Consider the following 72,089-nt stretch of genomic DNA (forward strand, 5'->3'; position numbering starts at 1 on the left):
CAGGCGCGGATAGTTTTACCAGCAGCCACTGTAGGTAACGGAAAATCGTGGCATAATTCTAATTTTGGAAATGGTCGCGCAGCCTGTACATGACGTTCGTTCACGCGACGGCTAGTGCATATTTTGTATGTCGACAACCACGGGAACGCATTCAAACGTACCACGGGTGATCGTTCAATTTGTATCAAAGTGTTCCGTAGGGTTTCGGACTCTCATGCAATCAAGGTGTCAATCTTCAAAACCATGCATACACCGGTGCGTGTTCCCCACAGTACTAAAATTTTCTTAACACTGTTTGTAGTAAAGGCCTAAATTGTATATTAAGGTGCCAACCGAAGTAGTGCTAAGAATTTGGACGCTATTTCCAGTTTGCAAAGGGAGTAAATGAAGCGTTGCAGGAAAGCCTTGGTAGCTCATTCAGCAGTTTTGCTTTGTCAAGCTAAAGTCCAGCTACACTGATAACTTGCACCTGACTATGGGATTTTGGCTACTACGTAAAATGTATCAAAAATTATACAAGGTTATGGAAAGTTAGGAAACTCTCAAACCCGAATTCACGGGTTTTGTCCAGCTTTTACTTCATAAAAGCGCGGAAGTGCCCTCTGTAAGAGCGCGATTGCGGATAAACTACCGCGATAGGTTCAAGCTTTTGTTGTGCCATGCTTCCAACTGCTCCGACGGTCACGACAGAACCTACACGTGTTCAGCAGCTCTCGTTAGTGCTTCGATGGTGCGCACTTGAATGATCTCATTCTTCAGAGAATGTTCTGCACTCCTGTGTCTAGCAGCTGCCTATTTCTCCTGATACTCAATTGTACGTATCTTGAGCCAGCACAGTAGCAAAAGCGGCAGCCCGTTAGACAGCGTTAGGGCACACATCATCATTTATTTCAATAGCGTATGCAGTGAATCTCGCCACACCTCATACCTAACAGCGAAATTTCTAAGAGACGGAAAACGTTGATCTCTCACCCATGACTTTGTTGAGAAAAGATTAAGGGCGGCGAAGAGCTAGAGATCCGTTTATACTCTTCCTCTTCTCCGTCTACCAACTGCCATAGGTAAAGAATACGAAGCGTAGTTTAGCGGTTCTAGCGAAGGAACCTTAAAAGTAAGGTGTAAGATTTATTGTCTCCCATATGGAATCACATTGGCTGAAAATATTTCAGTCATATAACATTTTAATGGAGCAATGCACAGCCTGAATAAATTATATTTACCCAAAGTATGGCATGAACAAAAAATGAATAAATTTTTTAGCAGCCTTATTATCTCACACAACGAACTACATTTACGGAAATAACTGGAGCAATAATAAATTATTCTAGTCAGGCGGTACTCGTTAATGACAGGCCCCGGAATTACTGCGCGAATAGAAAATGTATCGGGTACGCGCATAACGAGTAGCCTCGCGCAATAAAATTTTTGTTGCGGCACGCTAATCACCAACTGCTAAGATGTTAATTTCTCTGCAGGAGAGGATACTAAATTAAACATTAACAAAATAGAGATTTTTGCCAGAAGTGCAGCAACATCGGGCATTTCGTGATTCTGTTTTATTGCTGAAGCATAAAAGAAGAGGAGTCCATTCAATCTTATTTTCGATATGAGGCCACATATTCACTTGAAAAATAGGAAAGTGAAACCAAGGAACACGCAGACAGCTGTCACCGGAATGGGCAGAGCGCCTGCCTTCTCTTCGAGATGTAGGGGAATGAAACTTATAAATTGAAGATAGGAAGATGGGAAGGATAGAAGTAGGAATGAAGAAGATGGCTTATCTCAAAGACCAAGGTAAAACATTGAGAAAGAATAGAGTGAGGCAGTATTGTACTTCACAATTTATTGAACACGAAGCTCAGAAATAAGCAAATAAAGTTATATTTGAATTATGTTCGTGCAGAGCATACTTTCAGTGAGGAACTCGGATATTTACTCGTTCGCGCAGCCCTCAGAAAATCTATTGATTGTTATATGTGTGCCATTATTTGGGGCGCATTTTACGATGGCATTAGCTTTGAGTGCACGGAAACATAGGCGGGCTTTGCATCAACCCACTTCTTCACTGGCGTCTTCAAACGACCAGCCGGTACGATGCCGGACACTCACCTTCTCCATTTAGGCGTCCTAAACATTCGCTTACGAGCAAATTTTACCTGGAGCACTCCTATCTAAAGACATGGCAACAAATAAATCACGTAGCTCGACCTGCCTTCCCCAAATTTGACTACGTTTGTGGAATTCAAGAGACGAAGCAAAATATAGTGACTCTAGGAAGCCTGCATTTTATTTAAGTCATTTTTAACGAAAATTCTTTGATATAGCGAAATCAAAAAGGAAAGTTTAAGTACAAACTTTTCAACTCTGTAACTCAGTACTAAATATAAATATCAAGATGGTGCGAAATTTTGAAGTGTTCACTCGCAGAAGAATAGAATAGCCACGCGTCCGAGGACGAAGAACCCTACTGGGGAAAAGAAGAGAAGGGAAAAGAGGTTTGCACACAGGCATGACATTAAGCGAAATTAGGCCAGATCGTCTTGTCCGCAAATTCGTTGTCGAATTGGGAAGCTTGCGCAAATTGTTAGCAAATGTACGATGCTAAAGCACTATTGAAGTATTCATGTTCCTTTTTCGTCGACCATATCACCGTTTTCTCTTTGAAAACTCTCCTTGTAATACTTTGTATAGATATGACATAAAGATGACCACATGCAGTTGACTTTATGGGCATACCGATGGAGGTTTTCGAACATCTTGTTGAACTTTTATCTATTTATTATATCTACGGTGCAATCAAAGGATTGTTGAATAAATTTGCAAAATTTTTGAATCTATCCTAAGTAGCAGAGCGCGGCTGAAAGAATGTCCTGCATTTGTCTTGACGGGTGCTAAACGCGCTGTTAATCTTCTTCATGAATAAAGTAGTAGTGCTCGATCCGAGCTGGATTTACTTAGTCGGCATAACAATGTATGCAGTCATTGTGAAGCGAGAAGACGAAGTGTTGAAAGCCGTGACTTGTTCGGCACCTTGACTTCGCCGCTGCTTGTGGAATTTCCAGTACGACTGTGAGGCCTGGACGATGAAGTTCTTCCAGCCGTTCGTGCTTAGACTTACTGACATGGCCTTAGGCGAACTACTGATAGCATCTTTCTATAGCACTCGATACTTATTCATCTTCATGGCCTGGAATTTCCCAAACGAAGGCAGTGACCTGAACCATCATGGTCATTAGAAAACCTGGAGCCCTGTAACGTAAAGCTATTGCTATCTGTTTTTATTCCAAACTCCTGATGTGAAATTTACGTAACCTCCGACGCAAGCATCGCGCCTAACCCGCAGCGTTGCCTGAAAAGCCCAATCATACGCGCTTCTGATTTATAGGATGTCACTTTATTTTGCCTTCAAAACGAATATCATTGTCTACATTGAGCATATTTTCTTATCTTATTGGCTGAGAAGATGCGAGGAGCACGCTCAAGTGGAGACATTCTTGATGGGGCCGCGCCAGAACAGTAAAAGTAGATAACCGGATGAGGAGGGTTGCTGGCTTCTGTGATTGGTCCGCTTCCCCTTACTTAGCTTGTGGTGAATGGTCGAAAATCGTGGCGGCGTGAAACAGAAGGTTAAGAACGGCGATAAAACGGATCTTCGACAAAGTAGGATTGACAGAGCGATGTCGTATACGAGCCGAAAGGTCTCGGTAACGTTATAATGCAATGCAAAATGTTTTATTTTACGCAAATAAATCCATGCTACCCGGCAGCTGCGAGCAGCCAGCGTCCAGAGTTATCGGCGGGCCGCCATCTTCTATTCCTGTCCGAACCAGGCAGCCTCCGGCTATTCAGAAAAAAAAATTCAGTTTTGTTTGGCACATTAATGCACCCTTAAAGCGTACACGCCACTTTGACGCCATGAGTATTTGCGCTTTTGTGATATCGTGTGACAGACAGGCGAAGTGGGAAAAGATCGAAACCGTTTGCCCAATAGTAAGTGATGAGATGACGCCTTTATTTCCTAAAGGCCAAAAAGGCACCGAATAAGAAATTATTAGTTTTCTTTACTTCGGTCTAATCATGCGTAATGAGTGTGCAAATATATCAGATGGACAGTTTTCGCAATTTTCGTGAGGTCGCGTGATAGAAGCCACAGCGGGGTTGGCCTAAAATTTTTTGACCAGTCGTTGAGAGCTGATAGCCGAATTAGAATAGAAAAGTTTCGAATACCTTTATGCTATAGCGCCCCTGGGCTGCCAATCGCCAATTACCCGGTCACACAACAAGCTCTTTGCATCTGCAGCGAAAGCACATTCGTTTCCACTTGATCATCTGGAACAAACGTATGACCAACTCCCGAAAATTTTCACCGATGATTCATCGAATATGAAACGCGGAGCAACGTGCAGCGGCGTCTTTTATTCCCTCCATGCCGGTGTGCTCCCCTTCCTGACTTGACTCCGTCATCTCGTCAACAGTATGCTAGAGAGCGTGGCCAATGAATGAAGAAGCCTTAAGTAAACTAAAGCATTGTCGAGCTCAGCAAGTCGTAATGCTGTCGGACAGCATGCGCGCTCGGCAGCTGTTGTAGCAAGGCTTTGTGTTCTTGAAGCACACACAAAGTTATTTGCTCTGTTTTAAAGAACTACGCCGACTCGGATTTACCATAAAGTTTTAATGACTTAATTTCGTGGCATGCAGCAGCATTGGGAAATGAAGCGGCTGATAAACTTGCTCATTCCGCCTTGGAACTTTGGCCAACAAAAAACGTTGCAGTTTCGCCCGACTTCCCGGCGGTCGATTAGCAGACAGCCATACGAAATAAAGAGAGCACTTTTATCGGCCGTATGAAATTGTAAACATTCGATTCTTAACTAAGTTAATAAGCACTTCGTCAGCGCGCACAGCAAACATGACCACATGGTACTCGATGACCGCGGACTTGCAGTGTCAAAACGCTGACCTGAGGAAGCGCGACATGATCAGTGAGTGAGGTGACCTACGTGTCGTGTACATATCTATGTGGTCCATCGCTTTAACGCAGAGTTAGTGCCGGGAACATATAGCACGTACAAAACTGCGAGCCACCGACGCACCTAGACTCCGTCCCCGTCCCCCTCCGGAGAGCACCCTGAACATAAGGTCATATGAAATGAAATATGAAATGAAGAAACGATAAATTAATGGAAATGAAAGTGGATGAAAAAATAACTTGCCGCAGGTGGGGAACGATCCCACAACCTTCGCATTTCCCCCACCTGCGGCAAGTTCCTTATCATCCACTTTCATTTCCATTAATTTCATATATTAAGCACAAGTAATTTCCCCTATGTTGTCCTTGGTGTAAGTGTTTGTTGGCTTCTTATGATAAGACTAATAAAAATCGGGCCCCTCGTATAACCCCCTTTCTTATCGTTGATTACATAACGAGGGTCTCGAATCCGGCAATATTAATGCCTTTTGGGTATCACTTGTGCGTTTATTGACCGGTTGCCTTCACCCAAAAATATCACGTTCTCGTGAAGCCTGCAGCAGAAAGGATGTTCCACGTCCGCCGTCTAGGTCTGTGAGTGGTAGCGCTGACTAACACTCCCAGGTTTCTACAAGGAAATATAAAAACCCAAGAAAGCGGACGGGGAAACGGCGCCACGGTAGCTCAATTAATAGAGAATCGCACGTGAAATGCGAATGTCGCGGGATCGTTCCCCCACCCTACGGCAAGTTGTTTCTGCATCCACTTTCATTTCCATTAATTTATCATTTCCTTATTTCATATATTAAGCACAAGTAATTTCCAATATGTTGTCGTTGGTGTCAGTGTTTGTTGGCTTCTTAAAATATGACTAATGAAAATCGGGCCCCTTGTTTAACCCCCTTTTTTCTCGTTTATTTTATAAACGTTCTGTCACTCTGTTTGCTCGTGCACCCCTACAATTTATGGCTTATAGCATCGGTGGGCCTTCGCACATCGCAAGCGAATTCTCTTAACTGACTGGAATTACATGACTGGAACAAGTGCTGGCATTTGCACTGAGATATTTCAATGCCTCGCTATACACACTCTATATAACAAATAATCGCCACCAAGCCAGAAATACTTCCGGAATCTTCCTTCATTGCCCGACAGACTTTTCAGTGAACTGCAGTTATGAACATATTCGCTCGAAGGTGTTTTGTGAATGATTCAGGAATTCGCTCTAGCAGAGAAAGGTAAATGGCGTAAGGGATAATTCAACCATGCGCAAAGGACCACGCTTCGACAAGGTGTACCAGCTAACATTGCTAAAGCTTTCAGAAACCTTGATCGTTTTGTACAAATGAAACTAAGTACACATTGTTCACAGTGATGTTCGGAATCCACTCGTAAATAATTTGTTGCTGACACTCAAATAAGTCATCACCATCATCATCAGCCTGGTTACGCCCACTGTAGGGCACAGGCCTCTCCCATACTTCTCCAACTACCTCGGTCATGTACTAATTGTGACCATATTGTCCCTGCGAACTTCTTAATCTCATCCGCCTACGTAACTTACTGCTGGCCCCTGCTACGCTTCCCTTTCCTTGGAATCCAGTCCGTAACCCTTAATGACTATCGGTTATCTTCCCTCCTCATTACATGTCCTGCCCATGTTCATTTCTTTTTCTTGATTTCAACTGTCACTCAAAGAAGTAATTGCCTATAATTATCTAACTTACTAAATTATTCCCTTATAAACAAAACAGCAGTTAAGAAGTCGTAGACAGCTACGCGAAACATCGAGCAGGGATGATTTCAACAAGATGCAATTAACGTGCTTAATTTTTCAAGCAAAGAAAGATTATAAAAAAACATACCACGTTATAACGCCACCCACCCGTGCCACAAAGCAGCGCCCCTTAAGCAGGACGACTCGGTACGAAACGTATTGTGAAAGGCATTCTGGCACAAATAAACTGTTTCCAAGGCAAGCCAAGAGTTATAGGCATCCGTTGCGTGGACACACGCGAAGAGGACGTGTAGTCTCGTAATTAAAAGTTTTCTCATTTATTTCAATAACTAATTGAACGTCACCGGCAGAAGACTACTGATAGCTTCGCGACGGAATTGTGGATAATATGTACTTTGCTTTCAAGTAAAATGGTCCATGTTTTCTAATGCTCAGTCCATGTTAACGGGGACACCCCGTGTAACCGGCGCATGTATTGCGAGTTCCAGAGTGCAGTGTGCATTAAATCGAATGAGATCATTCGGACTTGAATATTCGTGCTTGCTTTAAGTGCGCGTGAAACATTCTTAGTGTGAAGTCCTTGCATCACACCTCCAGTGAAGAAGTGAGTGGCATCTTCTGGTCTCAGAAAAAGTCCCTAAGCAGAGAAAGGGCACAAAAAAAGCAATATGAAGATTATTAGCCGCAACCCAGCTATCCAGCACGAAGAGGAAAAGTGTTAAATATAAGGAAAATAAAGCAGATTTAGTTAACTCAAGCAAGCGCTCGGGGGTTTGTTTGGGGCGTCGTGTCTAAGTCCCGCTATTCAATCGCGCTTCGCTAACACATCGACACGAGCTGGCAGGATTTCCCACTTTACCACACTTGAAGGGTCCACAACTCAGTCACAAGTCACAGACACCTTCTGGACGAAGACATTCCATTTCCTCACAATGTTATCCCGCGCTGGGAAGTATGATTGGGTTCAGCATATACAGCAGTGGCGCTATAACGTAAAGCTATTCCGAACTTTACTATTCCAGTTCTTCAATAAGCACTCCGCGATCGGTCAAACACTTTTCTGGACCATCTTCAATTCGCCTGTCTGTCACGCAATGCAACAAAAACCGCGCTACGACCTCTGTACACATTCATTATGCATGATTGAAAAGAACAAAAGAAAAAAATATTGTTTCTGCGTGATGCTTGTTGGATTAACAAACTACTGATTTAAGCACCCATGTTTACTTTGTACGCTATTGTTTAAGCTGCTCAGTACGTTGCCGGTGCTGGGAAAGCCTGTGTGCTGTGACAAATGCTGAGAATTCAGAAGTATGGTTGTTTGAGCTAGTTGGTTAGATACAGCAATGGCGGTCATAGCGCTCGAAAACACTGACAAGCGGTCATTCTTGTTGTATCACTCTCGTCCGTGTCTTCCAGCGCTATGACCCTCATGGCAGTTCAGTTAGCTGTTTTGTTTTTTAGAAATGATTGCGCATGTGGTCATGATGCTAAATAAATTTACCAGATTATTCAATACGGTCTCAGCTGCGTCATGTTTGAACACAATTGGTGTATGTGGCTCCCACGCAGTGCCCGCACCGCAACTGCCAAGTTAAAGAGGTAGTTTTAAAACTGGTTCAAATATTGTTTCTATGGTGTAAGCCCTGCAGATCTCTACGTCATCGTTGACGCTGGCGTAGTCCTTTATATCCGCAGAAATACCATTTGTATCTCGTGGAGCAATCGCCTCTTCCTATTCGGCCAGTACGCGCCTCTCAATGATCCGAGTCAATAGCCAGCGGCAGCTTCGGCTTAACGAAATTTTGTGGTTTCTGTTGAGCGGATTTCTCCCATTGGGTTTCTGGGAAATTGGTCAAACATACACACAGAGTTCTTCACGTTCAAAAATTCGGCTTAGACGGGTTTGTCATAACATGAGTCTACTTTATAAAACATCGAAAATTCCGACTAGCTCACCTCGGTCTCGTCCACCATACATATCCAGAGCGCAACTCTCAATGAGTCATAAGACTCTTGCAATGTGTAGAATATTTCGCACTTTTATTGCTATGCATTTCACACGTATAAAATTGGAGAACCCTCGGCGCGAGTCCGGATAGGCTTGAATGCGGCTAGGCTCATCACTCGGTTTACATTATGAAATATCCATTAAAATAATAATACCTTTATTGCCAATAATCGAATCCGTACACTCATACAGGCCTGCCAAAGCCTTTGAAGGCTTCAACGGCAGAGCCTGACATTGCTCACCGAATTCAGAATCTCGTGACATTTTTGTTCCTCATTGACCGGCAAGTACGGTTTCTGTCGCTTTGTTAGGTGATGAGTAGCCACACCTATATTGAAAATATGCTCAATAGAACGAAAATGCATTTACCGTGTTGATGATGAACGCGCCAAAGAGCTTGACACTTGTTGCACGTTATGGGGCATGTGTTGCAGAAATTCACTCTTCAAGACAATATCTGAATATGATATATACCCACAAAAACATTTCTTCAGTGCCACTGACAATAACACTATCCGGACAAAAGGTGTGGCTCATTCACGTTGCCCTTAATTTTTTCTTCATTTGAAACTTGTTTACGTTTCAATGAATTGCCTGCATTGTGCGGAGAGGTAATTTATTCGGACTTCTACGAAACAAATTACGTGCAAATGATTACTTGTAATCTATTACATTTTGGGGGTACTCTTTTAATTTATAAATTACATTCCTTACTCGGTAACGCTCACTGTAATTCAATTACATGTAATTATTTATTGATCAGACGAGCTGTAATAGGGATGCAATTCTAGGAACCCGAATTTAACGGGAACTACTGTGGAACGCCGGAGATCGTGCCACGCACCAGTCTCGCGCATGCGCATGTTCGGACGGGCAAACACGAGACATTAATATCTGCAAAAATAACCTGGTTTGAGCCAGTTGGTTCACCTTGACAGTTTACATAAAAACGCGCTGAAGCCGAAAGGAGGACATACCACAGGACATGTCTTCGTCTTTAGCGCGTTTTTATGAAAACAGTTACTATATGTTTTCTCATTTTAGTACTCCACCAGATGTTGACCGACGAATGAAATCGGTGCTTGTATGTCTCGATAGCGAAGGTCACTTGGGAGCTTAAGGCCAGGATGACGTTAAGGCCAGGCCAGGCTACGGCCGACTTTTACGGCTTTTCATTGGCCCAACCGAGACAGTATTCGAGTTTCGACACTTACAAAGCTCGGCGCTGCACAGAAGAACCAGATGCTGAGTAACGACAATCTTGTGCGCAAGACGTCCGTACATTACAGAACTGCCCTGCTTGCCAGCCCGCACATGGAGCAAGCTTTCAGTGCCACTGCTGATGACTTCACTACAAAAAAAAAAAAAAACGAGAGAACATGACCCACGAATATGTTTCAAAACAATTGTTTTCAAAGATAAGCAATGTATGAAGCGCTGCAGAGGACTCACTGAATGTCCGAGACGAACCTGCCCTGTACGGTATCTGCGCAATGTTATTAAAATTTCGGAAGTAACGCAAATCTAATGACTCATCATCATCAGCCTATTTTATGTCCACGGCAGGACAAAGGAATTGAAGAAACTATTAGTAATGTTTCCTTACACATTTAATATTTATCTTTATTATCTTGGAAGAGCAACCTTGGAAGAATAACCTACAACAGTGCTTCTACCTTCTCTTTCACTGTCTGCCCATTTCTTTTCTACACTTCAACATTCTTCACTCTACGCACTATCTTATTCTCCACTTCATTCTACATTGAGGGTGTGGGAGAGTGAGCTAAGCGTGCATAAAATTTGCTGTGGAGAACTTAATTGCGACACTGACGAAGGCAAATCTTTGTCGAAAGGTTCACTCCAGCTACATTACTCCTCCAAAAACTGTTTATCACTTCAAGCCTTCATATTCTTGTGATCTTCTGTCTTGTTAAACCGTTGTAACAGTCATATTTACTATTTATTACTATCAACAGCCAACATACATTTAGCACTGCAAAGCGCTGTTTAGAATCTTTGCGAGTTTCTGCGTCCTTTATAATAAATACTCCAGACATTCAGTTTCTATTTTACAAAATATCTTCCAAACATTGCCAGTGATAACCACGGCCTTGACGACCCCCATATGGGTTAATTTCGGCATGGGACTGAGGCTTTTCCACGAAAAGAACAGCTATGTTTTGCTCATATCATGTGACTGACAGTTTCTGCTGTAATTGTTGCAATTGTCGACTGCAGTGTGAAGAGTTCGTTTCTGTGAATATGTGCCGGTCTGATTCCTCTTGTTCATGCGTTTCAGATCTTGTGCTATGAGATGAAGAGGTCTAAAATAAAAACACAGTGTAGATTTCATGGTGCTTTTAAGAAACCACTCAAAGCTTGGAGAGGAAGCATTACATGCAACTTGAACCAAGCGTTTGGACACAGTGAGTGAAAGTTGTTTTGTCGTGAGCGAGGGTGTCGGTGTTACTATGTAACCACCTTTAAATAAAAGTTTGTTTCAAAACGGTGGCTCGAGTATGTGTTCCCCCGGTAAAAAAAAACCATTGGGATATCCAATTCGTTTTTTAAACATATTTGACCAACACGAACAAACAAAAAAACTTGATCAATCAAGATATAACCTTGCCGTACCAAGGAAACACCTGAAACTCCTTTCGAGAAGCTTACTGATGCACGAACACACTATAGCATTTATTTTCAATCATATACTCACAATTTGCCGCGTCACCAAGTGAAGTTTCAAGACAGATTTTTTTAGTCTCCAAGAAGCGATATGCTTAATTCTATCCATTGCTTACTGCACCGCATTTGATTTTCTATAACAAATAAAAGCGAATTTTCCATTGGTTGCGCCGACGCTCACATTAAAATTAGATGCTATTACTATTGACTAGTCTTTTTTTCGGGGGGGGGGGCTGCATTGGTAGCATTCTACGAATTTGCACCGCGTGTTTGTGTGGGTAAGCTTTAGCGCAGAATATTTTTGTGCGTTATGAAAACAATGCACTACAGATATTTTAATTAATGCAACGAGTTGCATGAAACATCGGTCAAGGCGTTGGAAACATCGCTATAGAGAATCCCAACAATTTTCCTATGCGTGTGTGTATTTGTAGTTGATGCACAGTTTTCTTCATTTATTTATTTATTTATTTATTTTGGCTACATTGCCCCCCAATTGCGCTTCCACGCGCTTGCCGGCGCGATCGCAAGGGGACAGCCTAACATCAATATCAGCAGCAATGGCGGATTTGCGCTTGCAATGTTTTCAATAGTTTTCGCCTTTTCTTTGATTATCTTGCTATTTTAACGTGTGGAGGTTCATTGTACGTCTGTTCTTTTTTAAGCTTGCCATGGTGTTCTAATAAATGTGAAGGTGTAGTCTTTTCTTCTTCAGCGGATATTTGTACAAGACCCCGTTCACCGACTATCAGGTAAGATGTCCACGTACGCTACACGCAAGCGTAGTGCTTCACTAAGCCGAAGTGCAATACAAAGTTAGGCATGAACAGTACACGCAATCCACAAGTTCCAAGTATTGCCAAGAACAAACATTGATTGGCGAAGTTCTCACAGGCGTGATAGAAGTCATGTGGCGCGCAGGCGCTGAACGTAGCGTCACAAATTAGCGGCTGGGCGTAATTAGATTTCTTAAATCGTCTTTGTACTATTAACAACGTGTCGGTATTTCATATTTTTGGCGGCATCTCCAGGACATCAAATCGGTAACGCAGACACCAGAGCCAGAACCCAGACTGGTCCATGGCTTGGGGCTCGCCGAGGCCTGCGCGTGCTAGTAGTATATCTATGATGTCTGTAGGCTGTGTCTAAGTCGTACTTTACGAATTTTCTGACGCATTTTAAGATCAGCTGTCCCCTTTCGCGGACAAAGCTGGAGGCAGGGAAGTCCGTGGGTTGGGGCAACATAGCCTAACCTACGGACCGCCCTGCTTCCAGTTTTGATTCCCCCGCTGCCCCATGGGCGCCCTGGAGATCCTGCGCCGTCTCCATGATTATAATCTAAGGTGCTCTCCTGAGGCATGCGTTTGCCGGTTACATGTGGCCTCGTGGAGCAGTACTTTAAAAAAAATCCGATCTATCGTCGCAACGAAAAAAGCGCCCCACGACTTCTACAACACCAGTCAGAACCTTTCCCATAGGTTTACCTATGTGTGGCCGCAAATCTCTGAAACTTCATGCCAGTTCAACAGGTTTGTTGGCAACGATGTCAGGTGATTGCTTTGTGTTGAATCGGCATTTTCTCAATATTTAAGAATTTAATTGGAATGCACCTGATCAACGCTGCGCTGTGGTGCTTGCCACAAGTCCCTTGGACAGGGAAGACATATCAGAATCCCTGTGCATGCACTTTAAATGCACTGGTGTGACCACTGATTTTGGGAAACTACCACGTTGGCGATATTGTGAGCGCAATGTGGGTTTCCTTCATCTTCCTCATCCGTACATAGTGTGTGCCACTTCTCCCTCACCGTTGCTCTAGCTCGGCGAGAATAAAGTGGTTCCCTAAAAGTGGTGGAGGTGCTAGGGTTCTGCGTACGAAGGACGTAAAAGGTAACGGCGTTTCTGTCTTTATAATATGTCGCAGTCGATCATTTTGAGACATGTGGTGGTGTTCATGCGTTTGCACAGTTTAAGGACATCTGCAATGTAAGAGGCCCGTGATTCTCGAATTCGATACTCTTTCCTGGCTTTTCTCGCGACCTCAGCACAAGTAGTGGGAGCACGAAAAAAACTGACAAAGCTGGTGCATGAATGTTGCCCAGTAAGAAGGATCTGGCTCGTGGATCAAAGTCAATTTTTATTTTACATTGTAGAGGCAGACGAGCATGCCGTGCAGTTTCTATGAACTGTCCCACCATCGCTGCCTCTGTTGTACATTTATCAAATCACTTGATTCTCACCAAGCTTGGGCTATGGTGACAAAAACGCGACACGTGCTTTGCAGTCACATAATGCCCTTGAAATACATCTATTATGCCAGTTTCCCAACAAAGCGTGCCCACTAGGGACAAGTTCACTATGCCTGCGCAGGGATTCACCTTTCCTGTCCTATGGTCTGTTGGCAGGCAACGCAGCGCTGCACCCGTCAGGTGCACCTGAGGTTTCAGTATGTTTACATTCGGTTACATGAGCATAGAGGGAGTGTGTTCGCTGTAATCAATATCACACAGATTTTGCTAATGTAGGCTTGAGTGGCTTGCGCATCCCTCCACTAAATAGTCGGAATACTTTCAGCTACTGAACAATAGACCATATTCACACTGTCAATCAGGTGATAGAGAAATGTGCGGAATATAACCAACCGTTATATATAGCTTTCATTGATTACGAGGAAGCGTTTGATTCAGTCGAAACCTCAGCAGTCACGGAGGCATTACGGAATCAGGGTGTAGACGAGCCATATGTAAAAATACTGAAGGATATCTATAGCGGCTCCACACCGACCGTAGTCCTCCAAAAAGAAAGCAACAAAATCCCAATAAAGAAAGGCCTCAGGCAGGGAGATACGCTCTGTCCAATGCTATTCACAGCGTGCTTACAGGAGGTATTCCGAGACCTGGATTGGGAAGAATTGCGGATAAGAGCTAATGGAGAATACCTTAGTAAATTGCGATTCGCTCATGATATCGCCGTGCTTAGTACCTCAGGGGACAAATTGCAATTCATGCTCACTGACCTGGAGAGACAAAGCAAAAGGGTGGGTCTAAAAATTAATCTGACGAAAACATAAGTAATGTTTAACAGTCTCGGAAGAGAACAGAAGTTTACGATAGGTAGCGAGGCACTTGAAGTGGTAAGGGAATACATATACTTAGGGAAGGTAGTGACCGCGGCTCTGGCTCATCAGACTTAAATAACCAGAAGAATAAGAATGGGCGGGGCTGCGTTTGGCAGGCATTCTCAGATCATGAACAGCAGGTTGCCATTATCCTTCAAAAGAAAAATGTATAACAGCTGTGTCTTACCAGTACTCACCTACAGGGCAGAAACCTGGAGGCTTGCGAAAAGAGTTCTACTTAAATTGAGGACGACGCAACGAGCTATGAAAAGAAGAATGATGGATGTAACGTTAAGGGATAAGAAAATAGCAGATTGGGAGACGGAACAAACGCGAGTTAATGACACCTTAGTTGAAATCAAGAAAGATGTAATGGGCATGGGCAGGGCATGTAATGGGGAGGGAGGATAACCAATGGTCCATTGAGGGTTACGAACTGGATTCCAAGACAAGGGAAGCGTAGCAGGGGGCAGCAGAAAGTTAGGTGGGCGGATGAGATACGAAGTTCGCAGCGACAACATGGCCACAATTAGCACATGACCGGGGTAGTTGGAGAAGTATGGGAGAGGCCTTTGCCCTACAGTGGGCGTAGCCAGGCTGATGATTATGATGATGATGGTAGAATGATGAGCAATTTAACTTCCAGACATGCAGCAGTCTTGACACTACTGGAAGGCAGAAGCAGCCTCCTCACCATGTTCACGCTCAAATAAACCTCCTTATTAAGCCATTTTATGGGCCGCCAAACCGCCTGCGCCACCTGAATAATGTCAGTTGTTGCACCTGGCCGTTCATTTCATTTGCTCACCTGGGCATCCTCTGCTCGCACATATTCGTTTCCAATAATTCAGGAAAATGGCAGGGCTGGTTCGCACTCTTTCCAAAGCCTCAGGAGGGACAGCACCAGATTATAGGTCTGAAGCAGCAGCGCACCAGACAGGCATAAGTGTGACTGACATGAACCACACATATACATCTCTGCTGTGTCTACGGAGTACCAGGTATGTTGCTTGCATGCATGTTTACGCTCGTGTATGCGAGCAGGTCATGCATTTAACACAGCTATCCACAATAATCGATGTGCCTGTAAGTAACATTGTCGGTGCTGTTTTCTTTATTTTACATTATGTTCTTGTGAAACTGAGAAAAGATAAGGAAAAAAGAAAGAAAGGCTGCCTTCCTGTTCACCAGTGAAAGCATTGTTGCATAGAAAGAGGCGCAGGAAAAGACGTATATGCATGTCGGACAGCCTGCACAAGGTTTTATCTTTGTCCCTGCAAACATGGCGTACCTGGTCGGGGTCAGTGGAGTTGATGTTCTTTAGCGTTACCCCCAGCAGCGGAAGCATTGTCCCAGAGCTCTAAAGAGAGTCATCGGAAGCATAGTGCTAAACCTTCAGCCTTAAAATGTCAAGGACGTCACTGGACAGGACAAGAGATGACAAGGTGAGACTGACTGGGGCAATGTTGTTGTGACGGGTGCCACCTGTTTGAGCACACAGTACGGTCCCCTGTTCTGCGAAAAGCTTCTCTGGGAGCCCCACACAGTGTAAAGGGGACCTGAGAAGTATAAGCGCACCAGGAGAGAAATTGTGCAGCGTGGTACTGTAATTTCTGGTTGCTTCATAACGCAGTAGTGATAGTCGCAGCCCAATATTTTCAATTTCTTCTGGCAACTCATCATATGCAAGTGAATGCTGCTCACTCTGATTATGTGGCTGCGTTTCAGTGGTTGGATACCTAAGGCCATGCTGCACAATTTACAAGGGATTTATAATCGACTTTGTATGCTCACAAAATGCAAGAACAATTCTAATAGCACTGAAAAGACAAACAGCGTTCACGGCGTCGTTCAAGCTCAGTGTCCTTGAGCGTGCACAAGAACTAGCCTAACTGATGTTATGACTGGCCTGTGTGGTCAACAATTTGTGTCGCTCCGCCAAAGCAACAGCGAAAGGCTTGACGTTTTAAATACTACGAGCCACCCGCAACCGTTGGAAAACGCCTAGGAGGCCCCAATAGCGAAAAGGCCTTACCCTTTGTACAGAAATTTTCGCCTTCTTACCCACGGCTTGAACGACACCCTGATGTCTGCGTAGTCTCCACAGTGCTGTCTCCCTTCAGCGAATGGGACGGTTAAGCTTCGTGCGTGCATCGCTCTTTCTCTTCCTCCTCGGCAGGGAAGACGCCGGCGGCGGGTGTGCGCGTGTGTGCGCATCAGTGCCTTTCCTTCTGCTGAGCCAGTGGCGGTCAGAAAATCCGTTGAACACTTCCATGTATCGAGCGGTGGCCGCCAGCGCGGAGAGCGTTTTCTCGCTTCTTCTCTTGAGCGACGGTATTCTAAACACTATAAAGGACGTCCTCGCCAATGGACTTCAGCCTTCAGTTTTTGAGCAAATTAGAATGTATGTCGCTCGCCATCAGCAAACTTGCAGAGCTGACCACTCCGTAACAATGTGAAGTAAACGCTCATTGTTACTTGTTAGGTTGTTGCCGTATCTCCTGCCTTGCCCCCTCAGAACTCATGAGCTGCAGCAAAATGCAGACAGCGGCACGATCATGAGCACCTTGGTGCACAGTTTGTTACCATTCGTGCCAGCGGTGCAATCCGACAACCAATGGTCAAGCTCGAGAACACCAAGCCCACGCTACTTCCACAGTCCTGGATTCCCATTTTTAATACGGAGCAGCAGCAAAAAAAATAATTTATATCTGTGAATAAGGTGCGGATGTGGGCTGCTTCACTTGAACATAGGAGACAAATGCCTTCGGGAAGTTCAGTCGCACTTTGTTATTTTAAAAGGCGGCTCACCAAGATTGGACCTTGCAAACCGACAAGTGCAGTGCATAGATCACACACTAACAATTATCAGAATGATACACAGCGGGAAAACAGCAAAAATTTTTACCAAAGACGCCATGGTCTCAACGGAGCCTTGCTTCAGCCAGAGTCAAGGTCACATGCAAAAATGACTCTATGTTAAGCGTGCTGCCTGCAACATCACCAAACATGGCACGTGATTTTCGTAAATCAACCAATGTTAAACACCATCCCGTGATGTGTGCCCCACAACAAAAAATGAAGAGAAGGAAAAAAGAAAGAAAGAACAAGGCTCGTCATGCGAGTGTGACGTGAACCATTGGCTCTGGTAGGGAGAAGACGAAGAAGGAAGATCACTTGGAGGCAAAGGGGTTGATTACCGTTGCTTTTATTGCTCACCTCCTTGCAGCATGAAAATAACATTTCAATTTCTCACTTCGCTGTACCCATCGGACGAATATTTGCAATCGAAATAGCGACCGCAGTCATGCATTTCCTGCCGACAAAGAATTAGGTTCAGCAATGTCCATCTGATGCATGCACATGCTGCGATGTGGTTGATGTGTTTGCGCACTTGTTTCTCCCTTCAAGTATGCTGGCGAACTGCCGCTAGTTACAGATGTCTGCAAGGAGTGCACACTGTGTGAGTTCTGCACATGAATTGAAATTACGATTACCACAGTGATGATAAACACATTGAAAAGTAATCTGACACTAATTATCAAGACAGTCTACAAGTTTTCCGTAAGAGATTTGCTCAGGCTTGAGAAAAGCCATCTTAGGGACCATTTAATGTGGTGTTACCGCCCATACTTTGAGATGAAAGAAAAGGAAGCCATTAGCATTTTTCTGGTGATGAAAGGTGCCAAATAGATTGCTTTGAATTGCAATAGACATTAATATTATCATTCTATCTGTCTTGGCACATAAGTTCTTCACCAACCTCTCTCTCATCTCTGTAGCACATTAATCTGGAATAGTAAATCCACTCTGACGCAGGAGGGGAAAGTGCATGCCAGACATTCTGACCACACGGACTTGGAGAATGCCACTTCCTTGAATGTGGCAAATGTCTGTGTTTTTGGCGAAATAAAAGCTCGTATGCAATTTTCATCTGTGATAAAAAGAAATAAGTGCTGCCAGTTGTCGGACGTCATTGAGGTCGGGCTTATCAAGCAAGTGGATGCCATCCAGAACACCAAAAATTCAATGATAGCCATTGTGCAGCAGCTTCAGGTGGCGAAGTCCAGCCGGGCTTTCTGCGCATAAGGTCACCGAGTGGCCTTTCTAAATAGTCAAGTCAAGAAGTACAGTGAGGTCCTGAGGAGTTTTAAGCCGTTAAGAGATCCCATGCGGGGGCTCCTCGGGCCGAAACCGTAGGCGACGCCCAAGTCGGGACGGGAACGTGGTGATGCTCCGCCAGTTCTTGGGCCCTCTGGACGGCCTTGAGCTCAAGTTTGAGGTCCGGGCTTTTGAGGGCTTTTTCCTATTCGGGCTCACTGGAGAGAGGGCGCTTTGGTAACGCGGTACATTCCCAAAGCATGTGCGAGAGGGAGCAATAGAGTTCTTGGCAGTCTGGGCAATTTGCCGGAATGTCTGAGTTATAGTGACTCAGTACGCCTCGTGACCGGATACGAGTCCGTTTGTAGCATACGAAACGCGGCCGCCTGCGCGCGTTAGAGTCTGGAGTGCGGGAGCGGGTATTTCGCTCTGGCTTTTCGACGGTGTGAGGTGATTTCGTGATAAGTGAGTAGCGGGTCATTAAACTGGATGTCCAGCCCCTCGGAGGCCGTGGGACCGTCGCGGCGGGCAAGTTCTCGCGCACGGTCATGGGCCGTTTCATTGAGGTTTGGTTTTCGCGGGTGAATGTCTTTCCCCATGTAAGCGGGGAACCAGGAGAGGCGTCGTTTGCTCTCCTTTGAGCTTGCTAGTAGTATGAGCGCTACTTCTTTACATACGTTGCCGCTTTCGTAGGCCCGAATTGCGGCATGGCAATGGCTACGGCTATCTGTTCTGCTTTAGCGCTGGTGGTCGTTTTAACCGATGCGGAGGATCGTAAGGTTCCGTTACCGTCCACGACTGCTATCGCGAAAGTGGATGTGTTGCCATACTGGGCCGCGTCCACAAATGCGGTGGCTTCACGATCCGCGTCGGTGCGGTCGAGAATCGCGCGGGCGCGGGCCCGGCGCCTGCTCACGTTGTGCTGTGGGTGGACGTTTCTGGGAAATGGTGAGACTTTGTAGTTGGTCTCTAATTTCGCTCGGCAGGGTAATCGCGTGCTCGAGATAAGGATATGGGCAGATATTAGCTTCGTTTCTGATTAGTCTACCGGCTTTGGACGAGGATAGGCGTAGTATTTGCGCCATAGTCTGAGCCTCGATCACTTCATCGATGTTGTTGTGCATGCCAAGCTGGTCAACCTTTGCTGTACTTGCTCTTTGTGGAATGCCCAAGACCTGTTTGATGCTCTTGCGAATGAGTGTGTTTAGTTTCGTCTTTTCTATTTTCGTCCAGTTGTGGGCAGAGGCGACGTAATTAATGTGGCTCATAAGGAATGCGTGGTATACGCGCAAAACGTTATCTTCGCAGAGACCCTTCCTGCGCCCCGAGACTCTGTGGATGAGTCTGATCATGTTTTCGGTTTTGGCGGTTAAATTTTTAATCGTGAGTCCGTGGCATCCGGTGGCTTCGATTAGGAGCCCGAGAATGCGTATGTGCTCGACTCGCGGAATCTGTTGTCCGTCTCTTGTGTGTAGTGCGATCGGAAGTTCGCCTAGAGGTGTTAGGTAGCGGACTCCTTGGCAAGACTTACGAGTTCCGATTTCTTGGAGGATAGTATCATTCCCGTGTCTAGTAGGTAGTCTTCCGTGGCATCTAGGGCAGACTGTAATGCTTGCTCCATGTCTGCCATGGAGCCTCCCGGGCTCCAAATGGTGATGTCATCTGCGTATAAAGCGCATTTTACGTTCGGAATGTCTCGTAGTTTGTTTGCGAGTCCCTTCATCACTATGTTAAATAGTAATGGAGAGATGACTGAGCCTTGAGGTGTTGCGACGGAGCCCAGCGTGTAAGGGCCCGATTTAAGTTCTAACACTCGCAGTCGGGCTTCTCTGTCTTTTAGGAAGGAGCGTACGTACTCCTGAAATCTCTGGCCGAGGCCGAGGCCTGCAACAGACTCCAGTACGAAGCGGTGCGAGAAGGTATCGAATGCTTTCGTGAGATCGAGGGCGAGGATGCCTCGAACGTCTCTTGTTTTAACGTCGAAGATCTGTCTCTTTAGGAGTAGCATGACATCTTGAGTGGATAGGTGGGGTCGAAACCTTACCATGTTGTACCGGAGGAGTTCGTGTTCCTCAATGTAGCGTGACACGCGGTTGTGAATGACGTGCTCCGCTACTTTACCCACGCATGAAGTAAGAGAGATGGGTCGTAAAGTGGTCCAGGTTAAGGGGTTTGCCGGGTTTGGGAATGAGGACCACCGTGGCATTGCGCCATTGCGTTGGTACCTCTCCTGTTTCCCACACGTGGTTGATGTATTTCGTGAGTAATGTAATGGATTGGTCGTCTAAGTTACGTAACATTCGGTTGGTTACCCCGTCGGGTCCTGAGGCCGACCTGCTGTTTAAGTTGTGTAGCGCCTCTCGGTCTTCTGTTTCCGTGAAGGCAGCGTCTAGTTCGGGAGTGGATTCGCACTTTATGCTCGGGTAATCGTTGGGGTGAGCGTCGCCTAGCGGAAGGTATCGTTTGGCAATTTCTTCCTGGAAGGACTCTTCCGTTCCCCCGTTCTCTTTATGTGTGTATAGATGTCGGTCTAGCGCGCGGCTTTGATTATCCTTCGTTTGGCTGCCGTCTAACATGCGTGTCAGGAGGTTCCACTTACCTCCGGTCCGCATGCGGCCGTCGACCGCCGAACAGAGTTCGTGCCACTGGAGTCTTGTGAGCTCCGTATAGTATTGGTCGATGTCTTGGTTGAGGATCGCGATGCGTTTGCGCAGGCGTCTGTTTAGACGTTGCTTTCTCCATCGCGCAAGTATCGAGGGCTTGGCCTGGAGTAAGTGTGCGAGGTGAGGGTCAATCCTTGGGACCTCCAGTTCCGTTTGTATGGTTTTCGTGGCTCTAGTTACGTCGCCCTTTATCGCAGAGAAGAGTTCTGCAAAGGAGTCGTACGTCTTCGTGTCTTCCTTCCGTAACTTACGGAAGGTTTCCCAGTCTGTGAGGGTGAAAGATCGGGGTGGGGCGGTCGTGTTTGGTGTTTCTGTGCGAATGACGAAGTGATCGCTGCCCAAAATTATCTTGCATGTTTGTCCATGTGTAGTTTGCTACATTTCGGAGTAACGTGAGGTCCGGCGTAGTATCGCGTCGCGTCGACGTACCCAATCTGGTGGGGAACCTGTGGTCCGTCACCAGGGTGAGGGGCAGGTCGTCTATTGCGCGCGAGAGGTTGTTGCCGCTAGGCTTGATTGTGGGGTAGCCCCACGACGGGTGGGGAGCGTTGAAGTCACCTGCGATAATGAGCGGTAAGTTTCGTGCCAATGATGTGACTTTAGTAAGGATCGCGTGGAAGTATTGTTTGTAGTGCGCGGGGGAGCTGTAAACATTTAGTACAGAATGCTTTGTTTTAAGAGTCAGTTAGGTACAAGCTCGATTAGGATCGCCTCGATGCGACTGCTTTTCGGTAGGGCGTCATGAACGATGTACGCGAATTTTCTATTAACGAGCGTGGCGATGCCTCTCCTGGCGTCCCCTCCTCTTTGGGAGACGGGGCTGTACCCTGCGAGCGTGAGGGTTTCGCATAGAGTTTCTTGTAATAGTATTACGTGCGGCTTTTTGGGTTGAATTTTGAGGTACTGTTGCAGCGAGTTGCTGTTGCCAAATTACTGAAGTATCCCGTGTCGTGTTAGCCATGATGGTTTTGCGAGGGATTTATTGGTGGTGAAGGGTGCGTCGTCGTGTCCATCTGTTGTGGCTGACAAGCTTTGTTTTTAATTTTTATGGCGACTTTGTTTTCGACCACCTCTACAGAGTTTGCTAGGGTACGAATACTTTCTAGATTCTCTCGCGTGAGGCGCAGAATTTCGCCTAGGGTGTCTTGCGGTGCGTGACTCTCTTCTTCCGTCTCTGGGAGCGGAGGGGGTTTGCGTTTGGCTGAGCTTGCTTTTACGTTTGTCTCTTGGGGTGGTGCCTGTTTGGGAGCTTTAAGGCTTTGAATGTGCTGTTTCGCGTCATTAAGCTGCTCTGTAAGCACTTTTTTTTTCCTACACTGCTACCCTAGAGTGGCCGGAACATTCACCATTCGATCCAAGCATGCAGCTATTAGCGAAGCTTAGTTTAGTCAATTATTGAGGCTGACAATGGTTTTAATGAATGCACATTAGGAAACAATTGTGAAAGAATGTAAAAAAATTGAACTGTATTGACTCTTTGGTTGCATACTGTTGCTATTCCTGAAGTTATGTCCTCAAATAACTTATGCTGGTATTTGAAGTTCAAGTAAAAACTGTGGGTGTGGAAATATCAGTTTTTCAATTTAAAGCGAATTCAAATAATGAAAGCTAAGTGCGAAGCAAATATATTTCGAATGTGAATAATATTGCAAAACTGCATTTTTTCATCAACCAGAGGTGCAAAATAGTTTACTGCACAGCAAATAATGTACAGGAATATTATGCATCGTGGTTAACAAAATTCTCTAATACAACACTTTTGTTCGACAATGTCATAACTGTAGTTATTTAGTGTTTCATGAAGCAAGGAGCATAGCTCGACGTGTTCCAAGAGCAGTGGCACCATACTGCATGTCACCATCGATTCAGGCATCGAAAAGAGCTGCTTTGAGTGTCTGGTATCAGCAGGTATCAGATGCGCCGCAAAAGATCGTTTCGACCCTAAAGACAGCCCATTATGGAGAGAGGTAACAAAAAACGAATGCTTTGAAGAAAAATTATTCCCGCAGCCAAAGCTCAGCTTGGCTTCCATCATTTGTGCCAAGAGCAACGCCTACCCCTGACCGTAATTCACCTTTCGTGAACGTCTGTATCAACGACTTGGAATAATCGCTTCTTAGTTCTGAAGCTTTTGGTGTGTGTCCGTTTAAAAGTGTAATTTTTGTGTGCAAACTTCTCTTACTTTATTGATTTAGCTTCAGAGTAATACAGCGAAAAAATGTTATTCCTGCGTACTTTTAATAATGTTTCCAGCTCTACGCGCGTGCTGCGGTCCTTAACACTAAAATGATAAAAAACACGAAAGAACAGTGATGTAAAAACCAACCGATAAAATATTCATTATTGCGATAGCGATTAAAGCTTATACCTCCCTTGTCTGACACAACTTTAGCACGGCCAAAATCCCTCCACACGTGTTGCTCCCTATTGTATTTGAAAAGAATCGGCTATGATGGCTTACATGCTTTAATAAAATCATAGTTATGGCACGTCCAATGCCAGAATTTGTTTTAAGAAAACGCTCGAAATTAACTTTCAAATTTGTTGCAAGAGGTAACTGACTCGAAGAACCCTAGAAAGATACACTTCTCCTACAAACAATTTCATAAAACACTATTTATCGCTTGCATATATAGGCGATATAAAGCGGAGCCAAATTCGAGAACACTATTCACTTCCTCGTGAAGGAGACAAACGCGTGAGAAACGGCTACTCATTCGTCCTGAAGCGGGCAGTCTTAAAGCAGGCCACATTCTGCGGCGTAAAGCCACGACATAACTTCCTCCGCAATTATGCCACAAAAGTGTGCGACCGATTACGCGAAAAACCGCTTCTAAGGTAGATAGTGTCCAGTCTATATTTTCCCCAAAAAACTACGCGTACTGTCATAATGATTGGACAGGTGTTGCTTTGCAGGCTTTCCACATATACGCCTCCAGCCATGTAACATCTGTGCTCGGTCTTGTTGCTATGTTGGTGTACACTGCCTAATATTAACTGCGTTGGAAACTGTCTTCACACGCCTTATGAGCAGAACAACATTTCTTGATTGACCTTCATCCATCACAAATCATCAGAGTAATCGGAATGCAACTACGAGCAGCGGCGATACACTGCTATCACAAATTGGCTATGGCGCAGAATTTTTGTTATTAGCAGAAGTAATTGCGTCGGTCTAAATTATGCGAAACTGACGTAGCACACTTATTGGAAATTAAGATATTTGCAGTTGCTTGGACACCAAGTGACACCAAAGCCAACATTATTATTTCTTTTCAATGATGTAGAGAAGGCAATAATAGCACCGCAATCAGTTAATAGCGCCTAGATGAAGCTTCTGCGTCGTCTAGGCGTCTGTGACGTCTGCGAACGCCTTCGGTGCCGTCTGCGGCCTCTCGCTGGTTGCCGTGGACGCTGCAGCGGCAGCGCTGCCTGGGCAGGTTTTAGTGCGTTGGCTATAATGGTCGCGTGCGTTCGGCGGGGCTCTTTGTCGCCGTCGCTTTTCCGCCGGCATTGCGATCGTCCGCAATGCAGGGCTGCTTTTTCGAACGACCGGCGGCTGGTAGTCGGGACTTTGCTTTGTAGTCGACCGTAACGGCTAGATCTCGTTCGGCTGCCACACGTGGTTTCGTCGGTGTTTGGACGATCGACCGAGGAGTCACCGCTGCGGAACAATCTGCCGTCTGCGGCTGAGGCGTCGCCGAGGAGCTCGTCATCGCGGAGGCCACGGCCGTCCCGCCGTCTTGCGGGGTAACGGAGGACTGCGAAGGGCCGCTGGGCGTTTGGACTGCCGTGAGTGGGGTTTCGGCGACTGCGGTTGGCAGTGCTACGCCGTGCGGATGCAGCGGCGAGAGGCCGGCGGGTGTTCTGCCTTCGGTGGCTGTCGACACAGCGGGTGTTCGCGCCCTGGACGCTCGTCCGCTGCACGCCATTTCCGCGAGGCCCTCTCCGTCGTAAGCCTTGCCGCTGGTCATTTCGTAGATTCTGTAGAACTGGTACAGCAGGCTCGTGTAATACACCTGCGGGCGAGCATGAAGGAGATGAATTATTCAATTGTTTTACAAAGCGTCACTGCTGACGGGAATGTATATTTATGAGTATATTACTCGCATATTATAGAAGGTTCCTCCACTCCACTCAACATAAGAACGCAATTGGTAGCGCTGCCGATCGACTACAGTGGTTAGTGCACTTCGCTGACATTTCATGGTAATTACGGGAAAGTGTAGCGTCTTCTACAGTCGAAGAGCAGCGCTGTGTACAGCTCGAAGGAGTGCGGAAAGAGCACTGAGTCGAAGGCTGCTTGAAGTGGTTAAGCGTTACAAATCAATGTGCTAAGGACAATATAACTCACATCTTGTCTGCGTACGTAAACGTCTCACGTATGCAAGTGCGCATGCACAGAAAATGGCAAACACCCTTGAGAAACAAGTAGCCTCGCTAAATTTGTGCGCTTGCGTTGCACGCCCTGCGCATACATGTGACAGATTTTGCATGCAGTTCTCGTTCTAAACTTAGGCTCGGGAAAAATTCTTAGTCATTAGGAGGGTATCAATTTCGTCCTAAATGAACAGCGATGAGAAACGTCAATCAGAAACAACACTGCGAGGCGGAGTGCAGCTTGAACACGCCATGACGTCACCAAAGAAGTAATACAATGTAATAAAATTACATTTTATTACATTAGGAGGAGGATGTTGCTAAAGAAAAACAAAGAAGAAATGCATATCCAGGGAATGTATGGCAGTAGATTGTAGCGATAATACAATATTGTGAATTTAAGTGTTATAAACATGTTCATGTGTTCTGCCTACAATAACATAACATGTTGTGATGCATCGTTTTAGTTTCTGCCGGAGCTCGTAGCCATGGTATTGTCACCAGTGTTGCCATGTAAACCATTTTGTCGCTATATTTAGGCGCGCACGCCCAGCCACACTACCAAAAATTACATCGCGCACCTGCTCCCGTTTGGGGTGCTGGCGTTCTTTAGCCAACCGCAGTGCGATGATAAGCCTCAGCACGGGACCCCGACCGTCTTTTGGAGAGTGTTTGTTTTCCAAAACAGAAACACTCGTATTCATCTGCTACTATGGCACACTCATGAAAACATAGGCACCTGCTGTTCATGCGAATGGATGCACAATGAAGACTAGGTGCACATGGTGCACATACAAAAGTTCTAAACGTGGTCCCTGACATCGGATGTATCAGACATAGGCACACTTTCCCACCTTTTTATTAGGGAAGGATAGGCATGATCACTTTAGTGTGACTAAGACGAATCAATCGCGTTGACCAGCGCAGTAGGAATGCTTCTTACCAAAGTACAATGAGTTCCTCGTTCGAAGCTATTATTATCATTGTTCTTAAGCGATCCAGCAGAAGAAACATGTCATTCTGCTCACGTCCCCACAATCAAGCCAGTCCCCTCCGCTTCCACAACACAAAGGCACCAATGCCTATTATCAGTTCAACAAAGATGTCCTGTGGCGACTCTGCCATTGAATGCGAACATGAAACATGAGCGTTACTAGTCGGCACAAGGGGCGCGCCATATAACATTCACGGAGGACCTGATGCTAGGTTTCCGTCCGACCGTATTGCGGACATGAGCCGGAGGGCGCCACACCCCACGCAGCAAGGCGGTAAGCCGTTGGCAGCGCTTGCCGTTCTCTTAACCAGGGGAAGTCGCGGACATCGGCAGGAAGGGGGGCGATAACCAAGGGCCTGCGCCTTCTTGTGCGGCATTTCCTACGCTGATCATCACTCAAGGTGTTAAAGGCAATGCACTCATAGACTTCACTGGGGCACATTTCATTCAACTCACAGTCTGGCAAAATGTCTTGCAAAAGGTGCAACGATCTCGACAGGTATGTGTAAAACGCAAGTTACCGCTCTGCTGCCGTTCCCGTCTTAACTGCCAGTCCAAAGTAACGGCACAAAGTCCCCATTAGGTACGTTGTGAGTTCTCTGCCGCGGTGGGTTATATCCGAGATGAGTTCCCACGTGGTTCTTATCGCCAACACACGACACATCACTTGAAGGTCTGGAATGCTAAAATCACCCATATTTGTAGGCACGTGGATAAGGGCTTTTGCGACACTTTCTGCGTGTCCATCCCAAAAGAACGAGCCACACGCAGTGGCTAACCGCTGCAGAACTGGACGAGACATGCATGCGATTTTAGCCAAGTAGAACAGGGACGCTACAATGCTCCTCTTCATGAGGTATGAGCGTTCAGAACAGGGCAAATGAAAAGTTCTGACGACTTCACTACGCTTATCTGCCTTGTGCTTAATTTCTTTCCAGGAGATACGGGCTACTTCGCCGGATGCAAGGAAGGTCACACCTAGGACTCTTGCTCCATCGACCCAGTGAACGCCATCTTTAAATTCATCAAATGCTCCACATCGCAATGCGTGACTTTTCGCTGAATTTAGGCGCGCAACAGACATGCAACTGTAAGTGCAAAACAGCCGCAGAAATGCTCCGTAGCTATCAATATTTCGAATAAAGAGAGAAACATCAGCATATGCTGCTATTTTTACCTCACCCTGGCCGTGGAGAGTAAATCCTCGTATCGATTTGCACTTTGGATCTGTTGCAGCAAAGGCTATATGCAGAGTACGAAAAGTGCGGAGAATGGACAACCCTGGCGTATACGACGGCTCATGGCGATGGGGTCGGTTCAGTGGCCATGAATTACGAGGCAGGGTTCTAGCACCTGCCATGGTTGTTCAGTAGCTATGCTGTGGGGCGGCTATGCAAGAGGTCGCGGGATCGAATCCCGGCTACGGCGACCGCATTTAGATAGGGCCGAAATGCAAAAACACCTATGTGGTTAGATTTAGGTACCCGTTAAAGAACCTCAGGTTGTCTAAAGTTCCGGAGTCCCCCAGTACGGTGTGCCTGAAAATCAGATCGTGCTTTTGACACGTAAAAGCCCATAATATATTTTTAGGTTTGTTTAATGCAGACGAAGAAGTTCAACCAAGCGTGCAGGAGAGCCGAAGCATTCTAATACTGTAAAAAATATCGTCACTCAACCCTATCAAATCCTCTTTCTTGGCCTAACGAAACAAAGACGCAAGAAACCTGCGTTTGCGCAGCAAACGGGAAGAGATCACGAGTCGAAGCAAGTGAAGAAAAAATCGTAAGACCAGGAACACAGCGTGTTTTAACGTTATTGATCATTTCTGAAATAAAAGCGGTTCTGATGTGGTGTGCTGCGATAGCGCCTAGTATTTTACAATCGCAGTTTAGGAAGGAAATGGGTCTCCATGTTGTTTGGTTGGACGGTTCACTGCCGCTCATTAAGGGGAATAAGACTCGACTTTCTGGAACCGTTTCTGGTGGGATCCCGTCAGCAAGAAGCCCGTTGAGCATCGACAAGAATCGAGCATGTATCTCAGCAAAGAAAGTCTTGTAAAAGATGAGCGGTAGCCCGTCAGGGCCAGCCGCAGCTGAGGCGTTCATTCCCTGAAGTACAAGGCGAAGCTCTTCAAGGCTCAACAGTGTACAAATGCTCTCATGGTGCTTTTCGGGTATACGGGAATCGCCTGAGCAAAACTCGCGTACAGCTATGCTCAGGTGCTCTGTATTTGTGCCCTCTGCTGTGAGAAAGTTGCGAAATGCGTTTTAAAGACGGCCGTTATGTCCTCTGCTCGGTCAGACTATGTTCCGCTGCACAACTCAACGAATGAAATTGATGCCCGTTCATCTAAAGAACCATTGAGGACGCTACGGAGAACCATAGTATCTGCTACAGGCCTACGATTTACGTACAACGTCATGGAATTACGGGAGCTAAGTCGTAGCAGAAGATCATCGCGTGCCATCAGCCTATTTAGATAATGTTGCACACTGAACGTACGTGGTTCACCTCGCGGCACGATACGCTCTTTTCGGAGCCTGTCGTTTATTTCTGTCGTTAAACATAACTTTCTTTCTCGCCCTGCTTTAATTACCTCCGCACGGCAGCTGTCCTTCGAAGCGTCCCAATTAGCCGCACGGTGCGCGTGAGCAGGTGCACGCGTTTTCAAGTCAAACAAGCAAGGCAGCTACGCACGCTGGATCATGTACTAGTGTTGTGTCCATTTTTCATTGGTTACTGAACGGGGACGCTGGTGAAACAGCAACCTTACTGACACTGGAAAGTGATCAGAGATGCGCGGTACATCTGGAGGGAACTTCAACGCACAACAAATGATGACATGGGTGGCTAGCACCTTGGGGAAATACAATCGATCTATTCGGCCTATGCTGAGCCTCGTTGCCAGGCAGCAATAAGCTCATCTCTATGAGTGCCCACCTATGCGTCTCTAAGCCTGACATTCCAAATTAGCTGTTTCAGTGCGCGTGCTACGCTGTAGGGCCTGCCCTGTCTACGCCCAGTTACATCTCTGTAAGAATCTTCGAGACAGTTGAAATCCCCAACTAAATAAATTGGGATAATTGTCAAACATAAAACAAATCAAGGTAATCAAGAGACTCAGTCGTGAAGGAACGCTGAACTGGAGCATAAATTTCAAGCGCTCTTACACACCGGCCATGAATTTTTACGTCTACAGCTAGCGTGCGTCTATCAAAACCAAAATAAGGGGCGCCCCAACGAAATCCTGATGTAAAATACAGAATTCCGACTCCACACATAAAGGAATCTGTTAATGAGAAAAATGCCTCAACAACAAATTGTGAACAAAAGGTTTGAACATCATACGGGGAACTGGATTTACTTTCTTGTAGAAAAACAATATCTGAGCTGCATCCTCTACCAAAGTTTATAATCTCCCTTTGCTTGTCCAAGTCTCTAAACCCTCAAACTTTCAGAGAAAGAAAGTGTACCATCGCCACTGTGAGGAGAGAACCCACAGTTATTCTAGAAACAAGGAAAAGTAGGACATGGAATCGGGAAGCCATTGTGGCTATGAGTTGTAGTGCTCTGACCGCGCTAGAGCACCAGGAAGTTTATGAGGCTTACTACTATCTGAAGAACCTTCAGAGTCCGTGGACGTGTGGTGAAAGCGCTTTACTTGACGATGAGTGTCCATAGCACTTTGTCCGGTGATCGCACCTATGAGTGGGCCTGTGCAGAGAGAGTTCTGTAAGTTCTTCAGGAGGGAGTGGGTTGTGAAATCGCTCGCTCGGGAGCTCGTTGGAGTCAGTTGTGCGGGCTTGTGTGGACTGAAAATAGGGCACCTTTGTCGTCCCGTCGGTCGTGTGCCGCTGCCAACCGAGGTCCATGGAGCATCAGAGTTATCTATGGAGCCCCCTGCTTTCTCGGAAGCAATACTGTTGCGGGTGTTGACGAGCTGTGGTCCTCGGAGTTTTCGGAAGAGACACAAGTTTCGTTGTGGGTGGGGAGAGTAAAGAACTCCCCCTCGTGAAGGGGAACCATACTTCCTGTCTCATCTTGTGAATCTGCTTCAGAGCCAGCATCCGAGGTTACGGTTTCGGTGTCTGTCTCTACCGCTGGTGCTTGGACTTCATATGAAAGCAGTGCGGGTGGTTCACCCTGCACACCTGCAGCTGCCGCAGATGACCTTGATCGTATACAATCGGCTGTTGTGGGGTTTCCTCAGCATTCGCGACGCGGCTCTCTGCACCCCTCCGTAGTGTGGCAAAATACATTGCAACGCGCGCATCGTAGGTGGCGCAATCCTTTCCTATATGGCCTGAGAGGCGACACCTCGAGTACACCTTCTGGACGCCTCGATAGCCACACAACACGGTGTAACCTTGAGCACACACAAAGTTCGGGATAAGTTTCATCTCGCTTCGAGGCACTCGGATGCTAGCGCCGACTCCCGGGCCACCCTTAAAGACTGGTTCATGGGCTTGCTGTACATTGCCTTAGGCCGCGAGTGCTGCTGCCCGGGCTGCGTCGCCGTCCCACAGTGGCACTCGGAATACTGAAATGTCAACGATTTCGAAGTGATATTTACTAGAGGCACCGACACGCCGTTAAACAAAATATCGCTCCGTTTCTTGTGCTTTGAAACAGCACTGTCATTTGCGGCAGCGACTCCAAACTTTACACCTCCCATATGCTGAGGGACTTTACACCGGAAGGACCAGTCACTGCTTCTAGCGCATGAAATATATCATCGACGGTTGTGCCCTCCTGTGCACTGAGGACGAAACAGTGCTCCTTGGGTGGAGGTGCGGATACGGAAATCAAATGGCAGGGCAGAGCCCTGGTTCTCACGGCGAAACGCTCTGGTGCCCGGGCGGACGGCGTCGGTTGTGCGACTTCCTGGACCAGTCCCGTGGCAGTATCTAGGAGTCTGCCTTGGCGCTTGAAGAATATCGTAGCGGTTGGGCAGAGTAACGTCTGATCACGGGAGTCCTGCCACTAGGTAAGTACGAACAATTTTCCATCGGGACGACAGGCAATTTCAAAAGGCGCCACATGTGGCATCAATTGAGAAAAATGCACTGCGTTATTTACTAAACGCTATACAAGTCACAAAAACATGCAAAACCAGTTTTACTGGTTTCTTTAATATACCAAACTAGTTTTTATATTGTTGAAATTTATTGTTAGCTTCCTCACAAACACGACGTAGAAACCAAAAATAAAGCTTCGAGCAGCGACGTTCGTCTGTTTGTGTTTCTTTAATGCAGGTCATCTGTGTCCCACACCCCTATATTTAGGTTGGCCAGACCAGAAATTTGAAGTTGGCCCATCCTCAAATTTAGGTTGGCCCGCGCCCAAAGTTCAAACTGGCCCACGCCCAAATTTGTTAGACCAAGTCCAAGTTTCAAGTTGGCCCACCTCCGAACTTCACTTGGCCCAGCATCAAATTAAATTGGCCTACTCCCAAATTTCAATTCGTCCACGTCCAAATTTTTAAGTTCGCTCACACCAAAATTTCAAGTTTGCGCACCTCAAATTTAGGTTTGCCTACCCCTAAATTTCAATTTGGTCCAATCCCAAATATAACTTGGCCCACCCCAAGTCATTACTTTGAACCATTTCGAAGTTTAAGTTCGCCCATCGCCAAATTAAGTTGGCTCACTCCCTAATTTCAGTTGGCCTACGTTCAAATTTCAAGTTGGGCCAATTTCAAGGTGACCTGCCCTGAAATTTCTGTTCGCCTACCTCTACTGTGAGCTTCCCCATGCATTTGCTAATGAGCCCTGTGTATGTTATACGTATTCTCTCTTAACGCGATAGCATTAAGTGCCCAGCGTCGCAAAAAATACGATGTCGGCGTAAGACGTCGTTACGCGAAAAATCATTCCGAACCACAATCATGCAGGCCTTTCGGGTGGCGCAGAGGCCTTACTGAAGTAATTGAATTCCTCAAACTGCGTGAGACAAATTGTAAAATACGACGTAAACTTAACCTACAGACGCAATAGCATCGGCTTGTGATTTGAATATTCCAGAAAACGTAATTATCTCATGCGATAACTCAAACACAAACCACTTTTCAAGCGTTTATGCCATTCATAAAGCTGTGCGGCCCGCTCGGTTCCTTGCAACAAAGCCATCCAGATGGCGCTCGGCTTCGCGCATCCGCAAGAAAGCTGCGGTCTCCGCGAAGCTTCTCAAGCAGTCGAGGGTTTTTTAGTGCTACCGCGTTCCACCCTTAAGAGGAAACTCTAGCTCGGATGCTTCTATATAAATACATGTAAAAGGAGAATTCGTTTTTCTCGGCAAACACTGCACCAAACTTGACGAGGTTTGCTGCATTTGAAAGAAAAACTCAATGTCTAGTGACTTTTCGTTTCGAATTTTTTATTTATGTTGTAAATTTTTTACAACAAATTGCCGAAAGTCGCAAATTTTCAGAAGAAGAGACTATCAAATTTACAACTCTGTAACTCAGCAATAAAAAAATGATATCATAATTCTGTGAATTCCATATCATAGTACATCTAAATTGGACAAAATTGATATGTGACACATGAATCTAAAGAAAATTAGTAATGTGTAAATGCAACTTTTGCAAAAGCCTTGTATCCAACGTAACAAATTCACGTAATATATGAATGGTCATACTGAATTGGTCCACATTGAATGATCTAACAGATGCCGTTTACAGAACCGCGATATCTCTTCTTGATGCAGCTATTAATTTGTAAACTTCGTGCTTCCGTTTTTGTTTTCGAACTTTCGAATTTTTGAAAATTCATTCAATAGAGTTCAGTCTCTAAATCAGAATTCCGCTTGCGGTCCAGCGGTTATCTCAGAAAAGCATTTTTCCGTTTACATGTATTTAAATAGGCCGTGTCGCAGTTGGGCGCGAGCTAAAGCTTCCTCTTAAAGGCGAAGCTTAAGCGTCATCCAATCTTTTTATTCGTTTATTTATTCGTTTAAATTGTTCCTTGACGCTTAAAGCAACTAATCATCTAGATTTACACTATTTAACAATTAAATATCCTAACCTTGCAATTTACCCATTTTTTGTGCTCACACAATTTATTACATATTGTAGCGTTACAGGGCTGGGGTAATCAGCAAAGAATGCTTAAGCATTAAAGAATTGGAGGACGCTTAAGCATCGCCTATAAGAGTAGAATGAGAGAGCATTCGAAGATCCCCGAGTACTGCTAATGCTTACCGGCAACTTCAGCTTATGTAACCGCTGTGTTTACCGGGAAGCGCTGGCGGCGAACACTATGCACGGAGGCGAGCTTGCACGGAGGCCCCTTGTGTGGGCTAATCCCGGAAGTTGTGCACCAGTCGCGTAAAAAAAATTACATAATTTTGAGGTTTCTGTTATTGTTTCGCACTTTTAATATTTAAGTCTGAGAAGATTTAGCATAAAAGGCATGTACTGACGGTATTTCTTTTCATGACATTTGTTTGTGGGCTGTTTCTTTTCATGACATTTGTTTGTGGGCTTGCATCCTCAAAATTCCAAGAACGTTGTCAAGAATGTAAGACATCGTATGAGCAACTTTAGTGACAGAATAGTGTTGCAATATGACCCCCGCATAAGGCATGTCATATAGCAAGGTGGCATATACATCTACATAAATGTATACCAGAATTTTCGCTCACGGAGACGGCAACGTCGACACCGGACTTTATGTCGACTCCTGTCCGGAGTTACAAAAGACATCATATCTCCAATGGTAGTGGATGTTTAAACCTCCTTGGATGGGACCTCTTGAAGTTCGGTGCTTTTACGAGGTGATCATATTTCATTGTGGCCATGAATTGAAGTGGCTTGACGAGAAATGAACATAAAACACTTTTTTTATATTGCCTATGCGCGTGCCCCCCGCGATGTCACATGTTTCATGTTCACAAACATGGAGCTTGTCAATAAACTGTGGACACGCTCCATCCGCGAAAGTAGATTTCAAGATGAGCAACTGGACTCGCCACGGTCCTTCTTACTTGAGTATTGCCTGTCTTTCTAGGTGCAGGTTAACCCAATAAAAAGTAAGATTTGTAACTCGCAGTTGGGGCTGTACTTAATTTTTCGCTGTCGTTAGGCGTGATGATAACCACTGGCATCTCCGGTAATCCCTTTTTTTCTTTGACAGCTAGTCGTTCTTTCGTATATTCCCTTGAGGCGCCAATTCATTCTGTCCACTAAACGTTTATATTGATGGCATCTCCCGCACCTGCATAATCATGAAAAGCACGTAGCTTCTGAAAGAAATTACGAATTCTTAATTTTTCAATGAGTTTTGTCAAGTGTACACAACTTGAATTGCCTGCGACAACCCTCTGCGTGAACGTCAAATACAATATAATCAGCTATTTCACCGACAGCATACGAGGTCGATGCAGATAGTTCTAGAAGCTTCATGCGAAACGCGGTTCAGGACTAATTGTCACCGAGATCAGCTAGGGTGGTTATGGGAGCAGCGATTGAAGCGGGACTATTTCAGGACGGTAGCAGGATTGCGAAAAAAACTGCGTTTTTAATTAAAATGAGACGCCGTTAAATTCATTCAAGGCGAATAAAATTCGTAATAAATTTTATATACGCGCGACAGAAAGAGAAAAGACAACTCTACCTTACTTTATCATTATCAATAAATGACTATTTCGGTGAACACCATGACATCGCTATCACTTCCAATGCAATGTAGCTCTTGAAGCGTACAGAAAGGCGCATTCGTAAAGTTCACAGGTTACGATACGCCCCCCTCACGAATTGTGTTCCGTTGCTTGTCGACGCTTATGTGAACTTGGAGCGGTGGGTAGCATCATCGTTTTTTTAACCTTTGACGTCAAAAATAGTTACGATCACTACATAATTGTTTGCTTTAGCCGTATTCGTGTGACCGCGCTGGCCGATGGGCTTGACGTCCGACGATGGGACCAGCACTCTACACCCAAAGCTTTCGTCGGCCACGAAAGAAAGCATGTTCTGCGCAGGGGTGCGATTTCCACACTTGTACGGCTGATCATTTACTGCATCGCTTTCCGCGCTCAAAGCTTGGCAAGCCAGTCATGCCGAGTAGCGGGGAAATTGAATATGAAGGTCTAATGACAGTTAACCAGAACATGTTTCGCGCCTTTGACAACAAAAACGACGTCACTTCTCTTTTGAATGGATATGGCGTCACATTATTCTTTCTTCTGCCCGAAATGTTATCTCCTCACCGAAATCGAAACGCATTTCGAACTTATTAGCAAACATTCACCAAGTAACTTCTTATTTATTTTACGCACATATTGCAATTAACGAATTGTAGACAGCGTGTTTGCAAGGCGTATCCACTTGGAATGAATTTCCACAATGGCACCAGTTTGGAGATATGCACCGCGAAACTGTTCATAAACATTCACCTTTATTCCACTTACTTTTTTAACATAATGCTCTGTTATGCATTGCAGCACAAAACTATACTGGAACGCCCATGGATTTCCTGCAACACTTTCGGAAATAATATCTCGAAACTGGTGTCTTACTGGAAATTAATTTTAGGCAGATACGTCTTGGAAATTCAGCGGCTACAATTTGTAAATTGCAATATGTGCCGTAAAGTGAATAATTAAGCTAATTAGCCCAATTGTGTGAATAAATGAGCATGTGTTACGATTTCTCGGACTAGTGATGTCCGCTTCTTTTAATGATACAGGTCATGGACAAGAATTGTGCTATTTGCGATCGGCGATTAAAAAAATTGCAAAAAAAGGCGCACCAAGTGAAACGTCACAAACGTTATTCAATATTATAGTAAGTGCATTTTATAGTGCATTATAGAAAAAGCGCATTGATATTTGAGAACGATAAGCCTCCCAGCTTACGAGCTCTTATCTACAGAAGCTCGATAAATCTAAATTGTAGGTTGACCTTAACTACGAGAGCTTTTGAATCAGCAACTTGTACAGAACATTCATTCTCACGCTGGAGGCTAGTTAATTTTCAGGAAGCTTGCCAATCTTTCGCAAACTACTCTTTTATTGGATGGTTCACGCTACTTTAAGAGTGCATACTTTACTCAGCAAGTCAGGAGCCACAACAACTTACGTTTAGAAAATTTATTTCAATTTTTTTTTCATACTAGCATTTTCAGTGATTGTGAGCGCACAATCAGTGCAACTTCTCGTGTACTGTGCATTGGGTACAATTTAAACAACCACGAGAGGTTCAAAGTTTATAACAAAACCCCAGGCTACGGCGTCGCTCACAACTGGTTACCAATTTCGGGGCACTAAACCTCACGATTCCGAATCGTCTAACAGATACTATTGCGGCAGGACGCAGCACTTCCTTTATTTTAAAGCGACAACTGCGTCACGGACACGGAGCAGGGTTTTTCTTTTTTTAGTCTGCACGGATGCTGGCGGGTTTAAGGCAGATAATCACGCTCGCATGCATTGAAAAACGCATACTATAGCACAAGGGATGTTTCTGAGGGGATTGTAGGACGGGCCTCCTGAGTAGCATATATACAGGGCGCTTTGTATGCATTATGCAACAAAAAGCTGCCGTGGTAGCCCAGAGGCTACGGCGTAGCGCAGCTGAGCTGGAGGTCTGAGGTTCAATCCCGGCCGGGGCGGCCGCAGCACGATGGCGACGAAATGCAAGCACGCTTTCTTAACTCGCAGTGCGAGCTCGTCAAGAGAACCGCAGGTGATGTAAATTAACTCGAACACTATGGCGTTCCTCAGTGTCAGACGGTGGTTTTGGGCACGCAAATCGTAAGAATTTATTTTAGTAAACAGGGGAACTCGCAGCAGACGAGGCGGTAGGAAAAAAAAGATGTCGAGCGCCACATGGACGCTACACAGGCAAAAGAACTAAATTCATGGATGGATCGGAAACAGTGCTTTACCCGGATCCCCGTTAGTTGTTTTTGTCGCGCCTTTGGGCCGTATGTTAAATTGCTGTCTATATATATATATATATATATATATATATATATATATATATATATATATATATTGAAATGCCTGATAATAAACGAGCCATTATTTTAGGTCAAAGCGGAAAATCATCGCTACAGCTTACCTTTGCGAATGCAAGACCTATGATCAAGGGTGCCCAGAAGATGACAATCTTCATCTGCGAGAAGAACAAGAACAAAATTAAATTGAAGGCCAAGGAAAATGATTCGAGCTAATGCTCGTTGAAGATTTAACAAGGCTCAAATCTAAAAGATAGACATAAGCTAGAACGCCTGACTAGCAGATGAACATTTGTCGAGTCATTCCTTTCCACTTACCTTCTCGTGCATTGTGAGCTCTTCCACGTCTCGGTGTGTGTACTACGAACAGCAAATCATTGGGCGAAATCAATCCGAGAATATGTTGGTGTAAGATACTTGAGAAAGTACGTAATGACAAGTTTAACTTAAATGCCGTGGTCAAGCGCCTAGACAGAAAGATTTTTGCGCTAAATTTCAAACTGATGAAAACAAATAACTACCTGCTCAAGCCCGAGCATCGAAGCGTGGTCAGCGCGTTATTTTTCTGGCATGTGATTAGGGTGCAAGCGGCTATACTGTTTCCATCATTTGGAGATCGCTTGCCACGCGGTGTAGCAAGACTGTGCAGGCTATGCTATATCTTGTTGCAGGGCGAGCGCTCAGTAAGAACTGGTCCTCAGGACAAACTAGTATTTTACCGCCAGAAATTCATCGCCGCTCATTTGCCAGTTCTAAGCGTGTCCTCATTGCCTCCTGGTCAATATTACTTCAACTCTTATACACCATGCTGCTGGAAGAGGAGCATACTTTCGACATGCGCCAACGACTGCATGGTGCCGCCATTGACTGATAGTGCATTCGTGGTAAAGGATGCAGCGCGAAAAGTAAACGAGCAGAACAGCAGACACCGCAAGCTTTGACTCACATAGGTACGCGATGTCAAGGGAGAAAAAGGACGGTGCGTGAACCGTATCAAACCCAAGTGCCAAGGAGTCCTGAACACTATCCTGATTTACAATTTTAACACGCATTTTATATAGCAAGCTTTGAGACAGGCGTCTGTCTCGACTGTATCGCCCAGTCACAGCCTGCCGGCAAATTATAAGAAAGAGCAGTCAGAGTAAGATCACTATTATAACGTACGTCAAGGCCAAGCGACAACTTTTTTCGAATTTGCTGTGTATACTTGGCTATGTGAATGTTTCAAACAATGCGTCAGAGAAGCGTCCCCAAGTCACCGCCAGTTGTCAGCCTTGCACAATGAGTGTAAGCCGGCTGACGCAATCGCCCTCTCACCCATTTAGGCGGGTAACGTAGGCCGACCAGGTTGCCGCAGCAGCAGCACATCACCGCCAAGGTGTTCCACACCACAAACGCGCCCAACACGCGCGTCATTAGCACCTGCGTTTGGGATTTGTGCTGTGTCAAAGGTCAAATATTCTCGTGGAAAACATAGCGCGCTAGAAGAAATGCCACTTCGCGCTATTTGAAGCTCTTTTTGCTTTTGTGCTAAAATTTAAGCTGCCGGAATACCCAGTGAGAGGAAAAACTGCTCTTTAGGAGATTCGATATTGCGAAATATGTCAAAGTGGGCATGGCTCTCCTTTGCTACGATTGTGATCCTCCATGTCTGCGAATTTATTACGCTGTACGACTTTAAACAACGCGCAGTTCCATCAGCTATCTCAGTAAATGCACAAATGATTCGCTCGCTGTCTAGTTTCAGAATGAAGAATTTCTCATACCACAATATCCAACTATTTATCGCAACCTAAAAACTAGTTTTTTATACTTGCTCAACACGAGCATTACAAGAATACGACTCTAACTTGTAACGCAACAATTACATTACTAATTTTTCGATAGACAAAACGGCTGCTGTGTTGTTTAACATGTGTATTTTTCTACTTAATGTACCGTTTTTTGATTAGTGCGGTCCTCTTCATATATATTTGCTTAATCATTATCATTATAGTATGAATTTATACCTTATTTGAATTCTTGTAGTAAGCGGCGTAAACTTTCACGCGATCGGTATGTACAAGTGGCGTATGTTGAAATTCTGGACACGCATATATGAATCCAGAAATTGCAAATAAATAAAGTTTCAATTAACTTGCACTTAATTTTGGCACCGCATTAACCGCGAGTACACGTTTTTATTCAATTTATTGAAAGAGATCCCCACAGATCACTGCTTCTGACTCAAGAAATGACGAACCTTTGTAAGCTCTATCTGTATCCTCCGTGTCCTGCAATGGCATTGGTCACTTCAACGTAACGGTTTAAGGTTAAGGTCAATGGTAACTAATATTATGTTTAAACAGTCGCTTCTTTTTTGAATGCCTCTTTAAGTAGCAGCGAATCATGAATAGAAGCATGTGCCAACCGTTGTCTCAACTCTATAAGGGAAGGGGAGGTCGAGAACCTTGGTGAAGCATGCAGGCTCGAGTCCTCTTGAACTCCCAAGAAAACAAATCCGCTCAACCGAAATATTAAACGCGTGTAGGAAGGTTAACTGCGTGTTCCTAGAAGTGAATATGAACCCGCATTGCTTTGTTGTAATAATAAACAAACACAGATCACACACAAGATGCATGGTGCGCAAGCTAACGACTGTCTCATTGGAAGACAGAAGGCACATGCCTAAGAAAAGTAATCAGACTAAGGACAAAAACAAATAATGTGAAACGCTTGTGTTCATTCGCAAATAGTGCTGACTCCTGGTTTCGTGTAGATTAGGCAACGTTATCTTATGGTCACTCAACGCTATAGAACGATCGCTGACGCATAGACCAAGCGCAAAGGGCATCGCAATCCCGTGTGTTGGATTGTGTTTCCTCGTTAACTAGGGAGGGCCACTGAAATCTGTGATTGTGTGAAGCTCTCTTTGTATTATTATATTCACTAAAAAACGATATACTAAAAATAAAAGCCACGAAATGCACGCTGTTGTTTACTCTTAAATGTAACACGTGATCTCGGTGACAAAGCTAATTTGTGCGCTTTAAAAATTCGGTGTTTGTAGCAGGTGACTAGGATTTGACGCTTATAGAAGCATAATCTCTGGTCTGGCTATAATCCCTTCAAATTCTGCTTCTTTTCGGTATGGAGAACGATAGTAAATTTAATTCATCCATGCATTGCGATGGTGGAGTGCCAAAAAAGCGTTAGTCATGCACTGGAATGTAAATACTAAGTTGCACACAGCCCCTTAAGTATGACGTTTAATGTGTACTCTATTGCTGGCGACGGGGAACGCGTTCATCTATTGTCGTCTGCTTAGAAGAACATTCCCAGCAGACCAGAAGGAGAAGCAGAACTAGCTAAAGAAAGAAGTCCAATTTGCGTAATTTTTCCTGAACTAAGTCTTCCATTGCGTAAAATTCCAGCAAATGCTATATTAAACAGAGTATTTGTGTGTGTCGTGGAGTTAACTAAGTTTAAGCGTGGGTGTGTCACTTGTTCAGTTCTTTCGTAGCTGTTGTCTCTTTCTATGATCATGTAGCAACAAATAATTTTGCGACTATCGATTGTGAAGGTTAATTATAATGAGACGAATATTATAAATATATTTTACCGGACATCCCATCAGACATGGCAGCAGCGTTCACAGTTGCGCGTACAGAAAGTACGTCCTGCGCGAAAGCGATAACGCTATACCTGCGAGAGTTCGAAACCGATACTCACGGGGTGTCGTGCATGAGGTGGCACTGCAGTCGACGCCTAGAAATTGGACAGCAATATCACCATGTCTTGTAGCTGTTTCCGCGGTAAAGCTTCAAAATGCAATATCGTAATTCTAGTCATAGGAACGAACTCACCCAAGTTTATGTTGCACTACGAATGCCAAAAGCAGGAAGTGGTATTCGCATTCGGCAGCAGTGACTCGCAAACATTTAACCATCACAGACGACTTGACTCACGGCTCAGAGCACATGGACCCAGGCTCGCAGGCTTAGGTGTTTATCAACATACTCCTAGGTAGACATTCGGCTAAAATCTCTCTCCTTGGAGAACCATTGAACTGAGTCCCATAACACGCAGCAAATTGAACACGCTCCTGCCACGTACAGGCCAAACAACAAATCAACCGGCCATTGGGACCTTGGCCATCTCCCCCATGTAGTGTATTCGCAAGGCCGCCTTTCTGGAACTCCACACACCCGTTCCTTAAAAATATGCTACGGCTTCTCGAAGTCACCTCTTCTATACAGGAACTGGAAAGACTTCGAAAGATGAGGTTGCATTACATGACTAGATTGTTTGGTGTTCGTAAAAGTACATTAATCTGGAGCCCCAAAATACAACGAAGATATGGCTGAAGGTCAATCGGGAAGTGCAACCTTTTGTATGTGTGCTCTGTTCCTGCTTTTAACTTCATCCTTGTTTTATCACTGCTTCGATATCAATAAAACGCGTACATCGCGGCTGTCCAGCCTGTTATAAACTGTCCAGCGCTACGAATGGACTCCTATATACAAACTGTGCATTATGAGAGACTTCAAATAATGGTTCCGCTAAGAACTAAAAGCTGCAACAAGATGTGTGACGCACTCTTGAGGCACAGCGAAAACAGATACGGCAGTCCTTCAATGTCCTTCCTGTGCTTGAATGTGGACCTGGTGTGCCCTTCAAGCACCCGCCATCCGCACGATTTGAAATAATATTCATAATACAATTGTGAATGACAGAAACTAAATAAACGAATTTTGTTGCCTCACTTTGCAATAAGTTTCTTTCGTATAGTGTCAAGCTAAGATTGACCCATCAACGTTTCAAGTAAGACATATATCTCACTATTTTATTCCAAAGTGCTTACTTGATTTCTACCAACATAATCGGGGATCACAAGTGCGCACATGTTAATAAAGTGTAATAATTGATACGGCATCTTTTGAAAAAAAGCCGATGGCGGGCTTCAGGCAGACATGGTCAATGGATTATGTCGGTACAGTATAATAGGCCTTAAAATTTTTGACTCCTCTAAGATAAATATGGAAGTGACGTAAAATACCAAACATTCTTTCACCTTGTAGAAACACTTGCTAGAAAAAAGGGAAATTCTGCCCAAATATGTACGCTGATAGACTAGTATACTATCACCTTGTTCAAAACGTATACATTTTGCACTTACAAATAAGAACTCTGCAATGTAATATATATTCACCCTCACTTCTCACCGGGGTGGCATCGCATGGTGCCTATGTGTGTCCCAAATACTAGACAGAAAGGCGCAAGGGCAGCGTCACTTGCTAAATGTGATAGTATATCCCTTTATCTCTGTTACTGAATATAACAAGCAGCTATGCCATAGTGCGCTACACTATCTGCGACATGGTGCTGTGAAAGAAAATCACGTATTTCCCACCTCTTCAGAATCAACTAATTTCATTTTTTACATCATGTATTAAAACAATTTTTTATGCATTCGGCACAAAATACTGCTCGGAATTTAACTATGTAGACTGTTTTTGTCTATATTATAAAACCAGGTGGCGCTTTCGTAGGTGGTGAAAATTTAGGTAGCGCTTTCTCGAAAACGTGACAGTCGGAGCGTTAAAAAAATTAGGCCTCCTCGTAAGGCCCCTAAAACAGTTTTCCAGCTATTCGTAGAACGGCCTTACTAATAAAGGACGTCGTCTCATGATCCTCCTGCCGCAAAATTGTTTCAATATGTTCGGCTAGATGCAGTCATCACACCGATGATCCTGTTTCCTTTCGTTGCCACCAGCGCGCTGGAAATTACACAGGAGAGGTGGTAAGGGGACAAGGCTGCGCCCAACAGTTGAGCGTCGCACCGGGGATTTATGCTTTCGGGCGAGAGGGCTCATAGCACCACCCCGTGGTGGCCGCGGAGTCCGCGCGGCACGCCACTGCAATCTTGGAGGCCATCCAGCTACACGCAACTGTTGTGTGTAGACCGGCAGCGCGAACATGAACTCCTTCTTTCGTTTTTTTTTTTTTAGATCTCGGCGTAAAGCAAATATATTTTCCTTTTATTGGGATACCAATCATATGGACACCCCAGGCGCATTTCTACCGACGCCGGCGCCATGACGTTCCGCACGAAGTCCAAGGGCGGTAAATACCGTCGCCGCACGCCATACGCCGTATGTGCGAACGAAAGCGTGCGAGGGGAGCCGACGATCACGGCTTAATCTCGTCCGCACGGAAGGGAGGAGAGCGGGGAGGAAGCCCCCCGTCTTTCGTCGAGCGCGAGGCACCCAAGGTTGCGGGCGCCCGGGCTGCATTCGGCTCCGGCTGCAAACGCGTATGTGGCGGCTGCGCGTGGTAGCGCGGCCGTATGTTGAAAGCGATCTGCGTTGAGGGCAGAGTCCAGCTGCGTCGACGGCTGGCAGCTTTGTGCGTGCAGTGCGTTCTCGGCGCTCCCTTTGCGTTGAAGCGAAAAGCAGCACGAATGTCGCCTCGCTCGCTGCTGCTACCACGTTTTCTCACGCCAGCGTTTTCACAGTTTCCGCCGTCATCCAGTGTGATGTGGTCATGTTTGCTGTGCGTGGTGACACCATGCTTTGCTAATCTAGTTAGCAAGCGAATGTTTACAAGTTGATACGGCCGATGAATGTGCTATCCTCAGATCGGATGGTTGTCTGCCAATTTGCTATCGCAATGGATGCTTTGCCTTTCACGAAACTTCGACATTTCATTGACTTCCAAATTAGTAACAACAATACTATTCAGAATGTTCTCGCGATCACAAAAGTCAGCCAATAGCTGTTGGTGGCCTTCACTGCCTGCGACGACGACAATGCGAAGGCGACTGCAAACAATTTCTATAATTTTTCACATGATATTGTTCATTCTGTGCTGCATGCCGTGAACTGATATTTGTCACACGTGTCCACAACAGCTTCTCCTGCAGTCGGCAATGATTTCTTTATGCGTTCACAAAGCCCCTTACCATAATTAAGCTGTAATCGCAAATTTGTGTCCATCTCCTCTTGCGATCATACAAACTGGAAGCTGAGGCTTCACGGCACTCGCGTTAATTGAACGCACTCTTTGGCACGAGTGTTCCACCACGAGTTCACAATTTTTATGCATACTTTTTTCAGTCGAAACGTATGCGATCGAAGTTTCTGAACGCTAAAATCCAGATTTCGAAAATCGGGCGTGTAGTAGACGTCGCCGGGTGACATGCCGCCCATTTTTGGTATTTTTTTTTTGTTTTTAGGGTCGGCTGGATGTGTTTTGCTTGCCTGTTTTAAATTCTCCAAGTATGGACAGGGCAGCGCGAAGAAATACAATGAGGAAAGCACACGTAAGCAAGAGTGGAGGAGAGTCCTCTTTAGGTGTCTTCCTTGTACACGCTTCATCACGCTGCCCTATCTATACTTAAAGAATAAACCATCTAGCCGAAACCAATGCTTTGATCCTTTAGGCAAGGAACCGGATCACCGTCCACTAATACTTGTTGTGCGAACCGGCATAAGGAAACTGTTCCCCAAGTTTCTCACGTAAAAAGGTATGGGTACCATGAGATACCCAAATTCGCAGTTCATATGAATGTAAATAATGCTGAGCACCTGTTTTACTATTATACCCCTCATGTAACTTAAACGCTTTATCGAAGGGAACTTCGAACTATACTGACGCACTTAATGCACCCTTCAGCATGTTACAATGCTCAGAATATTGTAATCTTTGTAGATAACAATGTTTTAAACTGGAGGTGGATGATTAAGGTGAAAGTAATTCATACCTCCCTCCAAAGAAGTAGGATCATCACCACGTCGGTGCAAACGTTGGTGACAGATTCGGCTCCAAGCGAGATATCCAATACGAGGCCGCCTTCTCCTGCACAGAGAGAAAGGTCCGTCACAGTATTACCCGCGTGTGACATTGAGATGCTAAGTGCGTAACACGCGGTCACCCTCGTTCAAGACAGGAAGCGCAATTAAAATCGTACTTCCAACTATACTTCCTCATTGCCCGGTTCAATCAACCGAAATGCAGTCCAATAGAGCTGTCAGGCCACAACTCGTACAGCGACCCTCGATTTTTGAAGCGAAAGAAAGTAAACCGACAAATACAATGCTCGCTAATGAGAAATTTGAGCACAGCTCCATACGCGTTTTCATTTCGCGATATATTGGCTAGTGCGGACAATCTGTCTCGTGGAACACGTTGCAAACGGAGCGAAGTGCGACGCGACTGCCTCGCTAATCTGGAGACGTGACGCGTGGGCTCGATTCACACCAGCCGCCGCCGTCATACCTCCCAGACTACGCGCGCTACACTGGCGCCATCTCGTAGCCATCGTCACTACGCTTTTCTTCTCGCGCTTTCGCCATACCCTCCTACGCTTTCCTCCTCGCGTCTTTCATCCACCGCTGCGCTCCGCGTTCGCTTTCATTCTTCGCTGTGTTCGTTCGGTTGGTGACGCCACCGCCGACGCTCGCCGCAGGAACGTGCGCCTAAGAGGTATGCTTTTAAAAAAAAACAGAGCGTCGCATTCAAGTGAGCCGAATGCACCTAGCGACAGATGTGAGGTTATCACTGAGTAAATGAGCTGGTTAATTCACCCATTAACACCCGTTGGCCCCACAGGCCACGCCGTAACTCAGATCCTTATCATTTCTTTCTGTGATGGAGTAGTAGTACAAATAGCACAATAGTGAAGCACCTATAATATGGCGTCTGTACTCTGACAGAGCAGTAAATGCTTCTTTCTTTTTCTGACTGCCCACTCTGTAGTGCTCTTAATATGAGGTGACGTGCCGTGTTTTTTAATGACTTTGGCTTTGCGCTGCTAAGGACGCGGTTGCGGGATCAAATGCCTGCCTCGGCGGTCGCATTTCGATGGGGGCGAAATGCAAGAAAGCCCGTGTTTTAGACAGTATGTTTCTTCCCGCTTAAATATGTAGTACTCAGCACGTTGCCGCACCAACTGACGAGAGACATTGGTCATCACTATGCAAGCATTTATGTCCCTTAGTATATGTCTTATAAGTAAATGAATATTTATGTGAAATTGGTCCAAGTGATAGGTCGCGGGTCGTAACATGCGTATACAAAGTAAGGACCAAGGAAGCGCTGTGAAAATTTCGAAACGAATTCAGATGTCCACACAAGTGACACAACTAGCAGGATGTCGCCATTCTACAAAACAAAGTGCGCATCGCTTGCGTTGGCTTCTTGAAACTGGGCACAGGGCGTCGAACAGCTCTGCTTTGACGCCAAGGTTACGGTGGGTGACTACATCTGACGAATCTGCCAGTAAATCACCAATCCAGGGAAACCAATAGCTCCCGCACAGTAACAAGCACAGCGAGTTCACTAGTTGAGTGTTTTACTTTGTCACATGCGCCGCAAAGAGCAATATATACCAAGCTCTACTGGGCGGAAACACCTGGAGTAGTTTCTGCCTTGAGCACTTTCTTTGTGTAATCAACAGCCACCAGCGGCCACATACTTTCGTCGGATATGTTCCTCTCAAAGGCCAACGTAGTTTGCGCTGACCAGATGAATCGGCTCACAGGCTAGTCGGTACGTCTCCTGGAATTGTACAAAGCTTGTGCAGCTGAATAAAAAAGCGGAGTTAAGAAAGGAACACAGAAAGAACATGAACTTGCCGTTTCCGTGTTGGTGTCTTGCCTCCGGTTTTTGTTATTGCGCTGCAGAAGCTTTCTACAATTCGAGAAGGTGATGGCCACTAAGAATGGAATGTTAGCGAAAAACTGTTACTCAAAAGGCTCTAAATTGTTGGTAGAAGTTCTTTCACGCCACCTGTGGCTGACAAAAGAAGCCACACTCTCTGCCTCTATTTTCAAATCAGCCACGTCTGCCATATTTGCAAATGAAGTATGACTACCGTGTCTCCGTGCGTTGCAGTCGCTAATTGCTCAGACCAGGCGTGACGTCACGCAGCACATTCCTAATGTGTGCAGCCCTTGTACCATCAAGCTCGTTCAACACCAGCCGAAGTCTTCTCTTTGAAGCTTCTCGCGTTGCCCGCACCACAAACCCCGGGCGCTATCAACGAGCCGCCAGCCGGCTCAATGCCACGACAGCGTGCGCTTGCAAAACTATAGGCCGAGCGAGTTGCGGCGTGGGTATTCACGTGCCGCTGAACGCTAACGTCGTGCTTATAGATGTGTGGACGCAAGTACCGCGATAGAACGTGCTACCTCAAGCGGCAGCCCGGGCGCGGGAGCCATAGGAGCTGGCCATCGGTGGAAGCCGAACGCACCGTCCTCGTGTGCGTCGCTGCATCGGTCTCAAAAATTGTTTACGGGTTTCGACGCGTCCGAAAGACACACATGAATAACGTGCACAAAGACGTGGTATTCGAGTGCTCTGGGCTAACTTCCACCACCTGGGCTTCTTTAGTGCTCAGCCGGACCAGGTTGCGCAATACAGGCTTAGCAAGTTCGCTATTAATATGAAAGTAGCTCACCTGATGCGGTTCGGTGAAAGCCGTATGAAAAGCGGGCGACGCCGAAAATGTTCGGGACCTGCACAGAGCGTAAAAAAAGAAGATCGGCAGTTAAAATTACCACCTACATTAAACACCTGTCAAACCCGTTGTATGCTTAACGTAGAAAAATGTACGGCCTCAACGAAATACAGCGATACTCACGAGGTGCATTCCGATCAAAAAGATGGCTTCCTTCCTCGTTGCGATCATGGCTTCCTCTTGTCATCTTCTTCTTTATTGTTGATGGTGATTACGTTCCTTACATATGCTACGTATCCACTACGGGAGAAAGAAGACTGAATTGAGCAGTCGGAGAAAACAAGGCATAGAAAGCAAATGTCCGGTTGACCCAATATGACAAACCGAATAAAACAGTATCACAATTTTAAAAGTTAGAGGTGAAGGACACTGTATAAATAATAGAAAGCGTGAAGAAATTAGACATGAGTAGTCAGGACACATCAAAAAAGAAAAACCCGAAAGAAAATCAAAATTTCTTTTATGCATTAAGAAAACACAGAAGAAAACTTGACAGTGAATTTAGCTTCCGCTAAAGAGGATGAAAGCGAAAGCCAGCGAGCTTATGAGAATATTCATCAAATTACATTGACATTGTCATTTGCGTGCGTTCTTACTTCTTATTATTTTTTTTCTCCTTGCTTATTCCGGCTAAGGTTTTCTTCAAAGATCCACAGAAACTCGATGAAATCCAGAATATCCACCTCTTTGTTAAATGGGGAGAATAACGGTACTTGTTCCTGTTTAAAATTTACCTCATCGGATTTTGGGTAGGCACGTTACCATAGAATGGCTTGTTGTTGTCTTAAAGTATCGCTTGGTGGGCGACACTCGGTCATATACCAGACAAAGCACATTGATTTCAAATTTTCACGTCTGTTTTCATATCGCTCGAGAACCGAATTTTTCCAGACGTTAGTACTGAACTCGTCCGGTTCTCCTTCTTTCATTTTTTAATTTGTCTTTTTGAATCGAATCCTGTGTTCTGGCTTCGAACTATTGACACTGTCCATGTCTTGAGACTGGGATGACATTGAGAAATTGAGGAAAAACCATGCGGCTTCTTGAGCTGATGCTTCCACTGCATTGAGTAGCTTTAGATTAATCTGCTGCAACGATTGAATGCAGGTAAGTTAAGCCTCTGGCCTTTCTTCAATAACCTTTTGTATCTCCTTGTTAGGATTTGGCATTCTCTAATTGTCCTTGTTCACGTAGTCTACAACACACGCAGCACAGGCGTGTGCATAGAGGACGACTTGGATCCGTTGACTGCTTCAGTCCGTTGACTGCTTCAGTCTTGAGTTCTAACCCAAGACTGAAGCAGTCAACGGATTGAAGTAGTTCACTTTAGTGTATGTGGTATCTCTTTACAGCATAATCGTAGGCCTTAAAATCCCAAAACGTACGATCTCCATGTACTCATCGTTGCCTTTGATCTTGTGATGCTTCCACATTAGTTTGATACTCTCATAGACAGTATGTTCCACTGATTCGTGGGTTTCATTGTATGTTTATTTTAGGTAGGCACGTGTAACGAGCTTTTCTACGCCATTTGGAGGTGGTATCGCAGTTACCACAGTGATTTTCCGCATGGGCAAGACAGGTGCATTGAATCGGCACCTGGTTGAGCCATTCTCCAAACGCGTATGTGTTTGTATGTGTGCGCGTTAGACACTCACGCACTTTTGAATTGACTACCACCAAAGCTCGCCGGTTCGAGTGCCTTAATTAACTTCGCCTTAATTAACACTAAAGGTCGTGGGTTCGACTCCCACCAGAGGTCGTGGCTTCTAGTGCCCTAATTAAATATACCCTAATTAACTATGCCTTAGTTAACCCCAAATATCGTGGCAGTGCCTCCCAGCCACCAATGGTTTTGGGTTCGACTCCCACCTAAAGTCGTCGGTTCGAGTGCCTTAATTAACTATACCTCAGTTAACTGTGCCTGAATTTTTTTCGCATTATTGAACAACAAAAATCGTATTATTTGGAAAGATTGGTTGCGCTTTCTAGACGATCACAAGGAAGAAAACAGGACAAGCGCAATCAAAGCACATTTGCGCCTGTCCTGTCTTCTTTCTTGTGATCGTCTAGAAAGCGCAACCAATCTTTCCAAATACAATGAGCCAACTTGCCAAACAACGCATTCTGCTAAAAATCGTAGGTTCGACTCCTACCAATGGTGGGGGTTCGACCCTTTAGAAAATATCTGGTTAGAAAAAGAGGGCTCTTTAGTGCTGTGGTCGACAAACTGCCGTTTGTCTTCCACATGCTTAAACTATAGATCATTATTTTGTAGATTGTAGGAATGCCTTGTTTTTCTGAGACATTCTCCAAAGAACACTTAAAGAAGATTTAGACATCACACCACACGCAATCCGCTTCATGCTTTTTCAGGATGCCTATGACCCACCATATGACATGTTCATGGTGCTTGGCTTACATAGCTTGTGGCGCAGTGCAATGAATGACAGGCACGCAGAACCACCGCAAAGCACTCGGTCGTTCTTTCGGGAATCTGCTGCCTACGTTCGTAGTGTGTACGCTGCGCAAAAAAAAGCGCCGGAATGGATGCCTTTATTGGACGCTTGCACCTAGTTGCCTTAATTTTCAAAGCGTTTTCAGCCACGTCAAGTTTCTGTGTACTATAGTGCTTTTGTTTTTCTTGTTTTGCCTAAGATTCTCTTCCACTGTAATAAAGAAAAAGAAGAAGCGCGGGCATGACCCAGTGGTAGAGTAACTGACTCCCGCGCAGAGGGTCTGGGTTCGATATCGGTGGAAAGTGGGTATCTTTTTATTTTTCTCATTCCCGGCGAAAGCTACTACAGACACCAGATGCGGGCACTGGAGGCAACCACGAACACCATCGCCAAGCGAAACAGCTATGGGAATGAGCCCACACCAGCTTACGCTGAATAAAAAAAACGAATTTCAAGAAATAGTTTTGCGCAGCGGACAGCCATGAGAAGCAAGTGTACTATTAAGCTTTCCTGCTTCCGTTTGGCGCCTCTTGCACCGACCATGTTCAAGCTCCTCGGGTGGATCTGTGTCAATTGACTAAACCATTATTTAGAGGAGGCTTCCTTATTCAGTTCACTCAGTGAACACAGTCTTAAGATCTGCACACTCCAGAGCTTCTATATTCTGACGAGATTAGTTTAAAAAACAATTAGGCGGGACCACAGACACATAATCGTACTTCCCATCATAGTTTCTGTGGATTGACAGAAAGGTTTCTTATTCGGTCATACAAGAAGCAATGATAATAGATTAGGTAGAAGGGCGAAGCTTAGAAGGCGAGACCGATTGGGGCTTAAGAACATCGAGTTGGAGAGTAAAGACGGCGCAATGATGAATGAATGAATGTGTGGTTTTTCTTGGCGCAAGGGCCAGGTATGGCCAAAGAGCGCCATGCAAGTGTTAATGATTTCGCAGTGGAGTGATGGGTTCTATGGAGTTGATGTGACGTTGCTGTAAATGGGCCTAAAATATAGTCGCTGTAAAGTGCGTAAAATGTATGTGTAATAAAATTATGGCGATGACAAATGACGCGTACTATGAGCATTGAGGTGCATTTCAGAATAATGATACGATATTAAAAATTGCATGATTTTCTAAAATTAACTAGAGCACCATGGCCTCGTTAGAGCTCTTGCGACACAAGGGCCTGGAGGCGTGTGCTATATAAAACAACTATCACAGCGGCATCCTCTGGAAAGAGGATGCGCTACGAGTTTAATGATCTTATTACATGTGGCACAACATCATTTAAAAAGTTGAGGACTGTCTTGGGGTCAAAAAGCGGTTCCTTACCGAGAAACATAGCCGGGTGTAGAGGGATGTTATAATGGTAAGCAAGCGGAAAATGTTTCTTTCTCTCCGTTTCGGCTTCCCGGCACTCCAGGAGCACGTGGAGGACGCTAAGCCTCTCACCGCATCTACCACAGGTTGGAGGTTCACTTTCAGTAAGCCGATAACTATGGGTGCAAACGTGTGTCCTATTCTAAGGCGACAGAATAGGACATCTATTCGCCGAGATTTTGTTGGGGAGGGCCAAAAACCTATCTGGGGCTTTATAACGTGCAGTTTGTTATTTGTTTGCGCGTCCCACGTGCACTGCCAGTGATGTCGCAGTTTATTTCGTAAGAAAGGCCTCAGATCTGTGACAGGCACATCAGCGGTAAGGTTAACAGCTTGCGATGTGATTGACGTGGCCATCTCGTCCGCGAGAACGTTACCTTCGGTTCCCCTATGGCCAGGGACCCAGCATATTATGATGTTCTGGTTAGATGAGTACGCTTTACACAATACCGAATACAGTTAATTGAATACGGGATTTTTATGTTTGTAGAGTGACATTAGGGCCTTCACAACGCTTAGAGAGTCTGTATAGATCGCTGCTTTTGGAAGTTTTGATCTTCTTATATGCTTCACAGCAGAGAGCAATGCGTAGGCCTCGGCCGTAAAGATGCTTGTTTCCGGATGCAGTACATCGGATTCCGAGAAGGATGGGCCGACGGCTGCATAGGATACCCCGGCATCTGACATCGAAGCGTCTGTGTAGAACTCTGCGCAGGCGTGTTTGTACAGCAGTTATAGGAAATGCATTCTGATTTCAGCCTCAGGAGCGTGCTTTGTAACTTTTATAAAGGATATGTCACATTGCATCACCTGCCACTCCCAAGGAGGTAAGAGCTTGGTTAGGTGCATTAAGCGATGCTCGAGGAGTGGGACATGCATTTCATCGCTAAGCTCCCTCACACGCAGCGAGAAAGGCTGTCTTATGGAGGGGCGATTGCTGAAAAGTGTAGCGCACGTCATATCGGTAACGGTATGAAAACATGGATGTTGAGGATTGGAGTGTACTTTAAGGAAATATGTAAAGCTAATGTATGATCTCTGTAGGTGGAGAGACCATTCATTCTATTCGACATATAAGCTTTTAATCGGGCTTGTTCTGAAAGCGCCCATGGCTAAGCGGATACCTAGATGGTGAACAGGGTCTAGCATCTTTAGCGCGCTCGGGGCGGCAGAGTTATATACCACGGCACCATAATCTAATCGTGACCGGACGAGGCTCTTATAGAGATTCATTAGGCACTTCCTGTCACTACCCACGTAGTCTAGGATAGAAGTTTCATTAGGTTCATTGTTTTCAGACACTTTTCTTTAAGATGTTTAATGTGTGGGACGAAAGTAAGTTTATTGTCGAGTATAACGCCTAGAAATTTGTGCTCTTTGTTTACAGGTATCCGATGTCCACACATTTCCAAGCAAGGATCCGGAACCAGACCTCTCTTCCTTGTAAACAGCACACAAGAACTCTTTTGAGGATTGATTTTAAAACCATTTTTCTCTGCCCACACTGACACCTTGTTCAAACCATGCTGTACCTGTCTCTCGCATACTGCGAGGTTACAGGATTTGAAGCCTATTTGAATGTTGTCCACATAGACGGAATACAACATGGCCGGTGGTAAGGAAGCACGAAGCGTTGTCATCTTAACAATAAAAAGTGTGCAACTGAGCACGCCTCCCTGGGGTACACCAGTTTCTTGTGTAAAAGGACGTGACAGCACATTGCCGACTTTCACCCGGAAGGTACGATTGGACAAGCAGCTTTTTATTAGGTTGAGCATATTACCATGAATGCCCATTTCCGATAAGTCTCGCAAGATCCCCTATCGCCACGTTGTGTCATACGCCTTTTCCATATCGAGAAATATCGAGAGGAAGAACTGTTTATGTATAAATGCGTCCAGGATATTTCCTTTATTACGTACAAGATGGTCGGTTGTGGAGCGCCCTTCTCGGAAGCCACACTGATAGGGATCAAGCATTTTGTTTTGTTCAAGGAAATGGATCAGTCGCCGATTTATCATTTTTTCAAATACCTTATACATGCAACTTGTGAGGGCTATCGGGCGGTAGCTTGCCACTGAGGAAGGATCTTTGCCTTGTTTTAAAACAGAGACCACAATGGCTTCTTTCCATGCGGTCGGAAGGTACCCTGCGTCCCAGATAGTGTTGAAAAGTGTAAGTAGTGTCACTTGCGTGTCATTGTGTAAGTTTTTCAGCATTTCGTACATGATTCTATCAGATCCTGGTGCGGAGCTCTTGCATGCGCTCAAGGCAGCTCTCAATTCGGCTATACTGAAAGGATGGTTGTAAGGCTCATTCTCTCGACTTTTTATTGTTAATGACTTACGTTCTTCTATTTGTTTATATATGAGAAAAGATTGCGAATAATTGTTTGAACTTGACACGCTCTGAAAGTGCTCCGCAAGTGAGTCTGCCTGATCTTGCAGTGTATCGCCCTGTGTATTTACCAGAGGGAGTGAATATGTTTGTCGCGCTCTAATTCTATTTACCCTGTTCCAGACTTTGGCCTCGTCTGTAAACAAGTTAATGCTCGATAAATACTTCCGCCAGCTTTCTCTTCTGGCCAGTCGGCGGGTTCTCCGGCCTTGGGGTTTTACTTGCTTAAAGTTGACTAGATTCTCTGCAGTGGGAGAGGCGCGTAGCAACCCCCACGCTTTGTTTTGATTCTTACGAGCGATCCTGCAATCTTCGTTCCACCACGGGACCCGCCATTTACATGCCAAGCCATTTACTTCTGATACGCATTTAGATGCAATATCTATAATGAAGGCTGTGAGATACTGCACAGCAGCATCAATTCCTAAACAAGACATGTCATTCCATGAGATATTAGTTAAGTTTCGGAACTTCTCCCAGTCGGCTGTATCGATCTTCCACCTAGGAGCCTGTGGTAGACATTCTTTTTCTTTGTGTTTTTAGCAGTATGGGGAAGTGGTCGCTTCCGTAAGGATTCTTGGTAACTTCCCATTCGAGTTCAGACAGTATACAAGGGGAAACTAGGCTGAGGTCAATTGAAGAAAATGTTCTGTTTGCGAGAGAATAATATGTGGGTGTCTTCTTATTCAGCAGACACGCACCGGACGAAAAAAGGAACTGTTCAACGAGGCGACCTCGCGCATCGATACGAGAGTCTCCCCACAGGCTGCTGTGCGCATTGAGATCGCCAAGAACAACATAGGGTTCTGGCAATTGATCTATCAAGGACTGAAATTCATGTTTGTTTAGTTGGTAATGCGGGGGTATGTAAAGCGAGCAAATGGTGATGAGTTTGTTTAGTAGGACAGCTCGAACCGCCACTGCTTCAAGGGGCGTTTGTAGCTGTAAAGGTTGGCACGCTATACTTCTATGAGTGACTATGGCAACACCGCCCGATGATGCGACGGCATCATCGCGATCTTTGCGAAAAGTTAAGATACTGTCGAAGAAAGTTTGTGTGTTTGCTTTTTAAATGTTTTTCCTGTAAACACAGCACTTTTCGATTGTGTTTTTGTATAAGTTCCTTCACATCATCAAGGTTTCTGAGAAGACCTCTGACGTTCCATTGAATTATTTGTGTATCCATATTGGGATATAATAGGTGCTGTGTGTACAGAAACAGAAGTAGTGATTATGGTAATTACAGCGATTAAATTACAGAGCCCTTTCGAGGCCCTGTAACCGGAGTTTTGCTCTTTCTGGAGCGTTCGAGGGAGCTTCGCCGCTCCTTAGGCGCTTGGTGCGCCTTGAGGGTAGGTGTTGTGTCCATTGCCTCTTGTGAGGCGCCGGACACGTGCTCTTGCGAGCGAGTAGTTTTCAGAGAGAGTCCCGCCTTGGAGGGCAAGACCCCTGCGCCCACCAGCCCGGAGGTCGATGGGGCTCCCTGAGGAATTTGGCTGCGCCGGCTGTTGCCAGCGCTGGAAGGGGCCGGGGAGGGTGGGGCAGCCTCGGCTGCGCTCACCTTCGGGGTCGGTGGCCCCGTCTGCTGGGTAGAATGAGCAGCGCTAGCTGCAACCGCCGCGGGGGCAGATGGCGTAACTGCCGACTCACGGCTTGTGGGTCGGACAGCCACCGGAGGCCGTTGTGACGCTGCCCCCTGACGCGCCACTTCGGCAAAGCTGGTCTTAGGAAGGTATGCAACCCGCCTGCGTGCCTCTTTGAATGATATGTTTTCTTTTACTTTGATTGTTACTATTTCTTTTTCTTTCTTCCAAGACGGGCAGGACCGCGAGTACGCGGTTTGCTCGCCATCACAATTTACACAGTGGAAAGAATTCTCACAAGCTTCAGAGGAGTGTTCATGCGCGCTGCATTTCGCACAAGTTTGGCGGCCTCGGCAGCTCTGCGAACTGTGGCTAAAACGCTGGCATTTGAAACATCTGAGTGGATTTGGCACGTACGGCCAAACACGGAGCTTGATGTACCCGGCCTCGATTGACTCGGGCAAGATACTTGATCCAAAAGTAATTATTAGGTGCTTCGTCTGAATCTCTTTACCATCCCGCCTCATCTTAATTCTTTTGACATTGATCACATTTTGTTCACTGAAGCCCTCCAGGAGTTCTGCTTCAGTCAGCTCAAGCAAATCATCATCTGACACAACACCACGGGTGGTGTTCATTGTACGGTGTGGGGTTACTGTTATAGGGGTCTCCCCGAATGACACTAGTTGCGGTAGTTTCTCATATTGTTTTACGTCGCGGAGCTCCAAGAGGAGGTCGCCGCTTGCCATCCTCGACACCTTGTAACCTGGACCAAAAACATCAGTCAGGGATTTTGAAACAAGGAATGGTGAGATGTTTCGGACTACTTTGTTTGGCTTTTGAGAATGAATAACGGGAAAGCGGGGAAAATTCTGGGTTTGGCGTCCGAAAAACTTGAAGACATCTTCGGTGCACCCTCGTTTCTGAGGACGATCGGCAAGGGAGGGGAAAGAAGTTTCCATGAAAAAATGTATATTTTCGGCAACAGCGCCGACCGCCCACCACGGAGTCCAACGAGGGGACGCGGCAGAGCTTGCATACAAGTCTGCACGACGCCAGTCGTACGCCGTCACTATAACCGAATATGGTGTACCCAAGGTTGGATAGCCACACAAGGTTAACCCTTGCCGCCAGGAGAAAAGAAGTAAAAAGAAGAGAGAAGGAGACAGGAAAGGTCAAAAGTGAGAGATAAAGACGAAGATTGAAGGAGAGAGACAGGAAAAGGCGACTGCCGATTTCCCCCGGGTGGGTCAGTCCGGGGGTGCCGTCTAGGCCAAAGGGGTGTGTTGCCTCCGCCGGGGGGCCTTAAAGGTCCAAACACCCAGCATCAGCTCAACCCCCAGGATTCCCCCTTTCCCCAGACACGGCTAAGCCGCGCTCGGCTACACGCGGGAGGGTCCAACCCTCGTGTGCTCGAGTACGTGGTGTCGCAACACACCAAACGCCTGCTTGCGCAGACGCCCCTGCGGGGACGGCGCAATGATAAGTGAAGGCACACGGAATGTACACACGCAGCGCTGCATGTGTCATTACACGCGCTTTCACTCATCCTTGTGTCTTCTCAGCGCTACAACTGCCTTTATGCAAGATGAATAAGTAATACGCCGACATCGCTACTCTCAGGGAATGCTTACAATTAGCGCTTACCAATGAAAGCTACCTAAATTAAATAGATGGAATGTGCGGTTGATTCTAAGCATATATAATAGTCTTGACATATATAGGAACGTTAAGCATAAATGTTAAGCCGTTCATATAGAACAACACCGCTCAAGCTCAGTCACTACTCAAAAAGCCGTTTAAGAGCTACCGACGGGTATTACATTTGATTACGGCGCCTCTAAAACTTCGAAATCTCCGCTGCGTATTTCTACCAGTGCGCAGATTAACACGATATGCTCTATAACAGTGACATTTAACATTTAGAATTTACCATACTGTTAACATTTAATAGTGTGTATATATATATATATATATATATATATATATATATATATATATATATATATATATATATATATATATATATATATATATATATACACACATAACTTTTAGGTGTGCTCGTTTCTGTGTCATTCCTCACGGCGAAGTTGTTATTGCGGTGGAAGAGATGGTGTCCAGCCTCGCATCTCTTGAAAATATCGACGAGAATTATTGACACATAGCTTTGCAGACGGGTAAATAAAATGTAGAGTGACGTTGCCTTTCTAGGAACCACGTGCTGTTCAAATTACAACACTGACAGATAGACACGTGTGTTGCGAGCAATCCACAAATAGCTGTTAATTACAGTTTGGACATAGACGTGTTATTCAGCAGTGCGTCGTCTCTTAGCTTTCGGAAATTCGAAGTGGTAACTCAGGAAGGAAGGTGTTTAGGTCCCCAGACAAGCGTAGAACATGTTAGCACACGTTATTATTTTCTTGCGGCAACCCGAGGTATCCAGAACTTAAAAGATTTCTCCAGAATAGTCTTCCTTGAGAAACCTTCCTTTCCGAGTTACCACTTGAAATTTCCGAAAGCTAAGAGACGACGCACTTCTGAATAACACCTCTAGGTAAAAAACGTAATTAACAGCTATTTGTGGATTGCTCACAACACACTTGTCTATCTGTCAGGGTTGTACATTAACCAGCACATAGTTCCTAGAATGCCAACGTCACACTCTATTTTATTTACCCGTCTGCAACGCTATGTTTCATGAATTCTCGTCGATATTTTCGAAAGATGCGAGATAGGACAACATGACTTCCACCGCAATAACAACTTTGCCGTGAGGAATAACACAGAAACGAGAACGTTTAAAAGTTATATACTGTTAAATGTCATTCTATCATAAATTGGTTATATAATAAACGTACAGCTTGAAACATCTAGGACAAATGTCTGATTTCATTGTACGGCGGCGAGAACGTCATTGTGCAGACTGCCACACTTGTAGATTCGTTGTCTTCAAACGCTGCTTGCATGGAGACACTTCCTGTATCGCAAACATCCGGTCCGCCAACATCATTTGCGTGTTTCCGACTCTATCCAGCTTTCGTTCGCGACGACCAGCGGGAAGAAGGGCAGTGAACGATTATTTTCGCTCCTGCCGTGGCTGGTTAATGGCAGATTGTATGCGGTTGGTTCGCTGTCTTGAATGTTCCACGACACATAGTATCCCACAAACAGCGTGGTGTCTATAATGCAGACAAAAACACAAACACCAGCCAGTTTTTGCATCGCCACAATCTCATCCCGCTTTGAGAAGCTCAGGGCCGCAGGCTTCTGCGGTTTCACGTCTGCCTCGGGAATGGGATGTCCGGGAAATGAAGACAGGCGCTTCACTGGAAGCTTGTTTCTAGGAGGAGACGCAATGATGGGTGTCGCGAAGCTGGCGCCGGTCGTGCCGATGAGCTCCTCCAACTTGGAAGGCGGCTTGAACGGATCGAACTTTGCTCCACGATGCACGTTTCTCGGCCCTCGGAGGGCATGCCGCTTATCACGCGTGCCTGCCATTGAGGCCCGCTTGTGACTTCGTGATCCCGAACGAGGTTGTAGAACCGGTCGTTCAATGTCGCGCAGTAAGTAGGCCGACTGCGACTTCTTCTTAACAGGACCGGCAGGTGTTGGGGAAAACGACACTGCCCTGGGCGACGCGTACTTTGCAGATTTTAGAGGCGACACTGCGGCTTTGAGCGCGTTCCCCCTCGACTCTCTCAGTCGACAAGGAGTGAAACTTTTCAATGGACCACCACCACAACTGTCGCTTTCGGTGACAACGACGAAATCCGCCTTTTTCGATGCTGTCGTGCGGCTTCGAGATGGAAGGGTTACTGTACCGTGTTGCTTGGCGATGCGTTTCTTCGTTTCAACCGCGGCCTCAGGATATGATCCCGGTGGATCAACACTGCTTTTGCGCGGATTGCACGACGGAAAGCCGACAGGGACGACTTGTTGCTCCGCACCCTGAGACTTCCGTCCCCGACTTTCTTGTCCCTTCTGCTTTGAAACGTATTCCATATTAGCAACAGGTACAGCGTAATCATCCGTTTCTTGCGCGCACCTTGCATACTTACGACTCAAGTTCTGCGGAATTTCAGGTCGATGCGTGGAAGTCTTGTCTGGCGTGATTGGTGGCGGCAAAGACTTCCGGGCGCATTCATCTGGAGTCTGGTGCCACTGAGGCGACTCCATTTTTTTAGCGTCCTGTAGCTGTGGTCTTCCAGGAACATTGCTCACTTTTGCCGAAGGATTACGACCATCTGGCTGCACTGAAATCTGCGCTGAGTCGCGTCGTTGTGTTGAAGCTGGCTGAGTTCCCGTAGTTCCAGGAGCTGTCCTCATCTTTGAGGCAGGACGCAGTGATGACGGGTTGCTCTTGGCAGCAGAAGCTTTCACGCGCTGCCCTGGTGGCTCTGGCGGTGCAGCTCCTTTCTGCGGCGAAGACTTGGGACCACTTGTTTTTGACGTAGCCGCGTCTTGCTAGCAGCCGAGCATTCACCTTCAAACCTCTATTCGAGAAATCTGGCAAGCAGATGTCTGCTGTTCCTGTCCTTGTTCCTTAGTGAAATGACGAAAGCCGCTCTGTTCACGCTCACTTCACGTCTTCTTCGGCGACGTTCACAATGACATCAATAGCTCAGAATAATACATCGGGCTTAGTCATAAAATTATCATCTTTTAGAGAAAGTTATCTTATTTTGGGAACTTGAAAAAGACCAACGTCCTAAAAATGCGCAAATGCTTTAGGCTAATTGTGCGGTTGCGAGGCAGACGATCGTGAGCAGTCAAAATGTTGTGCTTTCGTTGTTTCCTATAAATTGATAACACATATTAAGCACCATGAATTTCGTTCACTCGTTGCATGTCATTTGCAATTACAAGCAGAAATTATAGCATTAGCTGCCTTGCCAAAGGAAATAAGTTTTCGAACAACGTTCGCATAAAAAATATTCCGCCATAGGAAAGAAAATTCTTTTGTGCATTTAGGCTTTTTATAATTTCAGCGGTTAGTGTACGATGGAATACATTATGCTATTCATTGTTTACAAGGGCTTAGTCTTTAAGGCAGCGTCTTTCTTTGTTACAGTACAAAGAGCTCGAAGTTTGTCATCGATATGTTATTGTCGTCTGAGTACCATCCGTTACTGAATGGATTAATGAAGCAAAAGAAGGGTTATGCCTAAATGCGGGAGCAGCTGACAGGTCATACAAAAAGAGACTTGTGGCTGCAAATCTGGCGACTGGAATGTCATGACGCATCAACCCTAACACAGAAATACTACATAATCACATGATTTCGCATGTAATGTGGTACTCTGTATATAGGTTACCTTAATTTTCAAGAAATCCCCATTATTCGTAGAGCTATTCATTGTTGACACATACGTAATATATAATTTGTTATTCATACAGTTATTTATATATACGAAGAAACCTTAAACGCAGAGATATTGATACCCTGGAGCAACGGCTCATCAACAATCCTTTTGTTGGTCGTGGTCGCAACGGGATATGGGCTCAAACTTCAGGGAATACGTCACCGACGAGGCAATTCGGTGCTGCCATATTCACATCATTGAAAACAACGAATCACAAGAAAAAAATAAGAAAGAGGTGATCAGTCGATTTAAAATATAGGTCGCAAACCCTTCCTTATCCAAAAGCTAGCGACATTGCAATTGGGTCGCGGCAGTAGCAATCATCATCAGTGCCAAACAAAGCCCCATAGGCACGGAGGAAGGAAACTCAGGAGAGGCCTTGACGTCACTCTTTGTGAAGCGAAAGTGAAGCCGGAAGTTGGCGCTGCTCATGGCGTTGCTCCGCCTATCGGGCCAGCTCTCCTCTCTTGTTTAAATTTCTCGCGAAACCACGCCGCGCTGCGCGCAACCGTGCTGCTCGGAACGCGCGCTCCGCAGCAATACTAAACAATTATTAGCAGGTTAGCATGATTCCGCCAAAGAGGGCAATATTTCTCGCGGATATTCCTTCGTCCGTTGCCATTGCCGTGGTGCGGTACATTGCGTACAGCGTTGCATGCGCGTGCATTTCACGAACTTTAGTCCCTCGTGTCCCACCTGGCCACAGCAAAATCCGGGAGATCACGGTCCAGCTAACGCAGCGCAACAAAACACGGAGACCAACGCGAACCTGCCCGCACGGCGCCTTTGCCACGGTACAAAACCTACGGAGCAACACGTGCGAGCGCACAGAACCATAACAAAGCCGCCATTGTGGCGCGAAAGCCGTGGCCACTACGGCAAAGAAATAAAAATTCTGCAAAAAAGAGGAGAACCTACTACGTCATTTCCTACACACTTTTCTCCTAGCGCGTGCAGGGGGTAGGGCCTCTCCTTAGTTTCCTTCCTCCATGCCCATAGGAGTAGATCGTCGACAAGATTCTCACGTGGTGACGCTCCCGAAAAGACAAAGCAAAATCACACGCCTAGCATGATGTGACCACGCACAGTTGAGAAAGTAAAGCCTCCTTTCTCTGCGTAATATCCATGTTGCCTTTCCTCGACAGTAAAGGTTATCCCAAGTTTCTTCTCGCCGCAGGAATTGCCGTTATGCGAGTTTTCAACACGCCATCCGATAGGTTTCATCGTTGAAGGATCGAACGTGTTCACTGCTTCTTGTATGTGCCGCCTGCCGCCTGGTTCAGAATCACCCGATTCTTCTATGAAGCCCATTCCGCAGCGCGTGTTCCACAGAATTGATTCGTTCGCGCATGACACCTCAAATCTTCTCGAGAAAGACTTATCACTGGACGTACGTCTTGAAGCCACCTATACTGTGGCATCCTCCAGTAATCTAGCATCGAAGATTCCAAGCTGCATTAACTCAGACTACGGTACAACTCACACCAGTCAAGGAAGGAGCTCCACTATTACTTCTAGTAGAGACACAAAGAAGACTGCCTTCCCGCCAAGACAACAGAAGGAAACCAGCACCAACGTGTGCTCTTTTCACAAGGCAGACAATGAACTTTCAGCAACAGCGGATGAATCATGAGCACTCGGAGACAGAAGCACTTCACAACACACAAACTTTCTTCCGCGTATAACACCCCCACGAGCCGCTGCCTCGGCAGAAGCGTCGCAGGCACCAGGCACCGCGCCCTGCCATATGACAGTGCCGTCCATTCATTATGTCGATGCAGCAGCCTCTGAAGAGCCTTCTGTGAAGCCTGGAACAGTGCTTTTGCTACCGGAGAAGTCTCCGAAAAGCAAACAATGTACAAGTTACCCACAGGTTACCGCGTCAATTTGCAAAAACAAATCAAACGCCAATTCCGATTCAAACACTACCTCAGCAACACCCGCCGCGACATCAGAAACATAAACATCAACTTCATCAACAACTTCAGTAACCACGACCACTTCGACACAGACGACGAAGAGCGTCGCCGGAAGCAGGATTGCATCAATAAAAGAAACGCGAACGCGCAGTCCAACTAAACGCAAGGTGAACCCAAATACGTCGTGCTTTAGGAAAACAATGCCACCGAAGGTCTTTCCAACAGCACCAATCAAGACTGTGCCTATTGCTGGGACAACTGCGACGACACCGCGTGCGACGGCGAAACGAAACGTTACTATTTTATGGGCTCAGAAAGCTCGACCAACGAGCAGTCATTTCGGGAACGGCGCATCTCCAACCATCAGGAACGAGACGATTCATTCCCCAACAGTACATAGCACGCGAGCGCACTATCCCAATGAAAACTCGCTACGTAATTTCTTCAGTGCGCATTAGCTTCAAGAGCAACAACCGCTCCTGCTACTCAAGGTGCTTCAACTCCACTCAGTTGCGTCAAGATGTAAATGCGTACCACCGTCTGTGGTCACGAGCTTCGGTGCACGTCATCCGGAGCGCAATGGCCAGGCACGTCCACCTCAGCTATGCTGGACGTCTCCGGACTGCATGCGCTTTCAATGAACTTCAAAGTAAATTCCAGAACTATCTTGGGACATTGGACTAGCTGTCGATTTCATACTTTTCATTTATCAGTCTCTCCTTCATGCACTGTACAATGTTGTTTGTTGCGCCCGCTCTCTTGCAGGAGATGGGCAAATAAGAAGCGTAGTACAGACAGTACTGTGTCTGAAAGAAGAGGGCGACGAAGATTACAGGCAGTCTTCGGGCGACCTGGTTTGTCTACGTCCGCAACCTCCTGCTCTCGTCGCATATATACATACATACAGGCCGCCATTGGAATCTGAACCTGGCAACGTTTAACGTTAGAACGCTATCTAGCGATGCGAGTCTAGCAGTGTTATTGGAGGAATTAGAGGGTAGTAAATGGGATATAATAGGGCTCAGTGAGGTTAGGAGGACAAAAGAAGCATATACAGTGCTAAAAAGCGGGCATGTACTGTGTTACCGGGGCTTAGCAGAGAGACGAGAACTAGGAGTCAGATTCCTGATTAATAAGGAAATAGCTGGTAACATACAGGAATTCTATAGCATTAACGAGAGGGTGGCAGGTCTTGTTGTGAAGCTTAATAAGAGGTACAAATTGAAGGTGGTACAAGTCTATGCCCCTACATGCAGTCATGATGACCAGGAAGTCGAAAGCTTTTATGAAGACGTGGAATCGGCGATGGGTAAAGTCAAAACAAAATACACTATACTGATGGGCGACTTCAATGCCAGGGTAGGCAAGAAGCAGGCTGGAGACAAGTCAGTGGGGGAATATGGCATAGGCTCAAGGAATAGCAGAGGAGAATTATTAGTAGAGTTTGCAGAACAGAATAATATGCGGATAATGAACACCTTTTTCCGCAAGCGGGTTAGTCGAAAGTGGACGTGGAGGAGCCCGAATGGTGAGACTAGAAATGAAATCGACTTCATACTCTGCGCGAACCCTGGCATCATACAAGATGTAGACGTGCTCGGCAAGGTACGCTGCAGTGACCATAGAATGGTAAGAACTCCAATTAGCCTAGGCTTGAGGAGGGAACGGAAGAAACTGGTACACAAGAAGCCAATCAATGAGTTAGCGGTAAGAGGGAAACTAGAGGAATTCCGGATCAAGCTACAGAACAGGTACTCGGCTTTAACTCAGGAAGAGGACCTTAGTATTGCAGCAATGCACGACAATCTCATGGGCATCATTAAGGAGTGCGCAATAGAAGTCGGTGGTAACGCCGTTATACAGGAAACCAGTAAGCTATGGCAGGAGACGAAAGATCTGATCAAGAAACGCCAATGTATGAAAGCCTCTAACCCTACAGCTAGAATAGAACTGGCAGAACTTTGTAAGTTAATCAACAAGCGTAAGACAGCGGACATCAGAAACTATAATATGGATAGAATTGAACAGGCTCTCAGGAACTGAGGAAGCCTAAAAACAGTGAAGAAGAAACTAGGAATAGGCAAGAATCAGACGTGTGCGTTAAGAGACAAAGCCGGCAATATCGTTACCAATATGGATGAGATAGTTCAAGTGGCTGAGGAGTTCTATAGAGATTTATACAGTACCAGTGGTACCCACGACGATAGTGGAAGAGAGAATAGCCTAGAGGAATTCGAAATCCCACAGGTAACGCCAGAAGAAGTAAAGAAAGCCTTAGGAGCTATGCAAAGGGGGAAGGCAGCTGGGGAGGATCAGGTAACAGCAGATTTGTTGAAGGATGGTGGTCAGATTGTTCTAGAGAAACTGGCCACCCTGTATACGCAATGCCTCATAACCTCGAGCGTACCGGAATCTTGGAAGAACGCTAACATAATCCTAATCCATAAGAAAGGGGACGCCAAAGACTTGAAAAATTATAGACCGATCAGCTTACTGTCCGTTGCCTACAAAGTATTTACTAAGGTAATCGCAAATAGAATCAGGAACACCTTAGACTTCTGTCAACCAAAGGACCAGGCAGGATTCCGTAAAGGCTACTCAACAATAGACCATATTCACACTGTCAATCAAGTGATAGAGAAATGTGCAGAATATAACCAACCCTTATATATAGCTTTCATTGATTACGAGAAAGCGTTTGATTCAGTCGAAACCTCAGCAGTCATGGAGGCATTGCGGAATCAGGGTGTAGATTAGCCATATGTAAAAATACTGGAAGATATCTATAGCGGCTCCACAGCCACCGTAGTCCTCCACAAAGAAAATAACAAAATCCCTATAAAGAAAGGCGTCAGACAGGGAGATACGATATCTCCAATGCTATTCACAGCATGTTTACAGGAGGTATTCAGAGGCCTGGAGTGGGAAGAATTGGGGATAAAAGTTGATGGAGAATACCTTAGCAACTTGCGATTCGCTGATGATATTGCCTTGCTTAGTAACTCAGGAGACCAATTGCAATGCATGCTCACTGACCTGGAGGCAGAAGGGTGGGTCTGAAAATTAATTTGCAGAAAACTAAAGTATTGTTTAACAGTCTCGGAAGAGAACAGCAGTTTACGATAGGTAGCAAAGCACTGGAAGTGGTAAGGGAATAAATCTACTTAGGGCAGGTAGCGACCACGGATCCGGATCATGAGACTGAAATAACCAGAAGAATAAGAATGGGCTGGGGTGCGTTTGGCAGGCATTCTCAAATCATGAACAGCAGGTTGCCACTATCCCTCAAAAGGAAAGTGTATAACAGCTGTGTGTTACCAGTACTCACATATGGGGCAGAAACCTGGAGGCTTACGAAAAGGGTTCTGCTGAAATTGAGGACGACGCAACGAGCTATGGAAAGAAGAATGATGGGTGTAACGTTAAGGGATAAGAAAAGAGCAGATTGGGTGAGGCAACAAACGCGGGTAAACGACATCTTAGTTGAAATCAAGAAAAAGAAATGGGCATGGGCAGGACATGTAATGAGAAGGGAAGATAACCGATGGTCATTAAGGGTTACGGACTGGATTCCAAGGGAAGGGAAGCGTAGCAGGGGGCGGCAGAAAGTTAGGTGGGCGGATGAAATTAAGATGTTTGCAGGGACAACATGGCCACAATTAGTACATGACCGGGGTAGTTGGAGAAGTATGGGAGAGGCCTTTGCCCTGCAGTGGGCGTAACTAGGGTGATGATGATATATATATATATATATATATATATATATATATATATATATATATATATATATATATATATATATATATATATATATATGCGTGTGTGTGTGTGGTGTGTGTGTGTGTGTGTGTGCGTGTGCGTGTGCGTGTGCGTGTGTGTGTGTGTGTGTGTGTATTTGCGCCCTGACACTCCGCACAGATGGTTAACCAGCGAAGCGGACTGCCGGATCCTCGACACGTAGTTGCTGCCAGCGCTCGGCTGAACAAGCCTGTTCTTGTGTGGGGGCTGCAGCATCGGCACGGCGTAGACAAGCTCGTTCCCGGTTCTGTTTTCAGTGTTGCTGATCGAGAGCTGGCTGCTCCCTAGGAGTTCGCATGACGCATGGTCTACCCATTTCGGAACCGAAGAGAAACTGCTCAGTGCGCGCTCAGCTGAGACGGAGAACAACGACCTCACTACTGGCGCAGGCAATCGCGCACCTCTCTTTTTCTCTCTCTCTCTCTCTCTTTTCTTTGCGCATGCGCATGGGGTTGCGCCGGAGCAGTTTTCGGCTGACAGGCAACAAACGGCCGGGCGGACGAATCGGCTAACCACTTACAGTTTCGTCGTAGTAGGCACTCACTCGTATTTTGCGGGCGGACTTACGAAAAGAAACGGTGCTTTACTTCTTACGATCTTGTCGCTTATTTTTCCGTGACGTAATATAAAACGTCGCTCGCAATTCGAAAAGTTAATCATCACGCGGCACGTGGTACCCACGTGAACTAAACGCCAATGCCTGGGAAAGCTGGATCTTTCAGGGCATGCTGCATACCACCCCAGTTCGGAAGTAATCAGTCAATAAGGAATCGGGGAAACGGGTTTCCTCAAAAAAAGAAAACGTGAAACGGATGGATTAACAAACACAGACATTTTGAATCAAGCACGTTCTTTAAGGTTCGGTAGGTGTGACAAAAATTCCGGAAAGACCCGCTGGAAAACAAACAAAAATTTTTTGGAGGGTTTAGTAGTTGATTATATGTTCCTGATGTCCGCTAAAGTGTGTTTTCAAGAAAATAACGGGAAAAAATGGGCTTCATTCTATGATGTGACGGTCGATTCTTGAAAACGCTTACACCCTTTGGCTATTATCTTGTCCCAAAACAATAATCATCAACTGTCTTGCCCGAATTACCTTTCTTTAGCGCTGCCAGCCCGATACATCGAAGTCACGAACGGCTTGTGCACTATAAGCGTGACAGAGCGTTCTCTATAGGAAAGTAGCGAGCGCTGAGTGTAACGCGTAGTGAAAAATTAAGGGGTTTTACGTGCCAGAACCACGATCTGAATGTGAGGTATGCTATAGTACGGACTCCGAAAACCTAAATCGAAGCACACGGGTGTTTGCGCTTTGCAACTCCCTCGAAATGCGGCCACCGTGGCCGGGATTCGATACCGCGACTTCGTGCTCAACAGCCTAACGCCGTAGTCACTAAGCAATCACGGCACGTAGTTCCAGCCGTCCACAGGGCGTTGTCGATGGCCAGGGAGTTTCAGAGAGGGCACTGTGGCAACGCCCACGACGTACTCGCTGAAAAGTTTTACAGATGCTTCTCCCGCGCCCCTGCCATTTACAGGGTCGTCCACTCTTAGTAAGAACACGGCGCCGTGCGGCTGCGCTCTGCAGAGCGCCAGCGCATATGGGGCGGCTGCGCATCGAAGTTAAGCGGGGCAAGCGCATAGGGGCTTGGAGGTGGAGCTTCGTGTCGTGTGTCGTCTGCTAAAGCACGGCGCGCTCCGGCGCTCGGGCAGATAGTGTTCCAGCATATGCGCCCGTCCGGAGCATATACAGGAACACTATGAATAGACGGCACGAAACCCCGCCTCCAAGCCCCTGCGAGCCTGCGCCGCTTAGCTTCAATGCGCGGCCACCCTGCGTCGTGTTCTCACTAGTAGTGGTATGACCCGGTACCCTTCCGGAAGACATGGATAGCAGCAGCAGCAGTGGAAAAGACGAGAGAAGAGGCAAAGAAAGCTTCGTTTTAAAATGATCGTTGAAAACAAAAATGCCCACACCGAGAGCGATGCAACGAGGGTGAACGCGCATTACGAGCAAAAGATTTTCATGGTACCAAAGGACAGGTAAAATGTGGATATACACATGCCTCTCGGCCGCCTTCGCATAAAGTAGCTCATTAGCATATATGGTGCACCTCATCCCAGAAGTTATGCCAGAAAATCTCTGCAATGGCGGCCGCGTGCAACGTCACACGGCGTCATATTAACATTTACGAAACGGCATTCCTGTGACGCTCCTGACGTAATATTCCTTCACAAAATCAACAAGCTGACGTGGCGGCTATCTCGGACCGCCAACACATATACGCGCCGTGCACGCCGACGGACGCGCCACTGGTGGCGGCCTTGCGCAGAACACGCGGGAGAGGAGCCTGGCGCGCGCCGTAGTTTGTTGTGTCGTTGATGGTGCTTCTCTGTCTTATTCACGTTTTCAGAGCAAGATAGGCAACACCATTCGCACGTGTGGGGTGGCCAAAGCTTCACGGAATGTCGAAGAAGAATTGTTGCTGGGTGGGGGGCTCAAATACCGGTGAAAACGTGCCAGCGATACGGTTCTAATCATTCCCGGCAAAGCCTAATCAGCGGGACCAACGGTAGCAAAAATGGATCGTCGCTCCGAATGGAAATTTCTTGTTGGCATCCTTTCCCTTGTCTCGTCGGTGTTTTTTTCCACTCGATCATAGTTAGACGCGTGAGCAACGAAGTTCGTCCGCAGTGCACCATGAGGTTTAACGGCATTTCGCTAAAGTTCGGCATGCTGTTTGCCGATTATATTTTTCCGCTTCTTTACCGCGTTGCGCTAGCTCAGGCAGCACGACTGCACGAGCACATTGCGTTGTTTGTTCAAGCTACTGAAGTTTGCAAGAACTGAAATTGTTAGTTACATGTGGTGCGGTGAATCCTCGCACCAGCTGTCGCGCACTTCATATTTTTGCATCTATTTTATGCGTGGATTTGCACATGTTTAAGTGTTGCTAGTTGCTCCATGCATAACTCTTGTCGATTCTTTTGAGCTGCGAAGTTTTCACCCTGCCTTGTTTGTAAAGGGTATAAATCATGCTGTGTCTTATCGGAATGATACCAAGGAAGTGCTTCTTTAACAGCTTTATTCTTTTCGCCCGAGGGCATCTTTGATATTGTTTGCGTTTTTGGAAATGTGTTTAGAAAATAGGTAGTTCAGAGCGAGAATTGCTAATAGCTGCTGCATATGGTATTTTTGTTCCATTTCTCGCTGAAAATTCTGCGTCCCGTTTGGGAAGTCATCACACCTCGATGCTGCCTGAGCAAACTTAACACGCCGAGTGACTTGTTTATTTCACAACGTAGTTCCTTCTTGCATGTGAGCTTTGTACTCAACTAAATTCTTCATTATACTTACGCTGCAGACGACGAAACCGGGCCTTGCCGCAAACGCTCATCTACTTTGACTGGCGCTGCTCTGCCTTTAAATATATCATGTGGCACCTCTCTCTAGTAATAATATAAAAGTACTGAAAATTTAGTCAGTCTTTAGCTTTGTACGTTTCCAAGCAGCTCCCTTGGGGAATTTAAAATTGCACAAACTGCAGCGGGAACGGTAGTTCATCGGCGTATGCAGCAGAATTGCATCGGCGGTACAGCACTAACACGCGCTTTTATTGACCCGTGTGTTTGGCGACTTCGTTAGCTAATGTACGCGTTTCCATCCATAAAGTGGCAATTGCTCTTCTTGAGGCGACTTCGACTGCACTTATTCGGCGATGTTACATGTATTCATCGGCAGAAAGATCACAACGGCATATGCAGAGATTGCACCATGCGGATTTGTTCGATATAAGTCTGCACTAACGACGGGTGCTTATTATTCAGGTACAGAAGCAGCATCGCGGCAAGGGTAGAATAATAAAGAACCATCGAGAAATCGCATCACTCAGCAAAATTTATCGGCTAGTGAACATGAGCTCCACATCATGTAAATGGGGTTCATGGCGTTTGTCTGCGGGACACACCTTGCACGTATATGGACCATCTCCCAAACACCGGTAACATCGTGTTCATACCCGCTCGCACAGAGGTCAGCATCTTCCCTACAGCTGTCACCGCATAAGAAGGAGCCTGGCACCCGAACAAAGGAGAAATAGCAGCCGCGAACTTCAGCCATCCTTGCTGCAAATTGTTGTCGTCTGCTACTGCTCCCGCGTGTACTGTTGGAAGCGTCCGCTAGGTGGCTTTCAGTGGCGCCTCTATAGGCGGGGCACGAGGCGTATAGGGGAAATTGCAGGTGCGTTAAACGGGCTTCTGCACGTTACCGCTGGCTTTGTTTTTTAAGCGCTAACACCGCAATATGCCAAGGACCAGAAAAATGTTTTACTAGAAAAAGCCTATAGCTCACGTCAGGTTTCGTCATCTTGATGAAAACGCAAAAAAAAGTTTTGCAACTCGTGTCGAGAACAGAGCCTCAGGTGATCCCGTCGATTCGTACTGTTTTAGCAGGAGCTACATCAAGCTCCTCAAGCGTGTGGTTATATTAGCATAGAAATGTATTAATCGTATTACGTACACGGTAACAAGCTTACAGCAGCAATACCAATTATGCTTCTGATTTTCACAAGAAAGGCGCGAACAGAAATGTCACGCAAATGTTTTCATTAGCAGCCACTGGAACTTGGAAAGCCAGTGCAATCCAAGACTAGCGGCTTTCCCTTAGGCCGATGGGTGTTTACAGTTATTTTAGCCTTGAATAGCGCTGCGATTGTAGCGTGGTGCTTCGTCGTCCGGCCGCATCGGGTAGTTACGCAGGCTCTGGTGCAGATTCTCGGCACGACGTCTCAAGGAATTCCCGCTCGTATCATCCTCAAGAGGTAAGCCGAATGTCTCGTATTTCTGAAAAGCAGACAGAATATTCGGTATACTTATTCTGCGGGCGCTTACTTCGTTGCAATTGTGCTATAGTGTATGTTCTGTTATGTTCCTTGGTTTGAAGTGCGACAGGCGCTGCGACAGTGGTCTTCTTTGACTGTCAAGAAAAAGGGAGTGACGGTTTTAGCCGAAAGGTAGCCGAAGTTATTGTTTACATCCTTACCGAGACCCATTCATTTATATTTGG

At 45.8% G+C, this 72,089-nt stretch overlaps 1 protein-coding gene across 1 annotated transcript; it reads right to left on the reverse strand.

Moving 5' to 3' along the window:
• Nucleotides 1–24,584: 24,584 nt before the first annotated feature.
• Nucleotides 24,585–37,947, reverse strand: LOC142578436 (uncharacterized). Its single transcript, XM_075687821.1, has 3 exons — nucleotides 37,936–37,947; nucleotides 37,722–37,775; nucleotides 24,585–25,304 (listed from the first exon to the last, which is right to left on the reverse strand). The coding sequence occupies exons 1-3, from the start codon at nucleotides 37,945–37,947 to the stop codon at nucleotides 24,741–24,743; spliced, it is 630 nt and encodes a 209-aa protein (XP_075543936.1). The 3' UTR covers nucleotides 24,585–24,740.
• Between the last annotated feature and the right edge of the window lie 34,142 nt (nucleotides 37,948–72,089).

The sequence above is a fragment of the Dermacentor variabilis genome, chromosome 4, assembly GCF_050947875.1.
Source record: "Dermacentor variabilis isolate Ectoservices chromosome 4, ASM5094787v1, whole genome shotgun sequence".
NCBI lineage: Eukaryota > Metazoa > Arthropoda > Arachnida > Ixodida > Ixodidae > Dermacentor > Dermacentor variabilis.

What these genes read in the sequence shown, in the direction of transcription:
- LOC142578436 (XM_075687821.1), bottom strand. An exon ending in TAGGTCTTGCATTCGCAAAG is followed by an intron (nt 25,305 to 37,721) that starts GTAAGCTGTAGC and finishes GCTCGCCCGCAG; the next exon opens with GTGTATTACACGAGCCTGCT.